This window comes from Epinephelus moara, chromosome 20, assembly GCF_006386435.1.
Source record: "Epinephelus moara isolate mb chromosome 20, YSFRI_EMoa_1.0, whole genome shotgun sequence".
Classification (NCBI taxonomy): domain Eukaryota; kingdom Metazoa; phylum Chordata; class Actinopteri; order Perciformes; family Serranidae; genus Epinephelus; species Epinephelus moara.
Window position 1 is genome coordinate 27,775,968 of NC_065525.1, and position 68,120 is coordinate 27,844,087.

The window sequence follows — 68,120 nt, forward strand, 5'->3', positions numbered from 1 at the left end:
TATTTGACTAAAACAAGAGCGAACAGCAAAAAGGCAAACAGGGAGCTGAGAGCGACTGGTGAGCAGAGCGGAGATGACATGATTTAGTTTGGAGAGAGTGACGTGATACTTCTTGGAAGAGATAGGATGAAAATGTAAACACTCTCGCTGTGACCTGCCGAGTATTTTTACAGTCTCAGCCAAGTGGTGCTGATGTTTTAATTGGGAATATGTACACATAAGGTGGCGGCCATTACAGCCTGTAACAAGACTGTTTGTAAGAAAGCCTGTAACAAACTGTCCCAACTAAAGAGTATATTAACACTATGAGGACCTGTTTCTTGAAGCTGAGACTTATACATTAATGCACTTTAATGACATTTCACTGACATCTAATGAGCATGTTCAGTTACTGATCCACAGCTACTCTACTTTATCCTCCACATGAAGTCCATGCCATGTTTTCCAGCTGACCCAGAGACATGTCCAGGTTTTCTCTGCAGCAGCAGCAGGCTACATGACCTCCTCCTACAGTAGTGATACTCGACACTAACTTGGTCCCATTTTATCAACAACTTTTGAGTTATATGGCTCCAGCAGGCATGAACTGTGAAAGGAATTACGTCCTGTGAGCTGTTTTTTGTAGGTTTAACTGTTCAGGACAAGCAGTTTGGGAAACTTTTGCACTTCACTTTCATCTGCACTTTAATCGTCAAGCATTCCTCTTTGTTGCAGAAACAGATGTCTCTTCCTGTTCACGTGAGAGTAAAACATTGCCTCTGTAGTAGTATTTTGAAAGGAGTTATGCTGGATGTTTGTGCAGCTGACTTCAACAACTAACTTTTCCGGAGTAGTTTAGCCTGATCTCTGAGATTTTATGTTTGTTTATTTATTTATTTTTGCCATTGAATGATTCCAGACATGATTTATTACTGAGTTTGTGTCTATTTTTGGTTGAGTGGCTTGAATTTAAACTTTGTGTTCACCTATGTGCTTGATGGATGACACATCTTGTGACACCAAAGTGCCAAAGTACACAATCTACAAATAGCCTTCCCTGGCAGGAACCTGTGAAAAGTGTGTGTGTGTGTGTGTGTGTGTGTGTGTGTGTGTGCGTGTGTGTGTGTGTCTGTGTGCGTGTGTGTGTGTAAAAGTTTCCAGGAGTGAGCTAATGTCTCATGCAACTTGAGGTATTTTTGTTTTGTCCAGTGATAAAGAAGGGAGTTTATGGACAAATAAAGAACTGATGTCAGAATATATGTGTTTTCAAACCATGCTAACTTGTAGTAAATAAAATTATTGATTATTGTTGAAGAGTTGGGATCTTCTTCTCAACAAACCCTGACTGAATTTGGGAAACCATACCACCTCGTCGCCATGTCCTGTGATGAAGACCCCTACATCTTCTCCACTGACACTCTACCCAGCGACCGCCGCTTCCTCCCTCCACTTGCCAATGGCCTTCTGGGATGGAGGGTGTACAACAGAATCATGCACATGGGTGGTGTGTATAATGGGGAGGGTGGACGTTGTCACCGGGCAGATGTCCCCTGTCCTCACGCTGTGACAGTTGAGATGGACGAAGCGGGCCAGCACACCTACAGCCTGGACACTCACGCAGGTAGAGTCTGTTTGACCGTCTGGTATCAGGAAACAGTGTTGTGCCGAGTTATTACTGGTAATCGTCTCATCTTCCCCTCCAGGCATCTTTACCCACACTCTGAGCTCAGCCAGTGTCACTGTGTCACAGTCTCTGTACTCACACCGACACTACCCCAACCTGATGGTGATGGAGATAATGCTGGTGCGTCAGGTGATTTCAGAGGAGCCAATCAGTGTCAAGCTGAACAGTTCATTCACGCCTGAGAGCAAAGATATCGTTTTCGAGGCTGGTCCTGATTACAAAGGAGGAAGGTATGGTCAACAGAAACATGTTAAATCTTATTTTTATGCTTCCACGTGGACGACTGCTGTGGCTGAATGCATTATGTGTTTGGGTTGTCTGTCTGTCCACTTGAACTCAACAATGAACTGATAGGAAATTTGTGGTCATATGTCAAAGGTCACTGTGATCTTTCTGTCTCATTCTTGTGAATGCAATATCTCAAGAACACCTTGAGAGATTTTTTTTCAAGTTTGGCACAAATGTCAATTTGGACTCAAGGATTAACTGATTAGATTTTGGTGGTCAAAGGTCAAGCTCATTGTGACCTTGCATTCATCTTATTCTTGTGAATGCGATATCTCAAGAACACCTTGGGGGGAAATTATTCAAATGTGGCAGAACATCCACTTTGAGTCAAGGACAAACTGATTAGAAATTGGTGGTCAAAGGTCAAGGTCATTGTCCATCTCATTCTTGTGAACGCCATAGCTAAAGAAGGCCTTGAGGGAATTTCTTCAGATTTAGTTCATATGTTTACTTTGAGTCAAGGATGAACTGATTAGAAATTGGTGGTCAAAGGTCAAGGTCACTGTTATCTTGTGTCCATCTCATTTTCGTGAATGCGTTAGCTGAAGAGAGATTTGAGGGAATTTCTTCTAATTGGGCATAAACATTTGCTTGGACTCAAACTCAACAATAAGCTGATTAGAATTTGGTTTTTAAAAGGTCAAGGTCACTGCAACCTTGCGTTTGTCTCATTCTTGTGAACCTGAAATCTCAAAAACACCTTGAGGGAGTTTCATCAAATTTGGGACAAACATCCACTTAGACTTGAATGATTACAATTTGGTGGTCAAAGGTCAAGGTCACCGTGACCTTGCATTTGTCTCATTCTTGTGAACATGATATCTCAAGAACACCTTGAGGGAGTACCTCCAGATTTTGCACAAATGTCCACTTGGATTTAAGACTGAAATTATTAGAATTTGATGGTCAAAGGTCAAAGGCCAAGGTCAGTGTAACCTAACAAAACATGTTATGGTAAATCCAGTTTACTATATATTACAAATATGATGTCTCACACAGTTTCCATCCCTCTCTTTCTCAGTCACATCCAAGGACAGGTGACCGCTGCTGAGTTTCCAGGAGGTTTGTGTCCCTCAGTTCACCTTATCTGGACCCCCATACCCTCCACTCTGACACTGCTTCCAGAGCAGAGCCAGGCTCGCTGGGGCTTCATCCTGATTGCGGCCAACAGTTTGGAAAGTGCTGAGGCCAGCTTTGATGAGGGCCTTAATCTGATGATGAGTGGTAACCTGCGTCCATCTCATGAGAATGCCTGGAAAGAACTTTGGCTGCAGAGCAAGGTGGAGGTGCAGGGGTTAGAGAACCTCGGCAAGGCTGTGATTGGCTGCATGTTTTACCTCCTTAGTGCCTTCCCCTCCATACATGACACCTCCAGCTCTTTTGGTGGAGTCAGTCCAGGCGGCCTGTCTAATGGTGGGGATGGTCAGGACTACTGGGGCCATGTTTTCTGGGACCAGGTAAACGGTGAAAGTTGATGACTGGCTATGTTATTTACATGCTGTTTGTTTGGGTTTGTATAGTGTATCACACAATGACCCTACCTTCCTGTGACAGGACATCTGGATGTACCCTGGCATAGCCCTTTTCTATCCCAAGCTAGCCCGAGCTGTGCTGGAGTACAGGGTGGGGACTATAGATGGTGCAAAAGACAACGCCCAAAAGCAGGGCTTCAAGGTACGATCATCAGTGGGATAATCAGGTCTCAAAATCATAGCTCCTAGTGATGAGTGAGTACATGATTACCTCTATCTGTGTCTGTATCTGTTTAACCAACAAAATTATCTGTATCTCTATCTGTACTTGGAATGGGCAGGGTTTAGGTCAGACATGGGAATGGGTGAAATTGAATGTGGGTGTGGCCTAATCTGAAGTTGTTAAGTGTGAAATTGATATGAGTTGATCAGAAGTTGTTGTATTTGTTGTTTACAGGAAAATTATTTTCAGAGCAAACTCAGAAAGAAGCTTGAGATAATTTTTTATCACATAAGAGATTAAACCCAGCTACCCAAATAAGTATTTCCCAATAACCACGAAGCTGAATCCTCTGAAGAACAGACGTTACCTTCACAGGGACTGAAGTTTGCCTGGGAGAGCGCTGTGTCAGGGAGGGAGGTGTGTGGAGTGGACATTTATGGACAACAAGAGATTCACATAAATGGAGACGTCACCCTGGCCTTCCAAACCTACCTCTACCTCACTGAGGTACGCTTGTTTATCCTCACTCATCACCACTGTGTCTCACCCTGTGAAACGATGTTAACTAGGCTCTTTGTTGCAGGATCTGACCATGTTCACAGACGGCCAGGGCAGAGAGGTGATATACGGTGTGGCTGATTACTGGGTCTCCAGAGCATCCTGGAACCCAGAGGACCAGAAGTATCATATCTTAGGTGAAGGCCATTATAAGAAAGATGGTTATTATACTGAATTTATTCATGTTTATCAGGCTAATACTTTCATAAAAGCAAAACTAAAGACATCTCAAACACTCATTTCACCACAAAACTACATCTGTAATGAAGAACTTGGCTCTCAGTGTTATTGAAGTTTTGAAATGTTAAGACCTTATTTTTATCCAAATATAATGAAACATTTCCCATCTATGTCATTTAGGTGTCATGCCACCTGATGAGTACTATTACAATGTCAACAACTCTGTGTACACAAACACAGTGGCTAAATCCAGGTACTTGTATTTGAATAATTCCCTGCAGTGCATATTAATTTATGATTCCCAGATAATGCAAAAAGTCTCTCATTTGTCAGTCTCCAGTTTGCTGTAGAATTGGCTGAAAGCCTCCAACATCCTGCGCCAAAGGAATGGAAGGAAGTGGCAGATAGCCTCAAAATACCCTTTGACCAAGAGTCCCAGTACCATCCTGAGTACGATGGCTACATCAAAGGTTATTTATTATTTTTCTGACTCTGACCTGCATGAGAAAATCATGTGTGATGTAACATGATGTCAGAATGTCTTGTTGACCTCTCACAGGTAATCCAGTGAAGCAGGCAGACACAGTGATGTTGAGCTATCCTCTCGGATTGCAAATGTCCCCAGAGGTCAGGAGGAATGACCTTGAAGCGTACGAGCCAGTAACAGACCCTCATGGCCCGGCCATGACATGGGTAATACACAGCATGCTGTATGTGACTCTAAATTAAATCAGTCAGTGGGGGAGGAAGTGTTCACATCCTTCACTGAAGTGAAAATAGCAATACCACAAAGTTAAAAATATGATACAAGTAAAAGTCATGCCTTCTTTGGAATGTTACATCTTAATTAATTAGTCTGCGTCTGTACTAACGCCTTACTGTCCATTGAAAGGGTATGTTTGCGATCGGCTGGCTGGAGCTGGGAGAGGCTGAGAAAGCTCAAATTTTACTCGAGAAGTGCTTCAAAAACATCCAAGGACCGTTCCAGGTGTTGTTTTGACTCACACAGCCACACAATCCTAATAAATGCCTCTTTGCTGGAAATCCTTTAATGTATGATTACCTTTCGTCACAGGTATGGAGTGAATCATCAGATGGCTCTGGTGCGGTTAACTTTCTCACAGGGATGGGAGGATTCCTGCAAGCTGTGTTGTTTGGTTACACTGGCTTCAGGTTAGTTAATGGTGAAAAACATCTCAATATGTGCACAGCATGTAGGCAGTGAAATAAAGGTGATAGACTGTGGTGTTTTTTTTCTAGAGTTCAGAAGGAATGTCTGGCCTTTTCTCCGCTTCTTCCCAACAACATTTCTGAGCTCTGCATCCGTGGTGTGAACTACCTGGGCAGTCAGATGGACTGGCTGCTCAGGAAAGAGGAAGTTTGTATCATACTCAGGGAAAAGGCAGACAGCGCTGGCAACACCTCAGATCTGCAGGTTGTCCTGAAGGCATCAGGGACGAAAATCCCTCTCACACCAGGTAACAGAAGCAAAGACAGCAAAGAAGCTCATTTAGGTTTAAGTTTGTACATAAATAACAAAGAACACACTTAACCCCCCTAACTAAAGCTTGAAAAAAATGACAATTAAATATTTTTTTTTTTATAATTACACTAAACATAATACATTCAGAAAATACTTAAAGGTCCAGTGTGGCATATTTAGGGGGATTTAGTTACATCTAGTGGTGAGGATTACATGAGTAAAAACACTAAATTAAACAGTTTCACATTAAAAAATCAGTGACTTTCCAACCCTGCTTGTTGAGGAGGGGCTGCTAACTATGGTGGCTGATGCAACAACGCAAATGCAAAAGGCTCATTGATGTATAATAATGACGAGACACCGGACCCCAAGATGGGGCCAATTCAGTCTAGTGGGATTGCTGATCTGGTGTATACAGCAAAAAAAGTTTTTGGCTTCCAGGTTTACTTCTGCAGTATGTGGTCCACTGAATATGCGCAGTAGTGTTTTTGCCCCTGGCTCCACCCATGAGTTCCCACAATATAAAACCCTCATGGATCAAAACTTCATAATAGTATCAGTCAAAATTGACCTTATTTGCAGTTTCAGGTGTCCCGTCAACAGTTTTACGGATGTCTTTTTTACAGTGGTGGTCTATGGGGAAAATTCTTTTGGGGGTTTAATTGATTATTTTCACTGCAATACCACGAGTGGCCACTGGGAAAAATTTGCCTGCAAGGCTGAGCTGCTTTCCTGAGGAGCATGGAGCATCCCTATCTAGAACCAGTGTTTGGTTTGTCTGTTCTGGGCTACTGTAGAAACATGGCGGTGCAACGTGACGATGGCTGTAGACGAAGACCCACTCCCTCTGTAGATATAAACAGCTTATACTAAGGTCACAAACGTACAACGGGTCTTATTTTCATGTAATTATGCACTAAAGAAAACATACTTATTATATTATATTCCATTTCTGCCACTATATCCCCCTAAATCCCACACTCTTAACCTTTAATATCAAAATGATTAGCCTAATAAAAAATTAATAAGTACTACAATGAGCTTGTGAAATATTTTACAACTCCAGAAATGGCACCATCTGTCTTATGCGGGAAGAAAATAATGGAGAGCTCTCACACTCCCTCCATTCAATAAAAACTGGCTATTCAGACAGCAAAGTGGTAAAAGATAAACATACCTTTTTAATACAGTATAATGTGCTATTATGACCCCCACAAACCAGAGAAAACTGGAGGCTCTGGGGGTTGTCAGTGACTTAATAGTGAAACCATTTGTGAGAGTAAATCTGGGGACTGTGATGACAGTTGTTGCACACTGGAGGATATGGAGCTGCTGGATTGTAAAACGAACTGATACCCAGAGGAGATATCAATAGTTTGGTTAAAGGATGCCAAGACTAATGATTACCTGTTACTGGACAATTACCCTGCAAGCCTGTTTGAATTCATGTGCATGTATTTTTTTTTCTGTGAATTTTCATATCGCACATTTCTTAGTAAAGGCACTGATAGAGTAACAGATTATTATTAATTCACTTGTATATATCTATATTTTCAGGGAATCCGGTAACCTTTCCCCGAGAGCCTGGATATGTTTGTAAAGTGGCTTCCATGTTTTCCTGTTGGCCTCTCTGAAGCAGCGACCACGACCCTCCTAATCATTACATTTACCCACAATTAATAACATGTAGCACAGTTATTTTATACCTAAGCCAGTGTTACGTTGTACTGTAGCCTGCTGCTCAGCAATCACTCACAAAATGTAGGATATTCTTATAGTATTAGTACTGTAATATGCCATGTAACAAAACCAGTACCCAATCGTATGGTAATGAAATACATTCAAATAAAAGTCTTAACATTTTTTGCAAAGCTGAAGTTTCCCTTTTGTTTTCCATCTCTTGTGATAAACAGTAAAGTTATAAAATGTTTACTTCACCACCACATTTCAAATATCTTGGAGCTTTGTTTACCAGAGGGAGGCAGCAGCAGTCTGCAGGAGAGGATGTGACAAAGGACAGAAGGAGCTCATCACATTTATCTTCACTTATATTAAAAACAGTGTGTGCCTCTCAAAGCGGCCCACCCTGGTTTTACTTTGGGATTTTTAAAAGTACATTTGTGCTTGTTTTCTGGCTTAATAACCAAAACAACAGGCTATAAAAAGCCACTGTCAGACATGTGTTTGAGTGCGGTGGGCGGGGCGGAGCGAGTATCCTGCCACGTATCAATAGGTTGATTTAAATCTGTGCAACGCTGCGACTCCGCCCTGAACTTCCGTTAGGTTTGCTCGATTTGAATCCGTATTTCGACGGTTTCCCCTCCCCGTGCCATTACTTTCTATTGTTCCGAAAGGCGGGGCCGCTCTTGCGGGTAATCCGAAACAACAAATTGAACATACCCACTCAAACGTCACTGAGCTTCGCCTCGTGATTGGCTGGCGAAGTTTTGAACAAGTTAAACGGTTTCAGCGGGCCGGTGGGAGGATTGCAGTTACCGTCCGGGATATTCAGTTTGTTCATGGTCAACACATGATCTGTAAAGCCAAGTGGGAATATTTTATCACTTTAATTCTCACGTCAGTATGCGATAGATTTAGCTTTTTTCTTTTTAAATTCGCGGAGCAACGAGTATCGGCTTCATTTTTTCAGAGACTTGGATAGCAAAGGTAACGTTTTTTATTTTGACGAAGACAATGTTAGCTAGCTTGGCTAACATCGTAACGTTAGCCTTTTAAACATTGCATAGCAGTAATGAATAATAGCATTGTCACCACCTCAGTTAAATTAACACAACGTACCTTACTGTAACTGTTACCTCAGTATTAGGTTAGCACATGACATTATTTGACTGTTTGGTGTTGAATGCTCTTTGGTCGTAGTTTCGTGTTAGCTAAGCTAACATGTTACCTGGGAAACGTTAGCTAATTCTGTTCATAGCATAAACCGCTTGGGCGTCTGTCAGATTGACTGATTTTAATGTGCTCAGTATTTGTAAGAAGATGTGTTAGTGCTGCTGTAATATGAAAACTAATAATGTTATGTTGCTGTCGACCATATTGTTATTAAATATCTGTAGTCTCGTACCATTCGTCCGCGAAAATAGAGGACATTGCGCATGCACCGATTACAGTTACAAAGACAAAATGGATCTGACAGTGCAATACTAAAAAACAAAGCGAATCTTGACAACCAAAAGTATGCAGAATATTAGTAATAGATTTGCAGAAATGACTTGTATATGTGGTGTTTGTCACTTTATTTGTGATTATGAAAAAGAGTATGACTTCATCAAATCCAACTTTGCAAAGTCAGAATATTGTAAAAAGTTAATAGGCAGCATCTTATTCAGTATTGGCTTCGAGTTAAAATTACACCTTATTGCTCAGAAAGATTGCTTTTTGTATGAGTGATGTCAAAGGATGGTTATCTTTGTAACACCGTTAACCCGTTAAAGGGAGATTTGTGTCTGTGTGTGCCACTTTTTGTAGCCTACATGAAGATAATTGACCAAACAGACAGTGTAAGTTAATATCACATTGAAATATTTACATTGTATTTACATGGAAGATGAAACTTTCACCTTTGTAAAACATCAATAGTAAACATGTTTTGGTGTCAATTCACATTTAGAAAACAAGGAACTTGCTTCAGATTCACAATTGAAGATTATGTCATTTGTCAATAGTGACGGCAGTAGTTGTTGGTTTGTTATTGGTGCATTACAAAATGTAAATGGCTTTTTTTGGGGGGCTAGATTTTTCCAGGTTGCTGTTTAGAGGGTTTTATACAAGTGAGTTCAAATAGTCATGCTGAAAGAAATATAAAGACTGTTTAACCATACATAAAAACCTAATGTGATGCTTCAGTTTATGTATTTTTACTTTCTCAATTCTGTTCCAGCTTGTCTTGATTTAACAATGCAATCTTTCCCTCAGGCCATCAACATGAACTCCGTACTAACATCTGTACGATCCCTCATGCAAATGTTCGATGGCAAAGTCCAAGAATTCAAGAGCGACATTGATAATGTCCACATGGTTTGGCTTGAGGAGATCCAACAAGAGGCCAACCGCATGTTCTCAAGGTAGGTGTACAGTAATGTCTTAAAAACCCACTGAATAAAATTTTCTGTTTGTTATTTTGATTCACAAGTTTCCATCTGCAAAAGCCTGGTCTTTTGTAGAATCTCCAATAAGGTTTTTCCAAGTGAAGCTATTTCTTATTATTTCAGAGATTTCAATGCTGAACCAGAATTAATGCCAAAAACACCATCACAGAAGAAGAATAGTCGCAGGAAGCGTGTATCTGTCGGGCATCAGGAGGAAAATCAAGCCAGACGAAGGTTTGTTGCTTTCGTTTTAGTAAAAAAAAAAAAAAATCTAAAATTCTAACTGTGACGTAATTTTAAACATGTTGTATCATTTCTTCATCAGATTTTCAAAGGGAAAGCGCAGTAACCTTCGTGGCTCCTCTGTCAAATCACTGAACTTCATTGCTGAAGAAGAGCCCATTCCTGAGGCTTCCTCCTCTGAAGCAAACACCACCACACAGCCTAAACGCACCACCCGCAGAAACAAACAAACAAAGTCAGAGGATGTTAGCAAGTCACAAGACAGCTGTGAAACCCAGGAGGTGCAGAACAAGAAGCCACAGCTGGTAGAGGAGAAAAAAGAGATGCACCAAAGCAACCAGGTGAACAATGCAGAAGACGAGCCGGACCATATCTTTAGCACCGCCCAGTCCCCACCTAAGATCCCCTCGCCTGAGGTTATTGTCAGCATCTCTGCATCAGACCGCTTGTCTGCTGAGTCTGCTAAACAGCTGCAGCCTTCTCCTGGCCGTACAGCTGCTAAGATTGCAATAGCTGGCACAACTCGAAGCTCGCGACGGAGCTCTGTGCGATGCTCCCTCAAACTACGTCACTCGCTGGCCGGTCTGCGTCACAGTATGACACAGGAGTCTGTTCGCCGGGCCTCACGCCGCTCCATGCTCAAGAGGAAGGCAACTCGCATGGGCAACTCCACGTGTAGCAGCAACGTTGATGGTGAGAAATAACAGATATTTGGTTCATAGTTACATAAAATGCAAATTATTTGAAGTTCTTTGGTGTTAATCTGTATATTGTATTTGCCTATTTTTTTTTTTGTTTGTAGAGGATTCTTGCATGGACTCTGCAGAGGAAGAGGATAGAGAGCTGTGAGTAATATTTTTCTTCGCAAGGTGAAAATATTGATGCCTTAATGTAGAAAAAAAATCAAGTGTTTGAATCCAGAATTTAAACTATTGATAATGACTGGTAACTAACTCTTAGTCACATGTGACTGGACATGAAGTCAGTGCTCTTTATTTATTTTGAAGTGTTTCTTACCCATATTCATGTATTCACTGACGTAGTGTGTCAGAGGCTGTAAGTGCAGACTCTGAGGAGAATGCTGCTGCTGAAGAAACTCCAGAGGTATGAAAATGTTTTTACCTTTTAAAAGTGTCAAAACTGATACTGAATGTATCCCTTGGTCATTGATCAGCTGATGCTTTTGTTTTACATTATTTGTATCAAACAAATGTAGATCCAGGTTAACCAGCGTGTACAGCCGTCTGTTGGACGCATTACTCGATCTGTGGCTGCAAACGCTATGAGCACTCCTAACAAGAAATCGGGTATGGGAACTTGGCCTTATATAAATTGGTTCTTGTGTAATTTAATTTTTGTTGCTAATTCTGGTTAGATATAAACCTGAGTTGGTATCTAATGGTGTTTTACCAAACTTATATGTGCAAAATACATGTTTGTGTTTCAGTTGCCGAGAAGCAACAGACTCCTCAGTCAGGCCGCAGGTGAGTGGTGTTTGTGTGACTTTGCTGTTTGATGTGTAAAGGAGCTCTATACCGCATTCAGACCATTGATATAGCAGCAAACAGGTATTTGCTATGTAAAGACATAGTGGAGTAACCACATCATGAACAGAGAATGAAGTCTTGCTGCCTGTGTGTGTGTGTGTGTGTGTGTGTGTGTGTGTGTGTGTGTGTGTTGTAATCTGAGCTTCTCTGTTCTTTGTCGTGGTAGCTGGTTCAGTCGCACGTGCATAGTAGTGTATCTTAATCTCATGTAGAGCTTCTATATCAGCTTGTTCAGGCTACTAAACAGATTTCGAATTGTGTTTTAAAATGCATATTTCTGTGTCTCCAGGTCACGCCAAAGTACCAAACGCAAAGCACCAGATACTGTAGAGGAAAGTCCCTCAAAGAGGCACTCACCACCCAAGAAAAGTCAAAGTGTAAGATGAAAAGAATCTTGCTGAGTGTTAGGGCTAAGAAATTGAAAATACCTGGATATATGTTTGAGTGGATCGAAATAGTAATCTTTTGAACCTTCTGTTGTTTTTAAATACACAGGCAGTGAGACCCCACATGAGAACTTTCCTCCACACTGTGCAGAAGAATCAGATGCTAATGATGACTCCTAATTCTCTTGGCCGGACTGCTGTAATCAAATCCTTCATCAAACATACTACTCCTCTGAAGATTGATCCAAAGGTAAGTTAAACACCGAACTCTTTGCAAATGCCACCGAACTCTTTGCAAATGTGAGCATACCACTGCCTGGTCATGCAGTGGTATGCTCACACTGTGAAGCCCGACTGCATCACTAGCAGGCCGAAGTGGACCTAACAATAGAGTTTGGCAAAGAAAGGATCAAACTTGGATCGGATACACTACACTGGCTTGAAACAGACATGTGGTGATACAGTAAATTAAAAATAAATTGTATATTGGCATAAGTCTTCATGGAAACTGAATTACAGTGTCAGTTGGGCGCATCCATAAAACCAGAATCTTTTGTATATTTTAGTACATGTTCAGTTAGTACATGTTCAGTGTGTACATGTTCAGTGTCACAAATTGGACCGAGATTACCAAGATTGTGACATTACAATGAGTGTGTCTTGAAATTTTGAACATACTGTAGCTCGCATTTTTGTTGAGCTATCAAATGATGTGGTCCTCTTATCTGGATGTTTTTATCTCCCCTCCCCAGTTGGGCGATGGTATAGTGGTAAGTGTAAAATGGAAGCACTGTATGTTGTTTGTGGGCATTTTATGGTGGCTAACATCCCATTGTGCAAGCTGATTGAATGTCTCCTCATTTACCACACACCTTAGATAAGCCCCTTTCACACTTTTACATTTAAGCATAAATGGCATTCGTCTGTATCAGAGTTTAAGTAAAGGCTCGGACTGTTTGATGGCTCAAGATTTAGAAAGATTTTAGGGGTGCTTTGATCAGGATTTTTTGGGGCCAAGTACCAATCACTGGAGTATTGGCCCATACAGATAACAGGCTTTGTTTGAAGCCCTCTATTTATTGTGTAGCATTATCTGTACTTAGTAACGTTGTATAATAAGTATTAAAATGAAGAAATAAGAAAATATAATGAATTGCCAACTGGCAGACAAATTGTGCAACATATTCCACTCTCTTTTCTTTTAGAGACACAACTTAAACCATAGCAGCCTACACTCGGTTACCACGAGTAGCTTGGTGCTAAACGAATGTAGCTGTCCTGTGGGAAAAATAAATAACATTTCATTTTTAAAAAAGTTAGAACAGTAAATTATACCGCGGTAACACATGATCATTTTTTCAGCTCGTCATTCTGTATTTTTTTAAAATCAAGTTTAAGTTGACTGAAAATTCTGGGCATTTTAGTCTTGGTTAAAGACATATATTTTGAAACCATTTTAGGCTTTTTTTGTTGTCATCAGATTATCTGAACATTCTCCTTGATGTAGTCGAGCCTAAAGCAGTCAAACTGATTTCAAATAAGATTTTATCTTATCATGAGCTGATGAAAAACACAGGTTGAATCTCTCACACACACACACACACACACACACACACACACACACACACACACATATTTGCTAACCTGATTGGCCAGCAATAGCGACCACTGATGAAACTAATTACAACGAATATTAGCAGATAACAATCAGAGCACCCTTAAAAGGTTTCTGTGAAATTTGGCTTTAGTGAGGGCAGAAGCAGCAACATTCCTGGATAAATCACTCACAACAAAAGTCGAATGCATTGTTGAGTCAGACTCTATGCTACAGACATGTATGTAAATGAGTAATTGAGCCCTGCATTTTTGCAGGGTCCATATTTTGTGAAAGGGGCTATTATATTTTAACAATTCCCCAAACTGCACTAGTTAATGGTGTATCTTATCCCATGGGTCACTCATATTCTTACTTGGCAGTCTTTTAGTCTAACAATCATTTAAATCACCTGAAATGGCTTTGGTAACCTCACTGTTGGTTGAATTTGAAACAGAATTCACCAGAGTTAGAAATTGAAGGAAAAATCCATCTGAACCAGAAGCCATGTCACGATCTGTCTGTGTGTCAGTGGATTCATTTGTTCACTGGGTGAGGAGACCGCACTGATCAGTATTAAAGTCATTGTCATTTTTTGGGGGGTCTGGGCTGTAGTTCAGAATACATTTTTCTTGTAATCAGATTGCATTCAGCCACACTTAGCGTGACTTCCTATTTCTCTGCTTCATGTCTGTTAAACTGCAGTTACATTAGATACCACTGAGATGACTGTAACCAGATAACGTGATGTAGCTTGTTCAAAGGTTTAGGCTTTAAAGATGGCTCTCTAAGTTTGTTTTTGTTTTTTGAACAGTAATTTCCAGCAACATCTTTCCCTACTCATAGTCTGTTGAAATTGTCCACACAGTAGTTTGGAGACTAATGATCACAGCAGAGGAATATATCTGCAATTAGGCCTTGTGAGCAAAACCTTAATCTAACTCTTCAGAACAATGGAAATGACACAAAGTCTGTCAGGGTGGATTTTTGCTTCATCCTTCGACTTCACTGGTATGGTGATCTTTCCACATGAATGAACTCCACCTGCTACTTTGGATCCCTTTGACATTTGATATGTATTACAGTGTGTTGGAATTAGCTGATTTCAGACAACACAAATGCATGTTTTCTCTTTTCACAGACAAAAGAGCGTCACAAGCTGGAAGCACTTAAGAAGAAGCAGGAACAAGAGGAGGAGAGAATGAGAAAAATGGAGGAGGAGAAGAAAAGGAAACAGGATGAACTTAAAAGGTTAACATTCAGTCTCTTTACTCACTGACTGGACAATTTAGGAATTTTATTCCTCTTGTTTTTATTTATTTAACTTTTAAATGTTGTGTTTTAGGAAGCGGGATGAGAGGCTGAGAAGAGTATTTGAGGCCAAAGTAAAAGAAGAGCAGAGGGAGGAAGAAAAGAAAAAGAAGATTGAGCAAAAAATGGCTCAGATTGATGAGAAAAATGACAAGGTATGCAACAAATTTGGTGACTCTGAATATGTATATTCATATTGAAACCGATTGAACCCTTTTGTCTAATCTTTGTGATTGTGCCTGTTTGTGCAGCGTATGGCAGAGGAGAAGGCCAAGAAGAAAACAGCCCTTAAACGTCAAGAGGAGCTGGAGCAGAAGAGGAAACTGGAAGAAGAGGCTAAAAAGAAGAAGCAGCAGCAAGCAGTGAGACGATGTTCTTTTTTTCATTTCTGTTGCTATAGTTGTGCCTATTCACTGCAATGAATTGTGCTGCTGATTACAAACTACATGTAGCATAGAGCAAAATGCCCCTTTTAAATACAGGTATGCAGAACACTCTCCACTTCACTCTGATAAGACAAATCACATTTCCTTGTTGATTACTTTTGCTTCAAAGTTGTAACAAACACAGCTGAGTTTACCCTCTTTTGAATCCAGAGTACACATTTCTCATGTCTTCAACTTAATTTTCTCTCCCATTGCGTATTACAGTCAGGATTTTCTAATGTTATGTATGGTTTTTCTTTTAAACTTAAGGAGGAAGAGAAGCGGCAGCAGGAGTTACTGGCCAAGAAGAAGGCCGAGGAGGAGGAACAGCGAGCTCGTAAGCTGGCTGAAGCTCGCCGAGCGCTGGAGCTGAAGAGAGAGCAGGAGCGTGAGAGGGAGAGAGAGCTGGAGAGAGAACGGCTAGCTGCTGCTGAAAGGTTATCTATTGTCTTTTATTCTGAACAATAGTACCGTAATAGATCATTATAAACTAAGCAGTCTAATTAACTCTTGAACATGGTAAAGGTGTATTAAACTGAGACTTGTATTGGGGAAAACGGTAAGAAAAGGTTTTGTCTGTTTTTCAGAGAACGAGTGGAAAAAGAAAAAGCTCTCGCTCTGCAGCGGGAACTGGAGAGAGCAGCGAGAGAAAAAGAGAGGAGAGAACTGGAGGAGAAAAGAAGGGCGCTGGAGGAGAGAAGAAAACTGGTAAGGAAGTGAAATTTGAAACCAAAATTTCTTTTAACACATGTCTGAGCAGTCCATAAGAAATGTGCTTACTGTGCCCATGTTTACCTTCATGAGAAACCTTGTTGATGAGCAGTCCACTCTTATTTTAAAGTTAACTCTGTGCTCAGGTTTTATTATTCTGGCTGCTCAGCTGTCTGGTTGTTCATGTGATTTTTTTTTTTTCCCCCCACCAGGAGGAGCAGCAGAGATTGGCTGCTGAGGAGAAAGCTGCAAAAGAGAGAGAAGCCGCTGCTGCTGCAGCTGCTGCTGCTAAAAAGGCTGCTGATACAAAGGTAAACCAGCAGGTGGAAATGATACTTTAGTTTTTGTACACCTGCACAATTCAACAGAAGAACAAGTTGACTGAAAGTCTTGTATCAATTATTTCCCCAGTGTACATTTTGGAGCTAAATGTTCTTCTCTTTATTTTCTCCTCTGTACTGAAGGCTGCTGCTGCTCTGAATGTTACTGTGGATATTGAGGTAAGAATCTAAATATAGCCGCTCTGAAAATCAGTTTGTTTTTGTAATTTATCAATCTGACACATTTTGGAATTCAACGTTTTTCCCAGTGTTCCCCATCTGTGCTGCTTGTAAGGCAGACAAAAAAGAAACTTGTTCAGAGAAAAGATTAAAGTCAAAAAAGACTTGAAGAGAGCGCTGCTTGGAGCAGGAAATGTGGCGAGCCCAACTGCAGGCAAACGTTTTGTCAATATTGTTTGTGTAATTACTCTCGCTGCCAGAAGGGGAGCCATAGGTTTCATGCTCCAGCTTTATCATACATAAGTTATGTTTATACTCAGTGTTGTGCACCAAAATACTTTGTGTACATCCATGAGGTCTAACAAACACATTCAGTGCACTTCCTTTCTCATTAAACATTTTCTAAGCTGATTTTTAAAAAGTAGTTTCAGTCACTCCAACATTGTTTACATTCATGTTTACTAGCTTGCTGTCCCTGTTTTTGTTGGCACGTTGCAGCCTATCCTGGCGCTTTACTGCCAACTGTTAGCATAACAGCATTACAATAGTGTGGAAAACAGCTTCATATTGCATCTAGAGGTCTAAAAAGGTCTAAGAACCTGTAAGCAGTGATGTAAAACATATTTACCACTTTTCTTCTTATTCTTTGCAGCGCTCTGTGATGAGCACGCCTGTAGGAAAAGGTGGTGGCCTCAATGTGACTGTGGATGTTGAGGTAAATTAATTAATTTGTTACACAAATATTGAATTAGTTTCTTTCTTAAAGCATCATGAATTGTCATCAGAGTGAAGCCTCATAATATGTTTTATTCTCCTCTGCAGCAATCACCACAGTCATACTCCATCACTCCAAAGGGCGGCAACAAACCCATTATGTCCAAAAGTGCTGAAGACTACGGGATGGACCAAAACAGTGACGACTCTACTGATGATGAGTCTGCCCCAAGGAAACCTATTCCGTCCTGGGCAGAAGGTAGGCATAATCTAATGTATCTCATTAATTATGATGATCAGACTCCATATATACCTGAACTGCCATAGTTTTGTTGTTTATGAATCAATTTAGTAATGTTTCATAATGTACAAGGCTTAAATTGAATGTTCGCTAAACCCTCCACACCAGTTGTCCAATCATAGGTTAGCAACCATAATCAGGCATGGCAGGTCTGTCATACTTTGATTTCTCCCAAAGCAAAAGCAATGCAAGAGCAATATTCACATTTTAAGAATGTGCAGGTGGTTACTTTGAACATTTCTAGAACCTTTTAACAGGAACAGAGTGTGAGCAGAGTATTAAAGACATAGTTTATCTGCTCTAGCACGACATTAACATTTCAGCTAAGTTATGGAGCTAATTGGCCAGCTAGTTGATGGTTATCTGATTAAAATCTTCCATCAAGAGTTTTTTCTAATGGCAAAGTTGAAGGTTGTTGGCTAGAAACAAGAAGCTGCTCTTGTCTACTTCTGTCTGAAAGTCCAATCCTCGCAGTTGAGCCTCATGGCTGTGAGAGAATGGAGAGCTTGATCGGTCTAACAACAGTAACTGAGAAGGCTTAGCAAACAGTCAGTTGTAATATTGTGACATATTCCAAATTGAGTCAATCCTATATCACAGACTACATAAAGGTGAACGACACATCTCCACTTCTTACTGTACAAAAAATGAAGCCAAAATTTCCTGGATGTGGCCACTGCCATCTGGCACTGGTGACATCATTTGGAGCCAGAGTCTGTGCAGTATCGCTTTGCCTCCCATACACCTGTCCCACCACTGGCAAGCAACGCCATTAATCACAAGCACATCAATTAGCACACACGGCTGTCAATAATGACATCAAATTCCCTTTAATAGCATTAAATAACTAGTTATAACCAAACTAAAATGGAGGGTGCCGGCTTTATGACCTTAACTGCAGCCAGCCACTAGTCAATTAAGATGTTTTGGCTTCACTTTTATGAAGCGGTCATGTCGTCCATCTTTATATACAGTCTGTCCTATATACGTAATAAATGTTAGATGCCTTGTAGCCTTTTATTTTTTTACCAGACCTGTTTGTGGTTTCAGCATCACAGTGTGATTTCAGCCTCATGTTGTGTCTTCTTAAATAAAACTGTACTTAAATGTTTCCCCTCACAGGTCACAATCTGCAGCAGATAATTATGAAGCAGTACTTCAACCCTCCTGATTTAGACTCTTTCTTCGGAACAATTGAACCACCAAAACTGGAAAACATCTTTTACAAGAGCAAGCCGCGCTACTTTAAACGCACCAGCTCCGCAGTATGGCACTCTCCTCCAATTGGAAGCAAGTAATATCTGTACACTGATACAGATACACGTTGCTGTATAAAGTTTAATCTTTGTTTTAAAGTGTTTCCAATAAAGTAAGTGTTTTTTTTCCCTGGATGTTTTTATGTGTTTAAGGGTTTAGTGGTAAACAGTTTAGGAATATTCTTACTAGTATGTAAAATATCATGGATTTAAGTGATACACAAGTGAAAATGATGCTTCACGCTGGACTTGGACTTGAAAATGGGTGTGTATTATAACCCAGTGGGATGTTTGAAAGTTTTTCAATCATTAAAAACTTTCATTTGTATGATATCTATACTGACTGTAAATTATAGTAGAATTCTTATGTTTCTTATGAATTTATTCAGGTGTATTAAAATGGTTGAAAAAAAAAAACTTGTGCAGGTTTCAGCTTGGATTTTATAATAAGTGACACCTTAGAAAAATATATGCTCATGCAGCTGAACATTTCTGAGGCTTTAAAGGCCCTGCACACCTACAGTTTTTACGTATTTTAGCTGATTGGACCTTTGCTCAGGTCACTGGACTCCATGCAGTAATGAGACTAATAAAACAAGTGTAATTTGTCCTGTGCACTAAGAGCCAAAAGCTGAAAAGTTTGTCTGAGAGATGTCAATCAAATACCATCTGTACACACCCACAGTCCTGAGCAGAGGTCTAATCAGTCCAAATAAGATCACCTGTATAAGTGTAGTACGCATGTGCTGGGCCTTTAAATTAAACTAGACACAAAGTAATTTATTTCAGCTAACTTGTGTTGATAAAGGTCCTTTTGATAACAAACTAGGATTTTTTTTTTTAGCCGGCAGAACCCCTGGAAGTGAACATCTGGATTCAATGTGACAATTTATAATAGTATTTTTGTTTTTCTTGCTATGGTATATGAAACTGCCCTATAAATGGTCTTTAGTTGAAAGCCATTATTAGGTAATTTAGTAGCATTGCATGTACATGAAGTCATGAAGATGGAAATTACAAATCAAGCACAACCAAGCACATGTCATCTGCTGCTATGATTTAAAGCTCTAGAATCAGAATGAAATGGACTCTAAAGTGAAAAATTATTTCGTCAACTGTATCTCAACATTTAGAAAAACTGGAAACTGCCTTTAGGTCATTTTCACCTGTTGTTTAAAATTTAACTTCCGGTTTAATTCAGCGTTAGATTTTCTACACTTAATTTTTACGTAGTTTCAGCTGCAGTATCAAAGACGTATATTATATAATAGCATAGAAAGCTGTATAAAGATGCATTTAAAAAGGATCAAAAATTAAATTTGTGTAATTAATTCCACTTTGTACGGCGCTAAAAAACGTTAATTTTGTAACCACCCGACCCTTTAAATCGCTAATATTATGCTGCGTTCAGTGTTCCTCGGATGGTCCCCTTTTCCGAGTTGGGAAATTTTTTTTCCAACTATGGTGTGTTCATGAACTAAATCCTGACGTGAAAAAAACCTGACACTTCAAATTAGATTTGTTGTATTCTATTACTGCTCAGAGCGTTTAAACAAAACGTTGATACCAGTTTCAAGCTCTTTATTACAGTTATTTTGTCCCAGACTTGTCGCTGCACCAGTGCATCCCCTAAAAACTACTTAAATATTGCTTTATCTGACAAATGCTAATGAATAACGTTGCTAAACTAATGTAGGTCAATGTATATGGACAATGACTAATGGTTACAACTTAATATCATATTACAAATGACGTGAGCAGTTTCACAGTTTGTGGCTATGATAAATGATGTAAAATTTAAAGAAGTTGAGGCTTGTTCAAAAATCTGCAATAAAATAAATACAAAACACGACCATTTAAATCTGTATGCCCCTCCCCTGAGCCAAAGTAAGAAACATAAGTCCTACCCCAGTGCTTAAAAATATTTGACATGCCTCCTCCTTTTTGCACCACCCCGTGATGAACAGTCTCTCAATAAAAAGTTTATTACTATCAACCAGACATTTTTTGTACACCATATTTGTGCATATATGACGCCAACATTGGAACTAATGCAACAAAATTTTTGCTGACTTTTAGAGTTATTGTCATGAAATTCTGAATGAAAAAATATAAATTTTATAGTTTCCTTTGCTGTTGTTCCAACTTGATGGGGCGTTCACGTGAATTTCCCCAGTTGGAATTTAATTTTTCCGATTATTCTGACAGCACCTGAATGCAGGGAGCACCTCACACGCTTTTCACGTTATAACGGCAGTGCGTATTTACTGAGGCAGCAGGTAACGTTAGCCAGTCTGCCAACGTCTCTCGTCGGACATTAAATCTTTGCAACACAACCAGTTACTTGGGGGAAAAGTCAACCAACAAACCAGGTACGTTTACATACCAGACTTATGCACATCCTCCCGGTTAGCTTGTAAATTGTCACCTGTCGTGTTGTAACGTTAGCTAATAAACTGATGGAGTTTTATTAGCTAACAGTGCCTAGCAACGGTAACCAGGGATCTAGGGCAAGTTAACTTGTAATTAGCTGGCTAGCTAGGTAGCTTGCTAGTAACGTCAACCAGATCTACTTTTCTCTTAAGTTAGTGTCAGCAATCATGTTAGCGAGACTTGTCATTTATCAGCACAGCTTGACCTGAAATTTCCTCTCATAAACAAGAAAACAAGCCGCCTTAGTAGTTCCCAGTTACGTTATATTATTAGCATTATTAGCATGGCTTTGTTAAGGATTTATTGATAACTAGCTAGCTGAAAACCGCAGATGAGGGTTAAGAGTGTTTATTTAGCACTTAAAACACGTTATGTAATTTTCCCAGCCTTTGTCAGTTATTGTCAAATGAAGGTCAGTTGTATCTGGATCAATATGAATGCAGCTAAAGTTAACGTTGCATCCCTAAAGGGGTCGATGCACCCAAATCACCATCATGGCAGACATGGCAGTAAGTTTGTATCGGGCTAATTTATTTCTAAAAGAGTATGTTTGCACTAAAAACTGTTCACAGTGTGGTGAACACCCCAGAGATGTTGTTGTATGTAAACTAAATACTTAGATTATTTTGAAATTCTCTGTACCTCCATTGTATCGGAGTCAAGGGAGAAATCTCAAGGACATCAAAACTTGGGCAATGAAATCCAAAATGCACTGCATGGATAAATGCATCTGAGGAAAATTAGGAAATAATGTCTCTTTACACATATGCTAACATCTCTTTGACTGGTGGATAACAGTTTTTGTTAATTCATTGGTGTACATGTCTTTTGTTTTAAGTTGATATTTAGTGAGAAGAATAAAGAGTCAGGTGATGTTGACAGGAATGATGGCAAGGTATCATCAGCCAGTGTCAGCTGTGCATTTGCATTAGCTCGGTCCAAGTGCCTGTCTAGGTCAAGTATCGTAAGAAAAGTTCTTGTTCTACTTCATAATGTGCCCATCCAGTAATGTAATGGTGTGCATTTAACCTGCAGAAGAGTGTCCTGGAAATATGTTCACTTATTTATTCATTGGTATAATTTATACAGAAATGACTTCGCAAATCCGACAGAACTTCCACCAGGACTGTGAGGCTGCCATTAACAGACAGATAAACCTGGAGCTCTATGCCTCTTATGTTTATCTCTCCATGGTGAGAAATGCTTTCAAACAGCAATACAGTGTGACTCTTGTCTGACATTGGTTTGTGTCCTATTAAGCTCAATGACATAAAAAGGCATTCTCTTCTTTCTTTTTATTGCTTTTAGGCATACTACTTTGATAGGGACGATAAATTCCTACCAAACTTTGTGAAGTTCTTTCACGCACAGTCCAAAGAGGAGCGCGAGCACGCAGAGAAGCTGATGAGTCTGCAGAACAAAAGGGGAGGCAAAATTTTTCTGCAGGACATCAGGGTATGTACTGATACATCTTCTATTGAATTAACAATGTTACAGTGTGTTAACAGCGTCTTTTGCTTTTTGTGTTTGACGGGACAAAGACCAGTTTTTTGTGTAGATTCACAAAGGAAATGCTTTTCTTTTTTGTAAAATCAGTTTAACACTGGTGTTGCATTATTGATGTCCATCTTAGAAACCTGATAGAGATGAGTGGGGAAGCGGCCTGGAGGCTTTGGAGTGCTCCTTGCAGCTGGAGAAAAGTGTAAACCAATCCCTGCTGGACCTGCAGAAAATGGCGACTGAACACAATGATCCTCACGTAAGCAGCAGACGAATGTACACAGTATTTGGCTGCATCACAGCTGCTGTAGATGATTCACTGCTGTTTCAGTCAGTGCTAGAGTTCCTGACTTTAATGGCATTTAATTTAAAATTTATTTTAATGATGCATTTAATTTATTTCGGACTCTATCCACATGCACAGCAAAGCTATGCTATACACATTCATCTTCAAAGAACACACAGCATTTGAACATTCGGAGGCTCTGACAGTCTAATAACACAAAACATTCTGCTCTTTTTTTCCCACAGTTGTGCGACTTCATAGAAACACATTATCTGGATGAGCAGGTCAAATCTATCAAACAGCTCGCTGACTGGGTATCCAACTTGCGCAGCATGGGAGCCCCTCAGAACAACATGGCTGAGTACCTCTTTGACAAACACACCATGGCTGACGAGGGCAGTTAAACAACACTGTGACACTAATGATCATCCTGGTCATCGCTGCATGCCCGCCTGCCCACCTGCCCCTGTCCTTAACATGTCATACAGATAACACAGCTTTATTTATGTTTGTTAGTTGTCAGTCAACTGCAAATTTTGCACAAAGCATCAATGGCTCTCAAAACTGGACTGCTGCAGACCTCACCTCACATCACATATCGGATAACAGTGGATCTTTACAGAAATAAAGACTGAGAAAACTTTTAATTTATGCCAGTTATGTGTTCAAACTTCCTGATGTTTCACTGACTGTTTCAGTGTTTTTGGTGTTTACAAGTGTGGCTTAAACACTACAATTTAATGTCTTTGAAATACATCTTTTAAAATACTTGCTTCTCTATAAACAATAGTGTAAGGAGGCTTGACTGTGCCAGTGTCAAATTTAAAGGTCTAGTGTGTAGGATTGAGGGGCATCCAGCAGTGAGACTGCAGATTGCAACCAGCTGAAACTTTTCCCTTGTGCCAAGCATGTAGGAATAACACAGTGGCCAACGTGAAAACTTGAATGGCCCTATCTAGAGCCAGTTTGTTTGTTCTGGGCTACTGTAGAAACTAGATGGCGGACTCCGTAGAAGATATAAACGACTCATTCTAAGGTAATGAAAACACAGTGATTCCTTGTTTCAGCTATTTAAATGCTAATGAAATATAGTTGTGAATATTAGATTTTATTTCTGCCAATATATCCCCCTAAATCCTACACACTGGACCTTTAAAGTCTTTTGTAATAAAATAACAATGACTCAGTAATCAAATCAGTCCATATATCTTTATATATTATGATTATTTTTTTAATTTTTACTTAATTCCTTTTCGTATGAGTCTCATGATACTGAATTCTACATCTTTCAGGTATAATCCGCATGTGTCTCCTGATTTAGTATTTGTATCTTTACTTTTTTTAATCCAGGCTTAAATCTAATGATACCTCATTCGGATAACCTTGTATCATTTTTGTACAATATATTGTTCCTGCAAAGATTGTAACTGAGGATAGTTAAACGGACAAGAGACCTCAAACCTGGAAATCGACACTGGCCATAGTTAAAGTGTCTGTCCTTGACGGCTGCTGCTGATTCCCTGCGTTGAACCTCTTTTTTAGTCTTGAAAGAGAAGCATCTTTGACTTAGTTTGTAAATGAAATAAAACTTAAAAGAATAAAGCAAGTGACAAATGAATTGGTAGACACGTTAGTAAATGGATTAGTCCACCTTTTAATGACAAAAACAAATACTGATAACCAACTACTGGCTTTGAAATTAGAATAACACACTTAACCTTCCATGATTTTACTGAGCGTTTCCTTAATGCATCAGCTTTGAGTTTCATCCCTCATATTTACGGGTTCGATGCATATGGGGACTGTAACGCCTTCAAAATAATGTTATCTAAATGCACTGAGGTGGATAAACAGGTGAAATCCATGAAATGTTACCTGAACTATTTGTTAGGGGGACAGGCTGATTCTCTGCAGTTGCTTTACATAATGAGATCCAGAAAATTTGTTGTTGTAAATTTAACTTTACGTGCACAGACAGCTTCCTTGTATAATAAAACAATGCTAAATAATTTCACGTTTTCATTTTTTATTAGAAAACAAACATATGACACTTGACATTTATTAAAGAGTACACTGATGGCAACAACTCTAAAAAGACTAGTTTCTTCATTTTGGCTTCTTGTTGAGTTCCTGAAGAAACTGGGAAGTGTTCCTTATTTTTCCTCCACATGTTGACGGTTAAATCTCATAAGGTGCTTTTTCCGTCACAAGTAGGTTAATTGTTCGATAAGAGTTCAACAGGAAAAAGGAGATTAACTCAGTGTTTGTGACAAATACTTCTCAGCTGTGTGTAGGGCTCCAGATGACTGTAATGTAACATAGATCACCTCCTGTTTGTGTGAAATGTTTTGAATGCCACATGTGATATAAAGACTGTCACACCTTGTTTTCGCAGTCCTGCTCCCTCCCTCCTGCCGCCTTGTTAACTCCGCCGTCCACCAGAACCCCCAGCAGGTCCCCCTCAGCCAATGAGATTCCTGAATCATTGGGTGAGTTTTGCTGATTGGTTTCTTGCTGTGATGCCGCTGAAGTGGAAACTGCGTTCATGTTATTGCTCAGACCGCCGTTGGTGCCCCCGTTGCTCGCCCTCATGTTGGCGCTGAAGTTCCCATGGTTACTAAAATTAGTATGACTTGTACCGTTGCAGAGACTTCCTGTTGTGCCAGCGCTGTTGGTGCTTGTTGCATTAATGCTGCTAGAGCTGCTATTGGGATTACTGGGATTTGCTATTGCTGCTGTGCGAGATGGGGAAGTGAACGAGAACACCCTTTCTCCTCCGCTTCCTGCCGCCCGAGCACTTGGGGGTCCGGGCTGGCTGTCAGCTGGGGGGTGGGCTTCCAGAGTGAGGCGGGGAGGTAGAGGGCGGCGGGACAGAAGGCCGTGTCCAGGTCTGAGTTTCGATATTGGGCAGAGTTCAGGTGGAGGGTCCGGGAAGGAGAAGGTTGGGGTACTCGGCATGTCACTTCCTTCACTCAGCCACGGGAAAGCAGAGGATGGCGGAGGAGGGACATGGTTGGGGGTGTCAGGAGGCAGCAGCTGTGAGCCCAGCATTGGGTGAGCGAGGGAACTGCAGCTACGGTCCCATTCATTTTGAGCTCTTCGGGCAGGTCGAGGGCGGGGCACTGCAGGGGGGACGCAGTGGATGGGTGTTTGTGGGCAGCTGTAGAAACCTGGTCTCTCATACATGGGCATGGTGGAGAAGGCATAGTCAGGATCTCGCTCGTGGTTCAAATGCTGGCGGCCTTGACTTGGAGTTGAGGGCCCCTCTGGGTGCAGGTAAAGAGGGAAGCGGCTTAGCGGAGCTCCGGGGCGGCGGCGCAGCAGAGGGACACGGGAGGAGCGGGGAAAGTTAGGGGACTGGACACCGAGGAGACGGCCCAGCCCTCCGAGCAGCGGGGTGGAGTAGTTAGCTTCCTCGTTTTCTTTGATTTGCTCCAGATTGGACTGAAACTCCATCTCCTCCTTAGGAACACTAGTGTAGATTAAACAGATGGTCATATGATGGTTAGGGGAGTATTTCTCCGTATTTAAAACTGTCTTCCAGAAAATAAAAACAATACCGAACCTGATATCCAGGGCTGAGCCCATGAAGGAGGGTTTGCGGTGTTCAGCACTGGCAGCAGTGTAGGGAGGCTGAGGTTCGGACTCATTCCAGTACATATCCCTCTCAACCAGCGGCAGGCTGTCGTACATCTCATCCACTGACAACAAGGACACCTGGGAGGCAACAGAAACCTCAGCAAGTAAAACAAGACAGCCTCTGTCTGCAGCTGGCAAAGAAGTGGCAATGAGTTTGAATCCAAACCTGTAAATTGCGATCGACGAGCCAGTTGGTTTCAAAGTCATCATCATCTTCACCAAAAGGATTTATGAGTTGCTCCGCCACCTGAGACCATGAAAGGAAAGATCAGAATACAGCTCAGATATTGACAAATCAATAACATGTCTTTTGCATCATCAGTGTGACTTGCTCTTCACCTTCAGCCAACCAACGTAGAAGAAAAACTGCAGCATGGTGAAAACAGGCAGGTAGAAGTCCACATCGTGTCCAGGATAACCCTGAGCTGGATCCAAAAACTGACGACCAATCAGACAAGCCAGGAAGAAGCTGTAGACCGCCACTGTCGCCACCTGGTTGAAAGAGATTTGTCAGGTGTGTTTCACAACTACCTCAGAGAACAAAGTTTTGTGTGTGTGTGTGTGTTTCAATTTAATCAAACTGACTTGGTCATTTTAAAATACATGATAATTAGCAGTGTTTTTTTTTGACACCTAATCATTTATCACTTAAAGCTGGGGTGCTGCAGCAACCTGAATCAAGCCAGCATGAAACCGAAGCCCCAGCAAACTCTCTGTGGCTGGGGGGCTGCAGACTATGGCGGGGAGGCAGGTGAAGTTTCAAATTCTGCTGTTTTTTCCCCCAGATTTCTGCTTACCCCAGCTTCAATGAACACTATTCAATCTATCTGTTCTACCACCAAGGTACAGCACAGTATTATGACAACCTGAGTGTAGACAAGTGGCAGGCTGATCCAGTCGTAACCGTACAGCTTCATACACTTCGCCCGTAAAGTATTCAACTCCTGAACATGGACAAAAAGCAGGACAGGCAAAAAAGCCATTTAGAAAATGTCTCAGAGCTAAAATTGCCACAAAGATATTCAGACTGTTTGGCATGCAGATGGGTGCACATGAAGACCTACGGTGAGAATGGCTGTGAGTGCTACGTCGTTGTTGATGCGACCTTCAGTCCGAGCCCTCAGAGCCAGGCTGACGAACCACATGCAGGGAACCCAGAACTTGTTGTGAGGAGAGCGCAGGTCCTCTAAGTGCCTCAGCTCCTCTGACGTCATCAAACCTGAGAGGCACAAACAGCATGGAAATGAAGGTACAACACAAATAGATTAAGAACTTTTAAGATTTTTGTTTGTATGTGTTTAGTTCTCAGCTGTTGTATCACCAAGTAGTGATGTGCAAACCTCAGATGGAAATACACTGAGTCTGAACCTGTGTCCTGCTGGGCCACTTCACACAGTTTCTTCAGGACTTTCAAACAGTGCAAACAGAGCCAGCAGCTTTGATGCTGTGTGTGGAAAGACTGGCAGCACCAACCAACCACATTAAGTTTGGGTCTTTTCATCACCACGTCATACCTGCCTGCACCACATGCTCCATGGTGGGAAACCTCTTGTAGACGGCTGTGCTGACGGAGCGATAGATGAGCACACCAGAGAGGTTGGCATACCGCATCAGAGTTCGTCGGGTCAGCCTGGAAGCCTCGTCAGCTCCCCGAACATGACCACCTACTAATGCTGCCAAGCGATCCGGCCAGGGGACATTTTCAAACTGGCCCCACCAACGGGACACGACCAAGGTGACGTAGAAACCTGACAAAAAACAAACAAACAAAAAAAAAGAATAAGATCCTAACCTCCTGTGTTAGTTTTGGATTAGCCATGAAATCTAAAAGTAGTAAAAAAACAAACAAACAATCGGCTTCATCTCACCCAGCACAAAGGACACAGGGATGAGTTCGGCATAGCGGTCACAGTATATCGACAGCTTCTCGAACAGCCTCTTCTGGTCATCGTTTAACACAAACCTGGTGGAGGAAACATCTGTTATGTCCTACATTACAACTAAAACACAGGCAGGTGAGCAGGTGAGCCCTATGACTCTTTCTGGTCCAAAGCAGGTTTTGGTAGACATGGCGGCTTATTGCTCCAACTGTGACACAAAAATATTTTATGTAATAACATATTTTTCATGTTATTATGACATTGAATTAATGAATTCTAATGTTATGACATTATCTTGATTTGATTTGATTATTTGCTTCAAACATGTAAAAAAGACATGAAATACAAACAAGAAGACAGAAAGAAAGTAATAATTACAAACACTGAAAGGCACAATGTAAAAGCAATTGTCAATGCATAGCTACTTTGATTTACACATCTGAAAATGATGGATCTTATATAACAAGGCTTTTCTGTTTCTGTTTGTTATGACATGGTGGAACAACTGAAGTAACAGTGGAAAACAAAATGCTGTGCTGTGTTGTTGGTAGTTACTAGACTCTGAGGAAAAAGGAAAGCAAGCATTGTCTTTGCAACAATGGCGCAAACAATACCACTTGGAAACACTAGTGGGGAAAAAGTTGTCTGTCTCCACTTCAGAATGTTTAGGGGGAAAAATAACTATCAGAAAATAGCCTTTATTGTTATCAGATTTTTAAAAACACCAATATCTGTATCAGCTTTAAAAAATACTGTACTTGTCAGGCTATAGTCATTCTGTCTGCAGAATGAGGACGTGAAAGATAACAATTAGAGTTGACTTTGTTGTCTGTGAGAGAGTACCTATAAACAATGCTGAAGAAGTAGTAGAGAAAAGTGAAGATGATGAGCTCTCTGTAGAGCAGTTTATAGATGCTGCCCTTCCATCGCAGAAGCAGGTGAAAGAAGGTCCCCAGACCTGCATCAGCAACCCTGCGAGAGTACGTTACTGTCATCGCTGCTTGCTTGCCAACTTGCTGGCTGACTGTGGCGTGACATGAAGGAAACCAGTGTGGCGGTGTTCTCTGTGCTTCGTCTGAGCTCAAAGTCAGCGATCAACCTGGATCTCATAGGGCCAGTGTGGTCAGAAATCTAATGACAACGTAAAAACAAAACAGCAGGGTTAGTGCTTAGTCTACAATGCATCTGTTTGGTCTCACTAAATCAGCTGGAATAGATTTTCCATTTCCTACATGTCTAAATAGTCATTTAAAATAACATTTTATCTCATATTATAAATCTAAAATACACCTCTACATCTAAAGAGATATTTGTAAGGCTAAAACAGGCAACACAATATTCGAGGGTCCAAAAAGGTCTACTTTATCCACTCAAACACACAGCTGTGAGGTTGTTTTTACTCACCACACAATATGAAAACGCTTGGCCATCGTACTCACTGTGGCCCGAGATGTGTGGCGGCAGCGTCCTCTGGAATGATGTTGGAGAAAGGGAAGCAGGAAAGAAAAGGAGAGCAAGGGACTCCTACACCTCCGGTCACTTGATGTGTTAATCTGTTCCAGCAACAAAGCTGCATTGTGAGGCCGGGTCCTGTTAATCTGAACAAATCTGGGGACTACAGAGCGCCCACACTGCCACAAATAGGTTGGTTAAAGTCATGAGCGCTGACTGGTTGGGTTCAGATTTTGGAAATATGCCTCTGTGAAACCATTTTCTTCAAAGTTTAACACACAGGTATTTCTCTCTGCCTTCTATTGAACACACACCTTTTATCATATTTCTTGATCTCAGTAAACACCTTGAGGGGAAATTGATTATTTTCAGTTTGAAGCATCAGTCAGTATTGATTCATGGATCAGGTGAGACTGTGTCCTCCTCCCTCTGCTGGAAGAAATGTGTACAGCCGGGCTCTAACTGGCCAGAAGGTGTTAGTGATTAACCCTTCCTGTCTAACCAGGAGACCAACAGCAGGGCGAAGTGCGGACAGAGTTCAATCTTGAGATTATCAAAGCACCATTTCAGCTGTTTTTACTGATTTCTGATGCTCTGACAACAACTGGGGATCAGTTTTGAACACTTTGGTGAGTACTTTCTATGTATTTCTCTGTCCTTAAGTCATCCTGGATTAAGTCTCTCGCACTCCACATGTTTGTGTAATACTTGCATGATCCTTAACTGAGGTTGAAGTTGTGTTTACACTGGATATCTCACAAAGGAGCAAATTCCTTTAGCATGACAACCTGCAAATAACAGCGTCTGAGCTCCTCTGGCTCTGCAGTGCTCAGAGAGGGAAGACGTCTGTAAGTTATTCAAACACTGTAGAGGTCATGGCTTCTCCACTGGCTACTGCAAAGCTTTGACTCCTTTTAATCAAATGTGATTTTAAATTGTAGTATGTAACTCTTTCTTTTCTGCCTTGTAGGTGCGTGACACCCACAGGCATCAGGGCCATTAAATAAAAGCATTTAACAAACTGAATGTAACAGTGCAGACGTCTAGTTCCTGTTGAGTCTCTGCACTGCCTGAGAGAGAGACATGGATGCTTTTGAGGGGATTCACAGCGTCCAGATTTCCTCCTCTCCACCATCTTCAGCATCAGCCAGCCCAGGATATGAAGTCCTCAAAGCAGGGAGATCTGGAATAGCAGTATATTCCTCTGCTGTGTTTTTTGGGAAGCCTGATGTCCTGGGACAGCCAGCTGCTAGACACAAGTGCAGCAGGGAACCTGAGGAGGAGGGCTGTGTTGTTGGATGGTGAGTGTCAGAAAAGATGAACTAGATCAAAGGTGATTTTAAGGACGTTTCCCAAAGTGTAGTGTTGGATGATTTCACTCCATAAATGCTGTCACAATGGCAGTATTTAAAGGATACAAATGCTTCACTCTCTAGCATATTGGTGTCCCCATCACCTACAGAAGAGACAGTTAATGTTGCACAGTTATCAAACAACAAAACTCTTCTCATATCCGCTTTGATTATACACAATGTCAATCTCAACTTATACCCATCATGAAGTTTGAGCCCTTTAGGTGATGTGTGTGACCATCACTTTAAAGTAGCAGTCAGGTGGTCAAGTCAAACGATTACATATGCAAACTAGCAAACAGACTTTCTATATTTAGTCACTAGTTTTAACCACTCCAACAATACATGCTATCATCTGAGGCTTGTTTTGCATGTAAAGTCTTATTCTGCATCACAGCCAGCAGACAAATGTAGTGAGGAGAATCCATGTAGCACATTCACAGACAGCGCACACACTCAGTCTGGGGGCTGACTGCGGGGTCAGATTAGGACATGTTTTGATTTTATTTTTGCCTTTATTAGAGGGTGCAGTAGAGAGCTGACAGGAAATGAGGGAAGGGAGAGAAATGAAGGATGATATGAAACAAAAGTCCCTCGCTGAAGTCAGAGAACTGAAGGGACGTTGAGTTTATGCAGTCAGTCTTAAACCCCTCAGTCACCAGCAAGTTGCGAACTTCCTTAGGTGTTTGACGTATATTTGTAGAGTGCGGGGGCAGCTGGATTACCATGGGAGGGGAATTTGCATTGAGACTATTTGTGTGTTAAGCAGAGAGCACGGTGAGGAAGGTGTATAGTTATTCCTGTCTGATGGCATATACAGTGTTACGGTCAGGGAGGTCTGTACACTCGCCATACCTCAGACAGTTTTGATTAGAGGTGGGACTATTCGAGATTTTGTAATCCGTGTTGACATGATATTACCTCACATCCAACACTTGTCCCTTTTTCCCATAGACAACAAAGACACTTGAAACAAGAGTACAGCCCAATTTTCGAAAGGTCCAGTGTGGAGGATTTGGGGGGATATATTGGCAGAAATTAAATATATTATAATCTGCATGTTTTCATTTTTGTATAATCACTATAATCCTACAGTAGCCCAGAATGGACAAACTAGATAGGCCATTTGCATTTTCACATCGGCCACCGTAGTTAGCAGCCCCTAAGCAACAAACGTGTCAGAAAACTATGTGTTTTTTTTAAAACATAAAACTGCTTTATTCAGTGTTTTTACCAGTTTAAATCACCAGGTCTGTTTGTTTTGGAGAGGAAGAGACCTCTGTGGATAATTCAGCTCCTGGTAAAAACCTCCTGAACAAAGAACGCTGAAGGAATTCTAACCAGGAAAAGTTTCAGCTGGTTGCAATTTGTATGTGATCCTCACCGCTAGATGTCACACTGCTCTTACATACTGCTCCTTTAAATTAAAATTATTTATTTAGTGTCTCATATATTTTGTGTTTTAAAGAATTCAACTAGGATATGTATCGTGCCGGACATTTTACAGCTGTAAAACAATTATGTCATAGTTTGGTGGACAAAGAGTATAGAGTGTTTAGACATCTTATTAAATGGTAAATGGATAAATCTTTGCTTATATTTGATTATTGTTAAATTCACATCCACACAACATGCTTTATTTAGTTTTGATTATTTCATGCATGATAGGACTACAGCTTTTGATTTTGACATGCATTGTCATGGAATTACCTTGAAAAGGTTAAAAAAAGCAAATACATTTATGTGATGGCTAATACTCTGCAAGGCTGGGCTACCAGTTGCGCAAAAGTGTAAACTAAGATTAGGCTTCAATGTGTGTTATTTGGCTTGTGCTTCAATTGAAACTTTTATCAACTGACATGATAAGAGACTAAAGGTTGGTCCTGCTTTATTACTCTATCTTGTAAGGAAGCGTTCAAATGCCGTTCTCCAACAATGTTTTTATTGCAGTCTTTGTCACAAAACAACAAACATGGCCCTCTCATGAAGTCTAACAATAACCCCGAGCTTATCTAGACACTTGATTCTGTTGACTTTCATCACAATTTGCTGCATGCGTCTTCACCATGACATCCCGAGAGAGCTGCTTCCCTCCACACACACACACAGTGGAGCACACACCCTCACAGGTTACCCACAAGGCCACCACCCTTCAGGGGATAAAGAGTGAGCCGGTAACAGGAGTGTCCCCCTGTACGTTTTAAGGCCTTAATTATTTCAGTATTGTGTATATATATTGCACACAATGAATATGTCTAATCAGATTATCATAGAGCAAAAAAGTAAAGAAAAACTGCACACATTGCACAGAGAGTAGGAGACATGGAGGCTTCATTGGGGTCCAGCACCCCATTATTGCCCTGGGCCTCCCTGCAGGAAAATCAGGCCATGACACTCCACCTTGAAGTTCACTGAGCAATGTTTGAGCTCCAAATCCCAAGTTTTCTTTAGAGGTAACTGTTAAAGATCCACACATAGGTAAACAGCTAACCATATGAGTTGTCAGTGTGACTGTACATGATGTTAGCTTGAGTGAGGCGGTGTGCTCTGCTGGCTCCACACCGGGTTTGTCGGTCAGGGCGTTGGGAGTGGATGCGCTGTCATGTGACCGGTGAGGAGAAAGAGTCAGAAACGGAGCAGGGACACTCGTTTTTCTTGCCTGGAAATCACGACACGGGGATGAGAAGAAAAACAGTGAAGGATATGGCTGGAAAAGTGATATTAAAGTCGGCGTTACACTTTTAAATCGTTGTTTTGTCACCGTCAGACCGCTGCTGCTGCTGTTGTGGGCTGTCTACGTCAGCGTCCGCATTCCTCCGCTGATTTAAAACGGCTGAGATTAGTTTAACTGAAACCAGCTAACGTTTGCTCGGATAGTCCCGTAAATGTTGATTTAACTACAACTGGAGGACACTGGAGGGGAGAAGCTGACCGACACATACACAGGGTGGGAGGTTTGCTGCTGTCCTGGACACTGACAGGGTAAGGGCGGATACTGAGGGGAAACCTCTCCGTATTAAAAAGTTGGAGATGTTAGCTAACAGCTAGCTAGCTAAAAGTACGGTTAATGTTTGTGGGTTACGTTAGCTTTGAGTTTTGAGCATGGACTCTGTGGGAAAATGACACAACATTTAATCTCCATTGAGTTGGGACTGTAATGCTGTAGTAGAGGGTGTAAAGCTGTGGTCCGTGGTCCCTCGGAGGTCTGTTTGTTAACTCAGGTGTTTTCACTGACCAAAGGAAGCTGTACCTCAGTGAGACAATGATTCATCATTAGAGGCTATTTTAATGTTGTCAGACACAAAACTGAAGTGGGAACCATTTTAACTAACTTAATGTTGAAGTGTAACCAAAGAGTTGCTCTTAAGTACAACCTAATGTTTTAAACATATAAATTAAATGTTGAACAGATTATGCATCCTAATCCTTTATATAGTAAATAAGACATGAGTTTATTATGTATAACTAGCTAAAAGTAATGCAAACTTGTAATTAACTTTTGCACATCCCAGATCAATATTTTGCATGTCCTGCACAGAACTGTACAGCTCTCTAATTTTTAAAGTTATATTGCACACTGTTGTCATAGTATCTTTTTCATATTTCTCTAGTAATTGTTCTTTTTCTGTATTTATGTTCTTAATGTTTGTGGTACTTTGCCTTTATCTATATGTCCTCTTTTTTTTTAGTAGATTTTATAGTAGTATTTAACACTAACAATACACAAACCGAGGCATAATAAATACAGGACAGAAGGAAAAGAAAAACAGAAAAAGATGACGTCAAAAACAAAAAATAAATAAATAAAAATAATAGTAATAATAATGATGATTAAAAAGCACAAGATAAATTCAGTTCAATTTAATTTTATTTATCACAATTTGCCTCAGAGGGCTTTACAGCATACAACAACCCTCTGTCCTTTGAACCCTCACAGCGGATAAGGAAAAACTCCCCAAAAACACACTGCCAGCTAGAGAAAAATCAGTACAATTGTGCACCAGTTTGTAATGTGTCCACATGAAGGTTGAGGCAGAAAGCTGGGATCCATGGAGTAAAGACCATGAGTGGTCAGGGAAAGTCCAACAGAAATGTAGTGTCCTGGTAGATCGAAGCACAGTGTGCAGTCCAATGCAAGGAAGTAGTCCTATGTGATTAGTCAGCTTGACTCCTCATCCTTTTGATGTGTTCAATAAAAGGCCCCCAAATTTTAGAACAGGTGACGAGGGAGTTAGACAGAGTGTAGGGAGTTTCTTCAAGATGTAGATGTCATTTAACCATTTTGTAACGTAAGGAGGGGAGGCAGATTTACATTCTTGCAACATAACTCATTTTGCTATGACTATACCAAATGTAAGACTTTTCTTTATGTCCTCTTGATAACACAAAAGCTGCAACGATTTATCGGTTAGTTGTCAACTCTTAAATTAATTGCCAACTAATTTGATTAGCAATTAGTTTCAGTGGTAAAAAAAAAAAATCTGGTTTCTTTGCTCCTCTATGACTATAAACGAAATATTTTTTGGGTTGTGGACAAAACAAGACGTTTGAGAACATTGTTTTGGGTTTTGGGAAACACTGATTGACATTTTTTATCATATCCTGATGTTTTATAGATCAAACAACTAATCAGTTATCAACAGAATAATCGTCTATGAGAATAACCGAGTACGATAACCATCTCAGAAAATATCCCGGTTTCAGTCACAGTATTACAGAATTTATATTATTATCAGTCAGAATGACTCTTAAATGCATGAAAATGGAAGGGTTACTTTTTGGTTAAACAAATGTTTTATTGCTATAATTGAATCTTGAAACTATTTTGTTAATGGAAGTATGTGTTAAAAGTCTCGTCTTAGAAAATAACTAAAATAAAGGGGAGATCCAGTAGCTTTTTTTTTTTTTTTTTCAGTAACTTAGATAAGCAAATGTACACGGCATGACAACCGTCAACTTTTATATCACTGTATACCTTGAAACCAGTAAATCGCTGCAACCCTAGTTGAAGCCTTACCAAACACCATGGCTAAATCCTTGTAAGTGGAAAAACTAGTCGGTAATAAACCTTAATTCTGATTATAATACAGTCTCAACAGCCCTGCAACAAATCCTTTGACCAGCGAATTATCTGGGTTGATGAATTGTCTATCACGATATTGCAGATATCAGATTTTTCGTTGAAACATTGGCTATAAAGGGGTTAGACAAAAGCATTAGATACCCTTAAAAGTATAATACAAAACTACAGCCTCTCCAAAAGTGAATATAACCATAGTCGGTAGGATTTATTAGTTTTAGCCACGTATAACAAATAAACAACGGAGTGTATTTTAGTATTGGATGTTTTATGATGATCATATCTATTTTACCCATATCACCCAGTCCTACATGAAAATGATGACGTAGTGGTTTTTATGCTCCTTACTTGCTGTTTCCAAAACTGAAATTAATCTATTGTAAGGGACAGTGTACAGTATTTAATGTAAAAACTGCAATTTAATGTTTTTGTGCTGAAGTTATCTTAAAAGCTTATAAATGTCTGCAGTCAACAGGACAGGCAGATTGTCCTTTCATCAATCCTATATCCTAAAGTGTTTTTATAACAATCCAGTTTAAGGATCAGGCACAAAATCTTGTTGTTCCCTCACTAACAATACTGTTTATACTTCTGCTTGTGTGAAGGTTGGTAGATCTGGATCCAGAGCCAAAGTCCAGAGTGGAGGGAGGAGGCCAGGCTGGGCCCACGTCAGGCAGAGACCATGGCGACCTCTCCCGGCTTCGTAGCTCCTCGCTGGAGATCAGAGAGAAAGAAATCCGAGAGAAGGGCTCGGAGATCCTCAGGGAACAGCTGGATGCTGCAAAGAGGGTGTTGTAACCTACTTAATGCTAACACACACAGACACACAAAGCATTGTGTGACCTGGAAAAAAAAGAGTTGACAATGCAATTGTCCTTCCTTGTTGAATGTAATTGTGACCTCTTCTCCTACACATTTCAGGAACTGAAACTGAAGGACAAAGAGTGTGAGCGTCTGTCGCAGGTCAGGAATCAGCTGGAGCAGGAGCTGGAGGAGCTCACTGCCAGTCTGTTTGAGGTACGCACTAATCTTTGCTCTCTGCTGACGGCACTGTCATTGACACTTTTGACCTTGATGATGAGCGAAGTGATGCATTATGAATCTTAAATTTCACAATTTACTTTGCAGAGAAAACATTTACTGCAAGTTTGACACTGTAATATTTCAGCTTTCCCACTGTAGGGAAACAACATACTTTAGGATGAGGGTTCACTAAACCCCTGTAGCTGGAATAGCTTTAATCTGCACATATCAACATTTTACGATGATATCAGTGGATCAAATCAGATCAAATGACTGTGTGCGATGTGAAAGGAGTTGCTCAAGTGATGAACCCACAGAGAATTTATGCTCCTCTCAGCTCTACAGAGAGTTCTGGCCTCCTGTAGCTCATATTTTTGGTTTTCTGGCGCCAGAGTTGCAATTATTGTTTTTATTGCCACTTAATCGATCAATAAAACATCAGAAAATAGTGAAAATATTCATCATGGCTTTTCAGATGTCTGTTGTCTAATGGTCAAAGGGCTCTGACACACTAAGCCAACGGCTGGCTGTTGGTCAATGTCGGGGCGTCGCTGAGTGTCTGTCACCCTGGTTTTTGCGGTGTGTCCTGGACCGCTGGCCCTAGTTCGTCCTTGTCAGCTTTTTTTTGGCTGATTCAGCATGATGACTTTCAGTGAATGAAATCACTCTGATCTGCAGTTCAGCTCAGTGCACATGAAGAGAAACGGAAGTGAGGAAAGCAAACAAAGTCAAGAGGGCGTGAGATCATAACAAACTTGTTATATTAGGAAAGATGATAGTTTTAGCCCCCGCAGATGTAGTTCATAACTGTTGGTTTTATTGTTCGCTGGCCTCAGTAAATGCAATTCGTTCTTTCAACATCACGTTGTATTGTTAACATGCTAAGTGGCTAACTAGCATTTTGAATCTGTCCTGTTGGTCTTCTGGTTTCCTTTTTTGACTGACGAATACAAACTACTGCTGCTAAGAGTTATTTCCTCTTACGCAGGTGCAGAACATATGTATTACTTTGCTGTTGGATCTAGACTTTGCGGTGTGTTCATGTGCAACTTTCTGGCCTAGACCCAAGCGACATGAGGAGATGTGACAGTCTGCCTACGTTGCCACTAGTTCCTTGATGTCTGTTTGGTGTGTCTGGGCCTTAAAACCCAGATATCGTCAATTGACAATGATATGATATTGACAAAGCACCACATCCTTACTTCTGGAATCTGGAACTAGTTAATGTTTGTTTTATTTGATTTGTTTGCACATTACAAAATATCTATTACAACATATACAGATATATATGTACACAAAGACATTCACTCATATACAAGCACACTTTTACCAGCACATACTCAGATACATGATGTTAAAGTAAACACAGGCTTGTTCTATGTTGTTGTGATATTGTTGATGTTGTGTGTTAGCTTGTTTTGCTGCCCCAAGTGTCACAAATCACTGCTTTAACCTTTTAACAGATTTACCGTACACCTCAAAACCATATTTAGACGGACAACAGACCTTTTGTTAATGTGTCAATCTTCATCACAACAGGAAGCTCACAAGATGGTGCATGAAGCTAACGTCAAACAAGCAGCAGCGGAGAAACAACTGAAGGAGGCTCAGGGAAAGGTGTGTGATGTTGTTTCTCTGTTTCTGTGCTGCAGTTAAATCTTAAGGTGATGTTTCATGTGCTGAGTGATTCTCATGACCCTTTGTCCCTTTAAAATTCCTTCACAGCAGCTGAACTATTTTTGAACTGAGCTGATTTGTCTTTAAAATCGGCAGCTGCTATTCTAAGGTTTTATTGATGTCAGATTTTCCTTCCATCATGAGATTTTGTCTCTTTGCCAATTTTTTTCTCTACTTCTTCTGTGTCTGGCTCCCAGATTGATGTTCTGCAAGCAGAGGTGACGGCGCTCAAGACTCTGGTGTTGACATCTACACCTTCTTCACCAAACCGCCAGCTGCATCCACAGCTGCAGACTTCAGGAACCAGGGGAGCGTACAAACATGTTGGGGGTCATTCTCGCAATAAGAGCGCAAGCGGTGGCTTTCCATCCCCACCTGGAAAACCAGAACCCTCTTCAGTTTCCATTCAGCCTGCGGCCAAAGAAGACCGAGAGGTAACCTGACTGAAGTTTGTAGATTTTACTCTCTTCTCCTTTGTGCATTTCTCTGTTTCTTCCTTCCCGTTTTCAGTCACTTGTTTCTCAAGTTCTCTTTGCTTTGTCCTTTCTCTCAGTACTAACATCTCCTTGACTTGTTCTTCCTCTCTGTCTCTGGTGTTTCTTCCTCTCTCAGCCTGCTGTTCCTGCTCTCCTCTCTCTGATACTCTGCCTGGTTCCTGGCCAGTCTGTCAGTGCGACCTTTGACCGTTACTGGCAGGAGCGGGGGGAGGGGCTGGGCACTGACAGCAGACAGGTAACGGCATCCCTTCGATCGGGCCTCATAAGTCTTCCAGATTTAGCTGCTGGCAGATCTATCTCTTTTCTGTAATTGTTTTTATGCTTTTACAGGACAATGAGCGCATTATTTCTGCCCCAGAGTACAAAGTGACAATAATACACCGTATCTCTTGGGTGAAAAGTATTGTCGGTCTGAGAGGATCAGTCTCTTGTTGGGCACAAAGATATAAACTAAATGTGTTGCTTCTGTTTTCACTGTGGCTTTAAGACTTGATGTTAATTTTTGAACATATGGTTGAGAAGCCAGTGTCAAGCTTTTCAATGTTACTGGCTTCTGACTAGTTAGGGAAAAAGTTGGTTGTAACATTTGACTGTGAAAACATGATGGTGGCTCTCTAGTGGCAGTTGTGAGGATGCAACGGGGAAAGAAGCCACACTTTGAAGATTCAGGGAAGTGCAGGTAGAAAAGTAAATACATCACAACCTTACCCCTTTCTCTCTCTCTGCCTCTGAGTACACCCCCACAAAGCCGGTGGCATGTCTGTAGACTCTCAGTCTTGTTTTTGCACTTGTGTCTTTTAAAGTCATGTTGTCTGCCTCTCTTCAATTGCATTGATTTTGTTTTAGCATGTGCAGTGAGCGTTGAAGCCAGGGACATGTTGGACGATAATGTTTATAAATCAGAAATACTGCATATTTACTTAAGATGACTAACATTTCAGCTGGTGTTTTAAGGATTATCGATCAGTACCAATGATTTAATGAGAATTTAAAAAGGTGCTGGGATGTCTTGCTCTCTTGTTAAAAGACTTTTTAGCTGTCGAAGGTTGTTAAAATTAATCATTCTCAAGCTAAAAAGCAAACGTTTTTGTATTTTTTGCACTATATTTGTTGGATTAGTTAAAACAGGCTCAGACTACAAGAGTTTTTGGCTGATTTACCCCTCCTGATAGTAAGAAATCTGGTCTGGGGCCTTGATCGGTACTGATGTTTGGCCCAGATAATCTTGGAATGTGAGATGTTTACAGATCCAGTCTTAAACCTCTCAAACTGATTGGAGGCTCATCAGGGCTGCTCGATAATTTCAAACATGTTTGATATTTAGGATTTAAAATCTGGATGATAAAGATTATGATTCTGTCAGTCCGGAGCAGCCGACAGACTAAAAAAAACACTGGAAAATATTCTAGCCCTAAGTCTAGTTAGCATAGCGCTGTTGACAGATAATATAAACTGACAAAAATTAAATCTCTCCTTCAGTTCTTGCTGAGGTCCAGACAACCTGTGTTGACCATGTCACCCCAACCATTTTCTCATGCCCTTGTTAAGCCTTCTGCTTTTGTTTTTCTTACTGCAAAGCATGATTACGATTAACACAGGTTGTCTCACCACGTCACTCTCTGCTTTTTTTTCCATTTGCTTCTCAGTGAGATCATGTGAGGTGGTGCATTCATGCTTCCTCTGAACGATAATCGTAATAATATCCTGTAGTAGTGTGTGTGTATGTTTGAGATTAGAGAAGCACATGTGTGAAGTTACTCCTTATTTTCGTGATGCAGCCCGATTTCAAACTCAGTTAGGATTTTAAATCTTGTGTAGTCTGAGCTCAGCTTTAGCCAGTTCTTCTGTCTCTATTTTAAAAATGTGATTTTTATCTTGTCATTTTTAAGCCACTGTAATTTAACTAGGTTATTTAGGATGGGGGACTGTAGCTGCTTGTAGTTGATGCATCATGTCTGTCGTGTGTGTGATGATTTTTCTCTTTGCAGATGGACTCTGTTCTGTATGCAGAGTTTTTGATGTGGAAGGAGAATCCAAGTGTAGAGCGCTCCTCTGCCTTCCTGAGTCGCATCTACAGAGAAGACATCGGACCCTGCCTCTCCTTCACAAGATCGGAGGTCAGAATCTCACTTCACATAAACACAACTGTGTTTTCTGTATTTGAATATTTAAAGTGACCTTAACATTACTGATTACTGTTGTCCACAGCTGTCGCAGCTGGTGCAGAGTGCAGTGGAAAACAACTCTTTGACTATTGAGCCTGTGGCCATGTCAGCGTTACCGATGGTTAAAGCCTCAGCTATTGAGTGTGGCGGCCCAAAGTGAGTTATCACGTTTACACATTAACTATCATCCTGTCCTCTCTTTCACCATTCACTGCTAAACAATAGCTTAGTCAGCACTGAAACTCCACTCTTCTTTGGTTTGAATTCCCCCCTGATGATTAGTGGGCGTAGCTGAAGGTTTTTCATTGTCTCACCACGTATCTGAGAAGGGTTTAATCAGCGGGCACATTTCTAATCACTGTCTGATTTAAAAATCTTTTTTTTCCCAGTGGCTTTAGGGCAGCAATAGAGACGTAAGTCCTCTCGGGAACAATCACCTGTTCAGCTTTTCACTAACTCAAAATATTGTGGCATGAAATGAAGTCTGCCTATACAGACGTCTGAAAACAAATCTGATGTTCTGCATGTGTTTGGATTTATATTAATGAACCTTTTCCTCTTCCAGTGACTAACTTTCTCTGATTGTGCACTACTGTTTTTTTTTTTGTGCCGTTTCTTTACTAAAATGTATTTGTACCTGGAATGTGATCTCACTCTATAAAGGAACAGTGTGCAGGACTTAGAGGCATCTATCAGTGAGGGTTGCAGATTGCAACCAGTTGAAACTTCTCCCAGTTTGAATTCCTTCATTGTTTATCGTTCAGGAGGTTTTTACTGGGAGCCAAGTTATCTGCAGAGGTTTCTTCCCTTTCCAAAACAAACAAACCAGGTGATTTAAACCGGTAAAAACATTCATTAAAGCAGTTTTACGAAACAAATCAGTGTTTTTGTGGTGCCCTCTTTGTGGAGGAGATACTAACTACGGTGGCCGGCGCAAAAAATTGGATGGCTAACTAGAGCCAGTGTCGATTTGTTCATTTTGGGCTACTGTAGAAACATGGCGGTGCAACATGGTGATCTCTGTGGACAAGGACCTGCTCCCTATGTCGATATAAACGACTAATTTCTTTGGTAATGAAAACATGATTCTTCTTTTCAGGTGATTATACACTCAAGGAAACTTACTGTATTACATTTCCACCAATATATCCCCCTAAATCCTACACACTGACCCTTTAAGTCTTAAATTTCGTTGTGAGTAACGCCTGATGGGATGTTATTTGTGTTTGCTGTGATAAACCAGTGACCTTGTGTATCCACGTCTTGTAGCTGTAACTGTCTGACAGCTGATCTTTCTATTTGTAGAAAATGTGCGTTAAGTGGCATGTCTCGCCTCTGCCGACATCGCATCAAACTCGGCGACAAGGGGAGCTACTATTACATCTCTCCTTCCAGCCGAGCGCGGGTAACTATGATTGAATCTCTGCCTTGATTAGACACACTGCTGTTACTCCTGAAGTGTTGCTTCATGTGACCTTGTCCTTATTTCACCTTTCTAGATTACAGCTGTTTGCAATTTTTTTACTTACATCCGCTACATTCAGCAGGGCCTGGTGAGACATGATGGTAAGTTAAGTCTTATGTATTATATTATTTGCTTAGTATGAGTCTGTTTGCCTCTTCTGCTTCTTGCTTTGCCAAGTTTTTTTCCCAGGCAGCTGACATGTTTTATCTTTTGTTGTTGTCTTTCTTCCAGCGGAGCAGATGTTCTGGGAGGTGATGCGTCTCCGCAGAGAGATGACTGTGGCCAAGTTAGGTTTCTACCTCACTGACCAGGGCTAGAGGCCCGGACAGTCAACTGAAACACCCGGCAGGACGGCACGATCTCCGCACCTTGATTATTTAAGGTCAGGGTTAAACTGTGGTAACAATCAGATCCTGGATCTGTTTTTGTAGCAGAGGACGTACAGCAGTAGCGCTGCAGCAGAGGTCGATCAACAAGGGAAGCAGAAAATGTTCCACTTTTATGCAATAAGACAAAACATTCAACCAGCACAGCTAGAAAGAAGTCAAAATAACACAGATTTAAAGATAGTGTTGTTCCCACAGATATGTAACATATATATATTTTTCCGTTATACTGCAGGCCTTCAGTAATTCTCTCCACTGGTGAGAAGAAGTGTTTGTTTCTGTTTCTGAACCTCCCCGGTGGAGAACACACAACTTCTAACATTAATACAAATAGACTCTACGTGTCACGTTTCAAGTGTTAGTCTGTTGAAGATGAGCACAATGCATGAAAGCAGTGTAGAGAGTTTAGTCGGTCTCTTACCTCGAGTATTACATACTTATATAAATTATGTAATGTTATAGTTCTACTGTGAGAGTGACAATATTCATTATTTTTATATAATGCTCACTTACCATGTGTAACCTTGAAATTTATGAAGAAAACTGTTTTTCTGACAGGACGCTGCGGTGAATGAAGAATCCAAAAAAGTGAATAGTCTTTATAAATTGAATCAAACAGGGACTGTTTAACACCAACAAACTATATAAAAACATCTGTTAACAAACTCTCACACAGCCTGTGCAGTATAGTCCAAGCCTCATTCCTCCAGTTGTATGCTCAGTACTTCCAAAGCTAGGGCTGTCCCCGACTAAGAATTTTGTTGTCTTCACAAATTCAAGGTAACACGTGGCGAGTAATTGATATACAACTGGTCAATTTGCAGGTAAATTATTCTTTGTTACTTTCAGTTTTTGGTTCAAACACCACAGACTTTTTGTCTCAGCATGGCCTTAATTTTGTTGATGCACTCTTGCACTTCCTGTTCTAGATGCCTTGTATAAACACACAAATGAAACAGCTGCAGCCTGTTGCAAAAGCTTCATGTAAGCCTGACCTCTACTTCATATCAGAAATATTGTTAATGACTTAGTTATGACACTTCCATGCTCAAAATAGTGACAGTTTTATAGTATAGCCAGAAGACGAACAAGCTTTAATCCAAGTGATTACAATATGCACAACTGTAGTTTTGCACGTCTGCAGTGAAGAGTATGTACGTACAGTTAAAGCCATAAATGACTTTGCATGAATGCAGTACATAGCCATATTATACAATGTATATTGGTTGTACCTCATAATATAGATTTATTATTATGAATGGACAATTTTTACAGAGAACAGTCTGTTGAAGGTAAAAATGAAGACTATTGTGTCAGAAAGTGCAATAACTGCTTCCTAGCCTTCTGTAGGCCTTTGAGGTTCCTACCCTCAGTGTACTGATCATTAAAACACTCCATTAAAGACGAGGCATTGTAGCCTCACTGCACCACCTTTGTACTGTGTGTGATTTATAGGCTTTGTCTGAACACAACCTGATAGCAGGTAAGTGGATCAGCCGGTTTGACTTTGATGTCGGCTTTTTGTGTTCTTTTGTGAAGATTAGACTGAAGTTTGGGGACAATGACTCATCACTTTTATTTATTTTAACACAACCAGATGACACAGAGACCTATTTCTCTCAGGGCACAATGCTGATTTGGCTTTAGATTAAGGTCGTCGCCAGGAGCTGCCTGTTTACCCCGATACCAAACGCTCTGGGACACAGTTACCCAACAGGTTTGTGAGCAGGAATCAGGCACTGGGATACTGAGACGATATCCCGCTCAGAGGGGCTTTATGGTATGAAAATCTGTTTTTGGAACAGACATTCCAGTAAGATTTGAGTTTCCGGATTTAAAGGACTTTTGTTAGTTTGTTGTTCATGGCCTCATCATACAGATTACAGATTACTACCTTAATAAACAGTTTGACTTGTAGTGAATGACTGAGACTAGTCAGTGACACAGTGTGTAGTCAGAGGACAAAACGAGATCATATGAGCAGGTCCAGTCATGTTTTATAGGTACAAACTCTGTCGTTACAACAGGGATACTATTAATGTAATGGTGTTATATGACTATTATCAATTAACAAAACAAAATATTCTACTATTACAGGCAAAAAGTCCACACATAAATACATTTGCAACCCAAAATAATTATACATACTGTCGAGAAACACAAGAACATTCAAATTCTTTTTTTAACTTTTCGCCTGGCAACATCCAGCATTGACCAACTCTTCTTTCTTGGGAAAATATCTGCAAAAGAGACATTTAGTTATTCACATGCCACTTTAAAACTACTGTTATGTTTTATAATGGTTCAGGGGCAAATGAACAATTTCTAGAACATTTATTTCAATTTACTTAATATGTGACTTCAGCAGTGGTAGATAATGACATCAGGTTCCTTAAAGCTACAGCTGGTAACTTTTCCAAAAAATAACTTTGTCCTTCCTACTGCCTTTAATGACATTCGATAGAATCAGACTGCGGTACGGTCAGCAACAACCAATCAGAGCCGAGGAGTCTCAAATGCAGCTGTCAATCATGTCAATCACTGCTCATGAACTGCGGTCAAACTAGGCTGCACTGATCAAATATGAACTAAGATTCTGTTACTACACTGCCCATTTCTCACCTCAAATGTTTTCAGAAACATATTTTAGTGACTGTAGCTGTAACATGGTAGTGTAGTATGCCAAAAAATGTCATAGTATAGTACGCCAAAAAAAAAATGTCATAGGAAAGTATGCCAAAAAAATGTCATAGGAAAGTATGCCAAAAAATGTCATAGTATAGTATGCCCCAAAAAAATGTCATAGTATAGTATAGTATGCCAAAAAATGTCATAGTATAGTATGCCCAAAAAAATGTCATAGAAAAATATGCCAAAAAAATGTCATAGTATAGTATGCCAAAAAAAAAAGTCATAGTATAGTACGCCAAAAAAATGTCATAGGAAAGTATGCAAAAAAAAAGTCATAGTATAGTATTCCCAAAAAAAAGTCATAGCATAGTATGCCAAAAAAAAGTCACAGTATAGTATGCCCAAAAAATGTCATAGTATAGTATGCCCAAAAAAAATGTCATAGGAAAGTATGCCAAAAAAAATGTCATAGGAAAGTGCCAAAAAAAGTCATAGCATAGTATGCCCCAAAAAATGTCATAGTATAGTATACAAAAAAATGTCATAGGAAAGTATGCCAAAAAAAATGTCATGGTATAGTATGCCCAAAAAAGTGTCATAGGAAAGTATGCCCAAAAAAAAATGTCATAGGAAAGTATGCCAAAAAAATGTCATAGGAAAGTATGCCAGAAAATGTCATAGTATAGTATGCCAAAAAAAAGTCACAGTATAGTATGTCAAAAATAGTCATAGTATAGTATGCCAAAAAAAGTTCATAGTATAGTATGCCCAAAAAAGTCACAGTATAGTATGTCAAAAATAGTCATAGTATAGTATGCCAAAAAATGTCATAGTATAGTACGCCAAAAAAAAATGTCATAGGAAAGTATGCCAAAAAAATGTCATAGGAAAGTATGCCAAAAAAATGTCATAGTATAGTATGCCCCAAAAAAATGTCATAGTATAGTATGCCCAAAAAAATGTCATAGAAAAAAAAATGTCATAGTATAGTATGCCCAAAAAAATGTCATAGAAAAATATGCCAAAAAAATGTCATAGGAAAGTATGCCAAAAAAAATGTCATAGTATAGTACGCCAAAAAAAATGTCATAGGAAAGTATGCCAAAGAAATGTCATAGTATAGTATGCCAAAGTCATTGTATAGTATGCCAAAAAATGGCATAGGAAAGTATGCCAAAAAAAAATTCATAGTATAGTATGCCCAAAAAAGTGTCACAGTATAGTGTGTCAAAAAAATGTCAACGGAAAGTATGCCAAAAAAAGTCATAGTATAGTATGCCAAAGAAGTCATTGTATAGTATGCCAAAAAAATGTCATAGTATAGAAATTCAAAAAAAGTCATAGGAAAGTATGCCAAAAAAATGTCATAGTATAGTATGCCAAATAAGTCATTGTATAGTATGCCAAAAAAATGTCATAGGAAAGTATGCCTAAAAAAATGTCATAGTATAGTATGCCAAAGAAGTCATTGTATAGTATGCCAAAAAATGTCATAGGAAAGTATGCCAAAAAAATGTCATAGGAAAGTATGCCAAAAAAATGTCATAGTATAGTATGCCAAAGATGTCATTGTATAGTATGCCAAAAGAATGTCATAGTATAGTATGCCCAAAAAAAAGTCATAGTATAGTATGCCAAAAAGTGTCATAGTATAGTATGCCCAAAAAAATGTCATAGTATAGTATGCCAAAAAAAATGTCATAGTATAGAATGCCCCAAAAAAATGTTATAGTATAGTATGCCAAAAAATGTCATAGGAAAGTATGCCAAAAAAAATGTCATAGTATAGTATGCCAAAAAAATGTCATAGGAAAGTATGCCAAAAAAATGTCATAGTATAGTATGCCAAAGAAGTCATTGTATAGTATGCCAAAAAATGTTATAGGAAAGTATGCCAAAAAAATGTCATAGTATAGTATGCCAAAGAAGTCATTGTATAGTATGGCAAAAAATGTTATAGTATAGTATGCCAAAAAAAGTGTCATAGTATAGTGTGTCAAAAAAATGTCATCGGAAAGTATGCCAAAAAAAGTCATAGTATAGTATGCCACAGAAGTCATTGTATAGTATGCCAAAAAAATGTCATACTATAGAAATTCAAAAAAAGGTCATAGGAAAGTATGCCAAAAAAATGTCATAGTATAGTATGCCAAATAAGTCATTGTATAGTATGCCAAAAAATGTCATAGTATAGTATGCCAAAAAAGTCATTGTATAGTATGCAAAAAAATGTCATAGGAAAGTATGCCAAAAAAATGTCATAGGAAAGTATGCCAAAAAAATGTCATAGGAAAGTATTCCAAAAAAAATGTCATAGTATAGTATGCCACAAAGTCATTGTATAGTATGCAAAAAAATGTCATAGGAAAGTATGCCAAAAAAATGTCATAGGAAAGTATGCCAAAAAAAATGTCATAGTATAGAATGCCCAAAAAAAATGTTATAGTATAGTATGCCAAAAAATGTCATAGGAAAGTATGCCAAAAAAATGTCATAGTATAGTATGCCAAAAAATGTCATAGGAAAGTATGCCAAAAAAATGTCATAGGAAAGTATGGCAAAAAAATGTCATAGTATAGTATGCCAAAAAATGTCATAGGAAAGTATGCCAAAAAAATGTCATAGTATAGTATGCCAAAAAATGTCATAGGAAAGCATGCCAAAAAAATGTCATAGGAAAGTATGCCACAAAAATGTCATAGTATAGTATGCCAAAAAATGTCATAGGAAAGTATGCCAAAAAAATGTCATAGTATAGTATGCCAAAAAATGTCATAGGAAAGTATGCCAAAAAAAATGTCATAGTATAGTATGCCCAAAAAAGTGTCATAGTATAGTATGCCCAAAAAAATGTCATAGGAAAGTATGCCAAAAAAATGTCATAGGAAAGTATGCCAAAAAAAATGTCATAGTATAGTATGCCCAAAAAAATGTCATAGTATAGTATGCCCAAAAAAGTGTCATAGTATAGTATGTCAAAAAAAGTGTCATAGTATAGTATGTCAAAAAAAATGTCATAGTATAGTATGCCCAAAAAAGTGTCATAGTATAGTATGTCAAAAAAATGTCATAGGAAAGTATGCCAAAAAAATGTCATAGGAAAGTATGCCAAAAAAAAAGTCATTGTATAGTATGTCAAAAAAAAAAAAAATGTCACAGTAAAAAAAGAAAGAATTTTGCAATTTCTTTTGCAAAAAAGAATTTATTTAAGACTGGCCCTGAGCCACCTACAGTTCTGTAGTATTTGTATAAAATATCTAAATCTGGACCCGTATTGTGTTTATAAAATAGATTTCTACCTTCAGTTACCTACCTTCGATAACAGAACATGATCATGAGCAGCGCAGCCACACCACCAATCACTACTATCACTGCAGTGACTATGGAGACGACGGACAGCGAGTGGGGTTCTGGATAAATACACACAAACACAAAGGAACATTCAGATTCAGAAATAAGAGATGATTTTATGTTGTTCATAATTAAATGTCTCAGCAATGTAAGAACAGATTCATCTAAATTTTAAAACAAAAGTCACAAACTCACAGTGAAAGCATTTGGCACCAAATACAAATAAAATGTGCCTGAAAGAATGGTACAGCATGAATCATCAAATGATCTGAACCAACCTGAGCAAATAAAGGAACCTGGTATGTTGAGACACTCCAGGTTTTGTGGACAGAGAGAAGTTTGTTCTTCACATTCATTGATATCTGCAACAATCAGGCAAAAACACTACTATCAGTGACAAATGTTTTTTTATCTTATGGCAGGTTATTCACAATTATTCTTTTTTCACTGAAATGACATCATGATATAAAGATATCTTAGTATCATGATAGACAGGTGTTTTCGAAACAAACTTATTTACAAGCTGAAAAAAGGTAACATTTTGGGAACAGCTGACAAATATAGGCTAGTTGAGACTGAAGCTTCACTTGATGACTACTGTTTCCATAGTCAAGAATGAACTTTATATCTCAAGTTTCAAGCTAGAGTGGACAAGAATTCATTAATATGCTAATTAAGCAATATCACACGAGAGGGAGTGATGTTGTACTGTGATATTGTCCCGGCTGTGATTACAACATCACGATCAACATCACGAGCTCGAGTGTGATATTGCTTTTATACAACACTTCAACAGTTAAATAAGCAAGGCTGATTAAGAAATGTTGAAAAATGAGGACAAAATAGATAATTTAAGCATTTTGTCTTCCGCCAACAAAAATAGTTCCCTCAGGACTCCGCTGTCACCGTTGCTATGTAACGCAAACATGGTGCGCCAGGCACTTACTCTTTATACACATTTATCTGCACATTTCCATTAATTGTGCAGCCGGTGAAATAAGTCTGTGGTGACTGCATGGTGGACTGTCGCTTCACAGGCACAGCCGACTCTGCCTTCTGATCTGACAGTATGTTGCTTTTCTCCAAGTCATTGAGCTCCGCTGATGAAACACTGACAAACCTGGATGTGTGCTCAGATGGATTCAGCTTCTCCTCTCCCTCATCTTCCTCTGATGACCATTCATAGTTCAATTCAAAACTTATTTTAGGAAATAAATCCATATTTTTGTCTGTTTGACAGTGGATGAATTAATTAGCCTACAACGCAACTGCTGACCTAACTGACACTAACCGTCAGTTTTGATTTGATTGTTGATTGTAATCAACTGTAAGGCGGAGTGATACATACACAGTGAAATAACCGTGATGTTGTACTCCAATATCATCACGGTTTTACTGTCTCTCCACCAATCAGATTGCAGGGCCGGAACTAACTGTTGTATAATCGTAATTTGAACATTTACAGTTCCATGACATGTTTTGGTCATTACAGTTTCAAAGATCTAGAAATAACTAAAGAGTTTTGCTTCACATCTGAATCTAAACATCATTACAAGATTTTGTTAAAGGGTAGGTTTGATATTTTCCACCCTCGACCGTATTTTTCCATGTTTTTGTGTCTAAATGACGAATGGGAACAACAATTTTTGAAACTGGTCCAATATTGAATGAGAGCACTGTAGCCGGCAGCCCCCAAATTGCTGTAGCCAAACTCACCAGACTCCATTTACATAAACAGTAATTTTAGTGTGTGTAGAGCCACATATTTTCACATCTAACTGCGTGAATTAAGGGTTAAACAAAAAGGTCTCTCTCTATAGGGATCCTTTCCATAATGTTGTTAGATACCATTTTCAAAAATTCCCTTTGGTCACTTAGACACAAAACATAAGAAAAATACCAAACTTACCCTTTGAATGTGATTTGTAAACATAAACAACGTTGTGATGCACTGGTGTTTAGACATATATTTTTATCTGTTCCAGCCACGTCACCAGTCCCTATTTCAGGCTTTGTACCTTGACATGTGGGGGGTGTGGGGCTCCACTGCTGGCTGTTTGGATCACAGCTGACAGACGAAGATCCCAGCAGCTTGAAGCCAGAGTGACACTGATACAGAATCACAGAGTCACAGAGCAGGGAGTAGCCAGACTGAATCCTGGGTATTGCACCACAGCTGGGATCTGGAAGAGAGGGCAGGCAGGTCCAAACAAAACACATGAGATATCACATTCAGTGCGTTTACATGACATTTATCATGTCAGTCCGTCTAAAACTGGACTTTCAAAATGCATGTAAACATGTTAGTCTGACTGAAATCATACTAAATTGAACTTCTCAAAGTCAGGCTAGATAATGCCATTGGGAGTCGAATTACTTCTACATGTATACAGTCAATTGGATCCAAACTGGCAGAGGCGCTTGGCACATGCTTTACAGTGTCCACCCCAGGATTTGAGCCAGAAGTTGAAAGCATGAAATGCAAAACAGGAAGAGGGCGGTAACAACAAGGCGACATCCACATCCAAACCAGTGTTGACTGTTTGGTCTGTGTGATGGAATAGGTCAACTGGAAAAAGGTCCAATACTAACAAGCTGAGAGGGGGCGTACTTCCACCTGTTGGACATACTTCGGTCAATGAATCAGTTCCCCTCCTGTGCTTGTATACTGGGACAAGGACAGTAGTCCAATTAAATGGCCTAGTCGAGCTATAACCGTAGCTTGACTTCACTGTTCATGTAAACGTACTGACTGTTTTCTTTTCCATTTCCTCACCTGTGTCTGGTTCTTTCCACGGGCGGAGGTCGAGGTGAGAGATGAGTGGGTGCGAACAGGCCAGCATGTCCTCCGGCCTCTCTGTGTGTGTGAACGGGTCAGCGGGGACATGAGTGATGCGGCTGTTGTCACAAATGATGCGGGACAGAGAGACAGTGCGGAGGTTTCTCCTCTGGGTGCTGGTGAACACTCCTTCCCTCTCCCACCAAAACCTTCAGGGACGAAAGACATTTAGATTTCTTCTTCTTGTCTCATAATCTAACACCAGAGGATTTAGTCTCACCTGTCCCCGTCTCTCAGTGCTCTGAACTGTCTCGCCAGCAGGCAGGACAGCAGCGGTCCGACTCGGCCTCCAGGCAGGGCGGGCTCAGCGATTGCTCCCACCCACACATCGATGTTGTGTGGCGTCCCGTACAAGAGCTGGAACTTGTGAGCCAGAGTGAAGTTGCTCAGGATTTCAGCCAGTTCTGATGTAGTGTTGGGAACAGAGAGGCTGCAGGACCTTCTCCACGAGCCGTATCCTGATGGGACAGGAAGTGAGGAGAGAGCGTTAAATACGAGGTCATTAACCTTTGGAGCAACGACTAGACATTCTTCTTCAGCATATACGTATATTTAAAGACTATTTCTATTGTTGACTGCTATCAACTTTTGTCTCAACCGACAAGTCATGTTTACTCAAAAAACTACTAGCAGACTCCTGGGCCTCTGGAGTGCCAGTTACGTAAGACACATTCCTACATCTGGAACTGGTAAATTAACGCACTTTTTTCACAACAGACATTTAAAAACACCAATGTAACAAACACCCTGAAGGACAGCTGCATTTGTTTGATGATCAAGTTCCAGCGGCCTGGTGTTGTGCATGTTGACTTACTATGTCTCATTTATACTAATTAAACAGAACAGAGCATTCATGCTTGCAATTATTTTTAATACCATCATGACAGATCAGAACTTAATGATTTAAGATATTATTTAAAATATAACAAAGCTTGTTTTGTCTTAATAATGGGTTAATTTAAGTTGACTCTCAAGAAAATAAATGACCGATTTCTTAAATAATTTATCATGGACAACATCTTTTGTTTTCCTGTGACTTGGAATAATTATGATGTGTTCAAGTGAGTTAATTCTGCAATCTTCAGAAAACAAAAGTCATGGATAATCTCCTGTGCAGGCTGGTTTACAAGAGAAGCTTGAGGAAATTTTATACATTATAAGATACTTCCTCGATATTATTTTACACCTGACCAGCTTCATAAAATGGGTTCACTAGAAAATAATCCATGCTGGAGATGTAAAAGGCCGGCAGGCACCTTCATCCATGTAGTGTTGGCCAGTCCTCTAGTTCTACCTTTCTGGAGAGAGATAATCAAAACAATAGAGTGGCTAGGTGTGCCTGTTCCTGAATCAGTATTGTTTTTGTTTTTATTGTGTGAAGCACTTTGTGTTGCATTCTTTTTATATGAAAAGTACTATATAAATAAAGTTTGATTGATTTTGCCTTGGCTGTGTCATCTGGACCTTTTTTGTCTGTATGCTTGTTTCCAGGCTTGATGTGTAGAATAGGTCAGGACTGGTGCTGTGCTGATTGACTTTTGAATCATTAATGTTACGAACACTGCAGAGATGTGTTTTTGTTTAGTCTGCGCTGTTTGTGTTGATGTCATTAAAATAGAAAAACATCAACGAAAAACTTAAATGACACCAAAAAAGAAAACAAAAGTTGTTTTCTCATGATAAATTATCTCATTATCTCAAGAAATCAGCCATTGGACTTGTAATCTTGAGATAACAGCATTAAAAAATAATTGCAAGTACAGTCATTCTCAGCATCTGTTTAAAGTAATTGTAAACAGAATGCACTAAATGAATTTATAAGTATGCCTGCAGTTAGCCCAAATATATACTTACCACACCATTTAGAGAAAATCTAACTGCCAATCAAAACTTTCCAAAGTAAAAGTGAAATGAGTCTTAAAAGATTAAAGGCTATCGTGTTTCCCTACATTTTTCTGTTGCTCTCTCACCTACCCCACCTTATTTTAACATTTTGTAGCTGTGAGAAGCTCCTTCATATCCTGTGTGCACTGCATGGTGGGACAATGCATCAAAAGCACACTCTGAAATAAAGAATTATTCAGTTTGCATACTGCCTGACTTTTTCCAGTTTCAACAGACCTGCTCAACAGTCATTTCTGTTAAGTGCCTCAATTTAGTGCTAGTCTTATTTAAAGGTAATCTGAACAGCAGTACTTCAGAGTTAACACACAGGTAGATGATGCATTGGTCTGTTTAAAACACAATTTGTGATACAGTAAGAAAGCTGTTACCAGGCAGGCCGTGATCGCGACCCCTCTGCAGATTAAGGGCCCCGAGGTCCAGAGGCATCCCACCCTGAGCCTGGAACAGCCTCTCTGTCAGCTCCTCCACCATCATCTGACCTGGAGTCTGCAGCTTGGCCGGAGACAGCAGCAGACCGCGCAGCACAGGGTCGATTCCTCCTGACAGGACAAAAAAAGATTATTACATTTCAGGTCATTTGAGCTTAATGTATGACAGCACTGTAGTCTTACCTTCCTGCACGACCCTCCAAGAGGCAAACAGTGAATGATGCAGAGGCAGCGGGGGATGCTGGGAGTTTGTGGTGTATCCTGGCCCCAGCCTGGTCACCACTGGCTGCACGGTAACGTGGGCAAAACGAAAAGCAGCAGCTGCAAAAACGTTAGCAATGCTGGGATCCACCTCGGGATCATAACCCTCATAGGGAGGCATCAGACGAGACATGGCGGTCTTACCAAGGACCCGCGGCAGATAGTGGTCCCATGTTAGGATCTGGAAGGACAAAAGATGCAGGTCAGAGTGCTAGGGATGCTCAGGATAGGGGTGAACGGATGGAAGCGACTTGATATACCTGATGAATGGCTCCCATGATCTTGCGGGCCTCCTGATAGAGTGTATCAGGGCTCCAGTGAGAGTTGAGCAGGTGCAGCTCTTTGACCAGCCGGTTGTGCTCTCTCAGAAAGAGCGTGTGCAGCGCAATCATTCCCAGGTGTTCATTCGCTCTGGAATCACCTGAGAAACATAAATCATAAACAACAGCTCCACTGAATCCTGCAGACAGCTCACTATGTTTACTCACTCACCAGCCTGAAAGCAGGATGTGGTGTTGTCCTGGCGCCTGGATCTGTGCGATGCCCCTGAGGTGGTGGAGTTTCGGGGGCCGCAGGGGTCAAGGTGAGCCTGCAGGCGTGGCAGGAAGGGCATAAAGGCCAGCTCCTGGTCTGAGTGCTGGGAGTTGAGGGCCATTGATCCCAGCTGGGAAGAGTGGTTTCTCAGAGCTGAGGCCAAACTGGCGGAGCTGCCGTACACCATGCTGGCATCTACGAAGGAGGTGATGGCGTTGAGCTGCTCTCGGTGGCAATGAGATGGGACTCCAGCAACACAGCTGGGAGCGGAGCGGAAGAAAGGCATACAAGTCTGGATGCCATTGCGAGGATCTGACAGAGGGATCTAAAGATAGAGGTTAAACATTGACATGACATTGAAGAGGAAATGGTGGAGAGAGGGGAGCATTACATGCAAAAAAGCTCAAACTGGCGACATGTGTGTATGAGGTTATATTTTTAAACTGTTTATAGTTGATGATGAGGGGGAAAAAAACAGGTATAGATATCTTGTTGTATTAGTTATTCATTGTGTAATTTACAACATTGTAAGTGAGACTAAACATCAACTATCTTTCTCTAGAACTGCACACTGAACCTTTAAAGATGTGTGATCATCAAGCCAGAAAACAAGTATCCTGACAAGCAGCTGATAGTGATGTGCACCTGTATGGGGAAGCAGGGCGTGTCCCGGCTGCAGGTGCGTGTACAGTCGGCTCCTGTCCTGAAGGCGGCTGTACTGGGGCTCTGAGGCGTCAGCACCACGTCGTGGTCTATCCACTGACCCCACTCCACCATCAGGTGGGACAGGGTGGAGTCCAGAGAGATGTTGTCATTGTGAGTGAACAGCACTTCCTGGGACACCAGCCGCACCTGGACAACAAACAAAGTCAGGAGTGCTGGAGTGACAGCCGATGACGAGACAGAGGACGACTGAGCGCTTCTGCGGGACTCTTACTGGAGGCAGAGTGGCGTTATGGTAGGTGTGCTCTGGGTCCCAGCCTCTGGGCATCCCCCACACATCCTCGTACTCTGCAGGCAGCCAGCGGGAGTATGGGATGTTTGCAGCCCCCCATCTGGGATTCTGTCTGAACGAGACAGGAACACAACAGACACACAGCGATCAGAAATCTATTCCAGACAGCTCTGCTCTGTAACTATGTGTTTATTTTTTTTGTAAGCACTAACCTGTTGTTGCACTCTCCTGTGATGGATCTGTAGCGCTCAGACAGACAGTCAGTGTCACAGCTGGGTCTCTGCAGCTCAGCGGAGCAGCCAGTCACCTGCAGCAGATTCTCCATGTCTCCTTCACTCAGCAGCTCTTTGGGAACACACAGTAAACACAACACCCAAGTCATACAAATAATAACTTCAGTATTTAGACATATATAAAAAGCTGACTTTAACTTGTTTAGAGTGGTTGATCAGATCATTTGACATGCATTATGTGAATTAATAAAACATCTATTACCATCAACAAAACATTTACTTCTCATGTACCAACATTTTTTGCCGACTTTCTGAGTCATTCCAACTTGAGGGGGCACTCGTGAATTATCCCAGTTGGGAACTAATTTTACTCCTTACTCTGACACCACATGAATGCAAGGAAGCACACACTGGGGTGACAGAGGAACAAATTAGAAGAACTAACATCTAGTTAAAGAGATTACTTTTGCATGGCTCTTCTGGCTGAATACTAAGGGAAAAGTGACTCCATGATGTACATAGGATCACTTCTTGTTTGGTGCATTTTATGAGGATAAATTCTGGGACAAAACCATACTGACAGCCAATGTGAGGAGTGCCTGGTGGGTATGATCAGTACTAGTTGTAGTACTAGTTGTCATACAGGTGCATTAACATCTTCGAGTGTTGTGTCAGGCTGCTGCTCAGTACCCTGAGGGTCGGGCTGCACCATAGTGTGAGTGTAGACCATCTCTCTGATCAGCTCCACGGTGTTGTCCAACAGTTCTGCAGCCCGGATCTGAGTCCTGGTTCTGGCTTCAGTCTGTTTAAACTGAGCCAGCAGGTCACTGGGTCTCAGAGCGCCTTCAGACAGAGACTTCTTCACCCTGGAAACATTAATAGCTTTGTTTTTAGTGCCAACACACAATGCCGTAAAGAGGTAAAATGATTAATACTTTGTAGTGAGTCTGAAATATTTCATTTGTACCTTTCACTTGTGCGGGCGTAAGCAGCGTCAGTCAGCTCAATCGCCCGCTGAAGAGCCTCCTTCACAAATACTGATCCTGGATACACAGTTCCTGACATAACAGCAAAGGACAACAGACACAGTTAGAGCTCCTCAGCACCTGGCAGTGGTGGATGATGTATTCTGGTCCTTTACTCAAGTAAAAGTACAGATACTACATGGTAAAAATACTCTGTGACAATTAAAAATCCTGCATTGAAAGTACTACTTAAGTTAAAGTGTTAAAGTACAATCAGCAGAACGTGCTCCAGATCAAGCTTGGTCTCAAAACCACTTTTTTATGGTCTTAGTCTTGTTTCGGAATTGGACACATTCTTAATCTGCCTTGTCGCAGCCTTGGACAAAGAGGACTCAGGATTTTATATCAAGACTGGTAAAAAAGTGCCTGTGCAAATAAATGGAGTGTTAAAGATGGTTGAGTTGACTTTAGCATACACATAAAATTCACCTCTGCAATGTCTTTTGGTTATATTGTCAAGATACACACTGATACATAACACATGTATAAACAGTATATGGCAATAAACTAGGTGAGTGAGGAGGAATCTTATTTTCTTTTTTTTTTTTACCGAAATGTGGATCCTTCAGATCAATTTGAGGAGTGCCTAGTTTGAATGTACTACATTTTATTGTCATGCAGTGTGGGACTCACACTGGTCTTGACTTGATTGCGATACACTCTGGTCTTGGTCATGACTCTTAGTCTTAGTTAAGGTTGTCTTGACTACAACACTGACTTAAAAAATATTAAAAGTTCAAGTACTCAATGCAGAAAAATATGCCTTGTTATTGTTATACTATTATATATGACAACATAACATTATCATTACTTGAGCCAGTTTGCTGTCTCTGTTAAGTAGCTGTCTGTTAGTCACTCACGGTACAGTAGGAAACAGCACTTCAAAATAAACGCTCTGTGCCAGGAATTCACAGTACTTCAAAATAAAGTGTTTTTAACAAACTTGAAATGTTTGCGAGTCACTTGGAGTCCATCTAGAGTGGACCTGCAACCCACTAGTTGGGAACCACTGCTCTAGTATGTTCTGACTGTGGTGATCATTCACTGGACTAGGGGTGGTACCCTAATACAGACCCCCATTAGCATTAGATTTTTGGATAATTTTTCATTTCTGTTCATTTTGGGGGGGGTTTCTGAATCAAAAAAGTAGTTGTTTTTTTTTTCTACAGGAAGATCCACCACTGGCTGGAACCATTAATGTTTTTGATTAAAAATGACTAACCATGTAAATAGTTGCCAATTCATTTTTTGATTCAACGACTGATTCAATAATCAACTAATCATTTCAGCTGAACTGATATAAAGAGTTGGGTAGTTTAACTTACAAGAAAACATATTCTGTAAACTCTTTTTACGTTTAGTCTTAAAGTCTTAGTTTTTGAAAGAACTAAAGCTATCGGTCAAATGTAGCAGAGTTTAAAGTTCAATATTTCCCTCTGAAATGGAGCGGAGTGCCAAGTGCCAAAGTGGCATGAAAAGGAAGAACTCAACTCAAGTTTAAGTACCTCAAATGTGTACATGAATACAGTACATGAGTAAATGTGCTTGGTCTCATTTCACCATTGGTATCTGGTCTCATCAGTAATAATCAACCAGAAATCCTACCTGAGGTGTTGTCAAATACTCTGTTCAGTGAAGCGTGCTCAGGGAAGGAGAGCAGCACAAGAGCCAGTCCAAGCAGAGAGACGGACACCTGAAACCAGAACACATCTCACTGAAAATCCCAAGAAATGTGCTTTCTTTATTTTTAATTAAGAAAGTAAAAAAACAGAGCTCACCATGAGTGCTGCGTCCATCTAGATTGTTAGAACTGTTCAGTCTGTGCAGAATGGAGTCACTTTAGTTTCAGAAAACTAATCTCGCACATAGTGACTTACTACTACGCTGACCGTGACTCATCTTGAGAGCCAACCTGTGCGTGTGTGTGTGTGTTCGGCTTTGAGCGTCGAGGTTGCCATTTATACACTGGCAGCAGGGCCAACAGGTATGTGCAGAATCCCCTTATCTGTCCTCCTGGTGACAGGAACGCAACATCAAACACTGGACTCACTGCCTCGACCTAATAACGTTTCAAATCAAATTTACTTCTGTCCTCATGATGAAAACCTTCTGTCACATTTGGATCACTTCAATTAAATTAAATCTTCACGTCCCTCAAGAGAATATATCTTTGTAGCAGTGGACACGGTCAACTGAACAAATGAAGCAACTTTTAAAACAGAAAAAGACACAATCAATTATTACTAAAGGGATAGTTTGGTATTTTGAAGTAGGGTTATATGAGGTACTTATGCATAGTCAGTGTATTACATACAGTAGATGATGGTTGACACATCCCCAGTTTGGAGAAGCAGGCAGGAATACCGCCATGGACGCTAAGCAATGTACTGCTGTGGACGAGGGCAGCAGCAAAACCTACTTTAGTCACCTAAATAATCAATATCAGGTCAAGTGAATGCTATTTTTAGAATATTTTCACTGCTTTACTTTGCCGTAAGACACTTCAGACAATCCAAACTATCCCTTTAAGCAGCCAAATGGAATTTCGCAATGACACATTCAGTACATTTGTGTGTGTCTGTGTCTTTGCCACATGCCGAAACCTTCAATCTGATGGTTCCTGTGCCAGTGACGCAGACAGGTGGGCGAGCTGTAGGATGAGGATTCTGGGAAATGATTGAAGAACCAGGGATGAGGATGAATATAAGAATGCATTAAGCAACAGAAAGAAAGGTCTCACTTAAACCACTGTAGAGGATGTGACTCATAAAGCGTGGTTGTGTCCGGTAAGAGCCTCCAGAGCTTAAATGTGAAGCACCAGGCTGCCCGCGTCTTCCCTTTGATGCTCCAGGTGTGTGATACCATCAAATGAGTCATCACACCCATTTCATTACCATGTTATTAATATTATCTCTGCTGACCCATATTACCCATCATCTACTGTGTGTGACATTCAAGATTGGAATTGTAGAAATCTTTTGTTCCCAAAAATGTCCCACTGAGGAAAATACAAGTAAATACCTGACATGCAGGTAGATAAAGGGCCAGTTCACCTGCTTCTCCCATATATCCATAATGATCCCTGGTTCTTTGTGGACTCTTTCAGGTGGTTTGTTCTGATTTTACTCTTTCAAACAAATAAACCAATACTATATACACAGCTGGATACTAGAAATATGTGGGATAAAATTATCATTTAAAGGGACAGTTCGCCCAGACATCAAAAATACATATGTTTACTCTTGTTTGTAGTTCTATTTGTCAATCTTGTCTGAGAACCATCTAGTTCAATTATACTGGAGAGAAGGCCGACATCTCTACAGCTGATATCTCCAACACTTAGAAACTCACACCATAACAATCTATATAGATATATAAGACTACAGGTAAGAGGAAAGATATATATTTTAGATTTTTGGGTGACCTGCAAACTTTTTGCCTTTGGTGTGCAAAGGATTAGATGTCTTTTACTATTTATATTAACTTTTCCTCATGCTATTGACGTGCATACATAGGGAAAAATACACATTAACCACGATATTGCTGACAGAATCCTTTTTCTTAAACAAACAAAAAATTTAAATAAAATACAGACAGCTTTTATTCACATGATATCACCTGGTTAGAACATTTCACTGTAAATATTAACAGGTCATTTTTGTTCATAAAGATATTTGTTTACCTGTACATGCAAAAAACATTTAACCTTAATAATTAAAAAAAGATGTGACAAAAAAGTTAGAAACATAATACTGTTTTCACTGGGAAGATAAGCACCTGGACAGCTGACAAATATTACAGTGCATAAATTAAGTTGCAGCTTCAGCAGCAGTTAGTGGGGAGATTTACATACAGTGTTAGTTATGTTGTTTGGCGTAGACAATCTGTGGGTGATCTTTAGTTAGGCGTGCTGAGACCACAGGAACCGATCGCAGCGCTCTAGCATCGTCTGGATCATGGCTCTGAAACAGGAAACAAAAGAAACAACTGTAACACCAACAGTACCTCATTTTTACGACAATGAAAAGCAGTTAATGAGCTGTCATTTCAGACTCCATTCACATAGTTTAGTTTAATGTCTACTTAATAAAAAGTAATTTTCATATAACTAAGATTACTGTCACATGCTCATAACTACGGCGAAACCTCAAACATTTTATTCTGCTTTCCCCAAAAGTTTCAAGCCATCAGATGATAAACAGAGGAGCTACACATAGGCCTTGCAGAGGTTTGGTTGATTTTTATTGTTGTCTACAACTGAAAACATATTTTCATAACAGTATGCTAACAGCGCAGGAACTCCTTCCCACACTTGTGTGCTTATTAAAGTTTGTAAATTTGCACCCTGACCCACCTCTGCCTCTTTTCAGCGACTCTCAGCAGCTCACAGACCAGTTTGGAGTGCGGCGAAAGGACCGGCTGCACTCCACACTCCTCCAGGACTGCCATGGCGCGGTCGGGCCCGGCTGTCCGAGCCAGCATCAGGGTCAGGCTCTCTGGGCTGATCTTTTCACCGCAGTCTGCCGAGCCGTTGGACCAGCTGCTCCCATTCACACCTGTGACCTGCTCTGAGTCTGCTGCGCTGCTGCACTGCTGAGATAACTGGATCAAAAGCTTCCACTCTTCCAGTGACTGAGGCTCAACACCTGGAGAATAACAGAAAGACCGTACAGATATTAGACATGAAGGGGATTTTTTTCTAATGAAATTCTGAAAGCCAAACTGGTTCTCTACATAACTCAAAGAAAAAAAAAAAAGATTTATTTTGAGGTTCTGCGTGCCTAAAGTCAATAGTGCAGTATTTTCCTGCTATTGAAAGGGCGCATTATTCAAATATCGGGATATGCAAATATAGTGAGGTTCACGACACGCTTGTCACACACATAGGGACGAGCTGATGGGTTGCAGGTGGATGAAATAAATAATACATAGTTAATGAGTACAATATGATTTACATACTCAACTCACATGTGACCTTAACGACTCAGAAACTCAGAGCTCACGTGACCTCAACGACTCTGTAAGGGTTCACACCCACATGGCGTTTAAAGCCTGTGACTCGGTCTGTTTTGCCTGCTGAGTTTATAACTTGTGTTGAGATGACGTTCCAATGGTTAGTTACATTCTGCACTACCAATATATCATGTGTAAGTACACCGGATTTTCATGCAGCCCAAACATGGTTCTCAGTATGGTATGTGTCTCACACATCACTGTTACAAACTCTCCTCTCAGCCTATCAGATATTATAATTCTGTTTCTGTCTGAAAGTGTGAAAGGAAAAGTTTTACCATCAGCTTCCTCCAGCAGACTGATGTCGTCTAGCTGACAGATGGTGGAGAACGCTTCTGTGCGACGCTGCAGCTCACAGCAGAGGTAGATGTAGCCGGTCCAGTACCTGTGCACACACATTATGCAGAAGGTTACACATGACAGTGTAAGCTCACAAATATGAACAGAAAATAAATACTGCTGTGTTAAAGAAAATTACCCGTGACTGCGGCAAGCCTCTGCCATCTTCTGCTTGGAGGACAGGTCTGTAGGAAGACGAATGAGGAGAGACAGGAGGCGTCCATAACCCCAACTGAAACAATGAGAATGCCACCTGCAACAGAAGTCACATGAATTCAGTTTCATTTATTCATATACTTTACTTTCACTTTATTATTAGACAGAATCCAGAAGTGAAATGGACCCATGATGGTAGCATAGTTTACATCCATTTAGGAATAGTGTTCCAAGTGAAAAGGCACAGGGCCTTTAAGTCAAAGTTAAACATTAATAATAAAAGGATCTTATTTTGCATTTTCCACACACTAGCTCGACCAGACCTGGGCCGTCCGTCAGGGGTCAGGGTATCACAGTGCTGAGGGGCATCATGGGTAAGTGCCAGCTCCAACCAATCCTGTCTCAGTGACTCTGGTTCAAGAAGGGACTGCAAAAATGACAACCTGGAGAGGCAGAAATGAATGTATAATTCTTCGATGGGGAGATTTCAAAATCTTTTTTGACAAAAAAGTGACACTTTAGATATACCTGTCCTCTTCAGTTCGTGACTGGACCAGATTATCCAGGTATGCCAGGAAGTGGCTTTGCTGAGCCATGGTCATTACATCAGCAGGAGTGATCGTAGGATAGAACTGCGTAAACGAGCGTACAGCCACCTCCCCGTGCTTCTCATACAGCCTAGATAATAACATAGTGAACTTAGTTTACAAGGTCCGTCACAACTGTGATATAAGCATGCGCTAATCAGAGAGAAATGCGTGTGCTGACCTGTGTAAATGAGCGAGGAGAGGAGGTGCGCTCCAGGGCTGCAGCTCTCTCAGACTGCGAAGTGATCGAAGCAAATCACCTCTCTGAATAACCTCCACCACCTTACTGGACTGAGTGAGGTCTACAGAGAACAACAGAAAGGTGAGGTCTGACATGAGAGACTGGATCACAGAGGTGGATAATAAACTGTAGATACAAATTAATACAGTTTGTTGTCTGAACACATCACTACCTCAGAACCAAACTGAGGAAAATCTGTCCATTTTGTCCTACCTTTTTTTTGTCTATTTGTTTTTTCCTTTGTGCATTTGTAAAATTTGAAATCTGAAAATAAAATACAGGAAAAAGAGATTAAACCAGAGATCTGAGGAGAAGCTTCTGACCTAGCATGGCCTCAGTGAAGGAGCTCTGCACCTCCGGCCGCTCCTGATGACACAGCAGACACATTCTCCTCACACGCTCTTGGTCCAGCAGAAAGAAGTAGCGGCGCAGGAAAGTTGTGCACCCCAGTGCTTGTTCATTCTCCTGGTTTCTAAAGCAGCTCAGTTCTGTGTACAGCGTTGCCAGCTGGGTGAGATTAGCCAGGAGATCCGGCAGTACAGGTTTGGGAGACATCACTCGAACAGGATAGAGAGGACTCCCATTTGACACTTCAGAGTCTTTCTCAGCCGAGTCACACTGGTCCTCTTTTTCTTCGAGCTCAGGAGACTCTTCTTTCTTGTCCTCTGTGATGCTCTCTGCTGGTTCATCTGATGGGAGGGAAGACTCATCGTGTTGCTCTGAGCAGGACTGTAGATAATCCCACCTCTCCTCCCCTGGTCCATCAATGTTTGAATCGTCCGCAGCAGTCGACTCCTGCTCTTCAGGTCCCAGTACTCGCTCCAGCACTGGCAGCCACTCCAGCAGAGTTTCTTCCAGGCAGACTGGATCCAGTAGAACCAAAGGATCTTGGATCTGGGAGCTGATGTTGGGAAAATGTAAATGTAACTTTTAGTTAGTTTTTAGTTTCTACTAAAAGGCTGTGAAAATGTACAGCCAGGATTTTTCCCCTGCAGTATTGTTTATTAAAATTTTTAGGGCATACATGAATCAGCAGTAAAGTGTCTAAGTCTCAATGCCCATTTCCCCAACAACCTATGTTTATAAATATACATAGGTAAATAACTCTATACGTGCAGAGATAGGGTAATAGGAATAATAAAAATTAATAAACATGACTTGATTAAAACAAACAAAAAAAATATAGAAAATAATGAAAATAAAAAATACATAAATATAAAAAATAATAAAAATTAAAATAAATTAATAATGATAAAAATACAAAATTAAATCTAAAAATGATAAAAGTATACAAATATGTAATATAAAAAAAATAATAAAAATAAAAAATAAGATAACAAACTGAAATAAAATACAGATGGTGATACAAGAAAATCTAATTAATTATTCAAATTCATTTAATTACTACAAAATTAATAAGATAAAAAACAATTCAAAGTAAAAAAATTAATAATAAAGGATAAAAAAGAAAATTAGCAATACTTTTACTAATACTTTCTCTATAAGGAAATATATAGTTGTTAAATTCATACCCTGTGTTTATTTCCAAAAACAACTTGCAGTCAAGATTCTAACAAAACGACACTTACATAGCTCGCTCTGTTGCTGATCGAAGTTCCTGCATGTCGGCCTCTGTGCTCTGCATTTCATCATAAACTCTGTGACAACGAATGCAATTCACTGTTTTTATCGGATTTACTTTTATTAGTCTATTTAAAACAAGTTATTAGCCCAAAATTTGCTTAAAGACAATGAAAAGAAAAAATTAAAGTGAACTAATTTCTGTACAACACATATCTTTTCTCAGTAGAAAGTGGTTTTAGTCTGCTTTTACAGGTCTGTACTTACTCATTGTCCATTTCCTCTGAGTATGGAGCTGTGGCTGACATTTCAGCCTGTCCGCCCTCTCTGAATTCAGGCCGTTGCCAGAGCTCAGAGTTCTGGAGGGTGTTGATCTTCTCTGTTGTCTTCTTAACAAAACTAGAAACACTGTGAAAAAGAAAAATCAAATAATAAAACAATCTTTCACCAGTAAGATTACATTAGATATTTACAATCTAACCACAAGAAAGGCAAACAGGACCACAAACAGCAGACAATTTCAAATGACTGGGTGTGATGTTTGGAAATGAAACCTGCCACATGCGCCTACACAGATGAACAATGTGAATTAAAAAAAGTAGATGTGGGTCTTCAGTGGAAAGGGGAAGTAAACTGTCAAAAAGCACAGCTGCACTTATAATAATTATAGTTACCGCAGGAGTTTCAATCCTCACAAGAAAAAAGAAAATGTTGAATATAACTCAAAGCTTCACATGATAACTTCATGCCTACATGGCAGGTGTGTCACATTTATATATTTAAAGCTGTTGGCATGTCTGTCCTGTATTTCTCTGGACGTTCACCTGTCTTTGACGGCCTGCAGTGCGATGCGAGGGGGTTTTGGGCGGAATGAGAGCGGGAGGTGGAACTGCAGGCCTTGTTCAGATCGCTCAGCCTCCGTACGCTCACTGCTCTGTGGATCTGAATAAAGATGGGGGCAAGAGCCAGAGGACAAACACAGATGGATGGAGTACTGGAGGGGAATGATGAAAGGCAGAGGACATGATGCAAGCAGATGGAGCAAAGGTGCCGGACACCACTATAGAGAAAATTAAATGCTGCACAATGCAAATTAAAACAGAACCAAAAATGGTGATATATGTTGATACAATGGAACAGACAAGAAACTTGATATTAACAGTGAGGCAAAGTGAAGACTGTATTTATAAAGCATGTCAGCTGTCAGACAGATCAGTCAGATCTCGCAGCAAATCCAGTGATACACAGCAACACGACTGATTAAAGATTGTATGTATTTTTCAAATCAAACACATTAAAGACAGAAACGGCTACATATATGATTATTATGACAACAGAGATAAGAGTCAGCGTCAAAGAGTAAAATCATTGTCAGGCTTATATTGATAAATCTTTCAGCAGCTGGAGATGCTCCAAATTACAAATATCTAATTTGGCATTTTTCCTCCATGTTTTTTTTTTTTGTTTTTGTTTGTTTAAATTGAGGTATTTTACTAAAGCGGTTGATATAAAACTGAAAATAACTTCACTCTCTCTTCACGCTGAACTCAGAAGAGGCAGAAAAAGAGTTTGTTCCTGAGAGAGAAAAAAGGAGTGAAGACAGAAACAGTAGAAAGTGTGTGTGAGTAAGTTTCTTGTTTGCTGTGGTTATTTTAGCATCAGTGCGGACAACTTTTTGTTTTATTTGTTCATGTGTGAGATTAGGGCTGCAATTATTACTTTTACAATTATTTTCATTGTCAATTAATTTGTTGATATACTCTCAATTAATTGCTAAGCTGTTTAGTGTACAAAATATAATATCCCTGAAAATTCTGCCCTCCCAAGATGGCGTTCTCAAACTTCTTGTTTTGTCCATGACCCAAAGATTTTCAGTTTATTGTCATGGCGGAGTAAAGAAACCAGAAAATAATCGCATTTAAGAGGCTGGGGTTTTGACCTATTTTTAAAATATTACTCAAACCAATTAATTGATTATCAAATTACTTGGCAATTAATTCAATAGTTCACAACTAATTGATAATCATTGCAGCTCTAGAGCGGATTAAAAAAAACCATTATATTACCTATTTGAAACTATCTGTTTATTCATGAAATTAAAACAAGACTTCCCTTGAATAATAATTTTGTATATTTTAGAACAGCAGTGTTTGTACATTTGGCAACTGACGATCTCTTACCTTGCTCCGCCTGATCATCCTCCTGCACAAAACTGAAATCTTTGAGCCGCTCCTCCTCTGAT

General features: G+C 40.2%; 7 protein-coding genes across 11 annotated transcripts in view; 4 read left to right on the plus strand and 3 right to left on the minus strand.

Moving 5' to 3' along the window:
- The first annotated feature begins 492 nt into the window (after positions 1-492).
- On the plus strand, positions 493-7,754 carry pgghg (protein-glucosylgalactosylhydroxylysine glucosidase). The gene is made up of 14 exons (XM_050073116.1): positions 493-738; positions 1,295-1,600; positions 1,683-1,893; positions 2,973-3,408; positions 3,506-3,625; positions 4,022-4,153; positions 4,230-4,341; positions 4,565-4,637; positions 4,718-4,854; positions 4,944-5,077; positions 5,277-5,372; positions 5,460-5,557; positions 5,645-5,862; positions 7,425-7,754. Exons 2-14 carry the CDS (start codon positions 1,357-1,359, stop codon positions 7,499-7,501), a joined length of 2,088 nt encoding a protein of 695 aa, XP_049929073.1. The 5' UTR covers positions 493-738; positions 1,295-1,356; the 3' UTR covers positions 7,502-7,754.
- A 578-nt stretch (positions 7,755-8,332) lies between these two features.
- incenp (inner centromere protein) lies at positions 8,333-19,381 on the plus strand. Of its 2 annotated transcripts, XM_050073885.1 has the most exons (21): positions 8,333-8,534; positions 9,804-9,952; positions 10,100-10,210; positions 10,302-10,912; positions 11,022-11,064; positions 11,263-11,323; positions 11,436-11,526; positions 11,667-11,703; positions 12,056-12,143; positions 12,262-12,402; positions 12,905-12,922; positions 14,888-14,997; positions 15,092-15,212; positions 15,309-15,419; positions 15,753-15,919; positions 16,070-16,190; positions 16,406-16,504; positions 16,658-16,693; positions 17,346-17,408; positions 17,516-17,666; positions 18,831-19,381. In XM_050073885.1, the coding sequence occupies exons 2-21, from the start codon at positions 9,813-9,815 to the stop codon at positions 19,004-19,006; spliced, it is 2,496 nt and encodes an 831-aa protein (XP_049929842.1). In that variant the 5' UTR covers positions 8,333-8,534; positions 9,804-9,812; the 3' UTR covers positions 19,007-19,381. The 2 variants fall into 2 exon arrangements, with proteins under 2 accessions (XP_049929842.1, XP_049929843.1); XM_050073886.1 differs by lacking the exon at positions 12,905-12,922 and having other exon boundaries at positions 8,334-8,534.
- A 1,809-nt stretch (positions 19,382-21,190) lies between these two features.
- Positions 21,191-25,212, plus strand: fth1b (ferritin, heavy polypeptide 1b). Its single transcript, XM_050074365.1, has 5 exons — positions 21,191-21,336; positions 22,487-22,590; positions 22,706-22,852; positions 23,031-23,156; positions 23,429-25,212. The coding sequence occupies exons 2-5, from the start codon at positions 22,489-22,491 to the stop codon at positions 23,585-23,587; spliced, it is 534 nt and encodes a 177-aa protein (XP_049930322.1). The 5' UTR covers positions 21,191-21,336; positions 22,487-22,488; the 3' UTR covers positions 23,588-25,212.
- Positions 25,213-25,425: 213 nt separating this feature from the next.
- Positions 25,426-30,179, minus strand: best1 (bestrophin 1). 2 transcript variants are annotated; one of them, XM_050074330.1, is made up of 9 exons: positions 30,107-30,179; positions 29,546-29,833; positions 28,691-28,785; positions 28,337-28,570; positions 27,887-28,041; positions 27,689-27,766; positions 27,162-27,314; positions 26,989-27,069; positions 25,426-26,900 (listed from the first exon to the last, which is right to left on the minus strand). In XM_050074330.1, exons 2-9 carry the CDS (start codon positions 29,695-29,697, stop codon positions 25,560-25,562), a joined length of 2,289 nt encoding a protein of 762 aa, XP_049930287.1. In that variant the 5' UTR covers positions 29,698-29,833; positions 30,107-30,179; the 3' UTR covers positions 25,426-25,559. The 2 variants fall into 2 exon arrangements, with proteins under 2 accessions (XP_049930287.1, XP_049930286.1); XM_050074329.1 differs by lacking the exon at positions 30,107-30,179 and having other exon boundaries at positions 29,546-30,035.
- Positions 30,180-30,299: 120 nt separating this feature from the next.
- rab3il1 (RAB3A interacting protein (rabin3)-like 1) lies at positions 30,300-45,229 on the plus strand. Of its 2 annotated transcripts, XM_050074347.1 has the most exons (12): positions 30,300-30,783; positions 31,125-31,455; positions 37,192-37,375; positions 37,508-37,603; positions 39,149-39,226; positions 39,484-39,720; positions 41,772-41,900; positions 41,992-42,104; positions 42,338-42,361; positions 43,254-43,353; positions 43,448-43,514; positions 43,645-45,229. In XM_050074347.1, the coding sequence occupies exons 2-12, from the start codon at positions 31,238-31,240 to the stop codon at positions 43,728-43,730; spliced, it is 1,332 nt and encodes a 443-aa protein (XP_049930304.1). In that variant the 5' UTR covers positions 30,300-30,783; positions 31,125-31,237; the 3' UTR covers positions 43,731-45,229. The 2 variants fall into 2 exon arrangements, with proteins under 2 accessions (XP_049930304.1, XP_049930305.1); XM_050074348.1 differs by lacking the exon at positions 42,338-42,361 and having other exon boundaries at positions 30,307-30,783.
- A 143-nt stretch (positions 45,230-45,372) lies between these two features.
- On the minus strand, positions 45,373-60,102 carry epx (eosinophil peroxidase). Its single transcript, XM_050074324.1, has 17 exons — positions 59,740-60,102; positions 59,567-59,654; positions 57,904-57,994; positions 57,627-57,802; positions 56,916-57,048; positions 56,686-56,815; positions 56,394-56,600; positions 55,707-56,073; positions 55,475-55,635; positions 55,137-55,395; positions 54,894-55,064; positions 52,841-53,078; positions 52,558-52,769; positions 51,800-51,964; positions 50,060-50,143; positions 49,744-49,840; positions 45,373-46,039 (listed from the first exon to the last, which is right to left on the minus strand). Exons 1-17 carry the CDS (start codon positions 59,755-59,757, stop codon positions 45,982-45,984), a joined length of 2,655 nt encoding a protein of 884 aa, XP_049930281.1. The 5' UTR covers positions 59,758-60,102; the 3' UTR covers positions 45,373-45,981.
- A 1,436-nt stretch (positions 60,103-61,538) lies between these two features.
- Positions 61,539-68,120, minus strand: part of hps5 (HPS5 biogenesis of lysosomal organelles complex 2 subunit 2) — a 12,995-nt gene continuing 6,413 nt past the window's right edge. For both annotated transcript variants that reach the window (XM_050074315.1, XM_050074317.1), the window contains exons 12-23: positions 68,059-68,120; positions 66,703-66,820; positions 66,146-66,286; positions 65,887-65,955; positions 64,621-65,198; positions 64,238-64,358; positions 63,998-64,147; positions 63,793-63,912; positions 63,453-63,566; positions 63,253-63,359; positions 62,316-62,607; positions 61,539-61,923 (exon numbers count right to left, since the gene is read on the minus strand). The exon at positions 68,059-68,120 is cut by the window's right edge and continues 98 nt beyond it. In XM_050074315.1, coding sequence (XP_049930272.1) covers positions 61,863-61,923; positions 62,316-62,607; positions 63,253-63,359; positions 63,453-63,566; positions 63,793-63,912; positions 63,998-64,147; positions 64,238-64,358; positions 64,621-65,198; positions 65,887-65,955; positions 66,146-66,286; positions 66,703-66,820; positions 68,059-68,120 — 1,933 coding nt within the window. In that variant the 3' untranslated portion in view covers positions 61,539-61,862. The remainder of the gene's footprint in view (positions 61,924-62,315; positions 62,608-63,252; positions 63,360-63,452; positions 63,567-63,792; positions 63,913-63,997; positions 64,148-64,237; positions 64,359-64,620; positions 65,199-65,886; positions 65,956-66,145; positions 66,287-66,702; positions 66,821-68,058) is intronic.

What these genes read in the sequence shown, in the direction of transcription:
- incenp (XM_050073885.1), top strand. Translation starts at nt 9,813, where the DNA reads ATGAACTCCGTACTAACATCTGTACGATCCCTCATGCAAATGTTCGAT. An exon ending in GCCAACCGCATGTTCTCAAG is followed by an intron (nt 9,953 to 10,099) that starts GTAGGTGTACAG and finishes TTATTATTTCAG; the next exon opens with AGATTTCAATGCTGAACCAG. An exon ending in GAGGAAGAGGATAGAGAGCT is followed by an intron (nt 11,065 to 11,262) that starts GTGAGTAATATT and finishes TCACTGACGTAG; the next exon opens with TGTGTCAGAGGCTGTAAGTG.
- pgghg (XM_050073116.1), top strand. Translation starts at nt 1,357, where the DNA reads ATGTCCTGTGATGAAGACCCCTACATCTTCTCCACTGACACTCTACCC. An exon ending in CCTACCTCTACCTCACTGAG is followed by an intron (nt 4,154 to 4,229) that starts GTACGCTTGTTT and finishes TCTTTGTTGCAG; the next exon opens with GATCTGACCATGTTCACAGA. An exon ending in ACATCCAAGGACCGTTCCAG is followed by an intron (nt 5,373 to 5,459) that starts GTGTTGTTTTGA and finishes CTTTCGTCACAG; the next exon opens with GTATGGAGTGAATCATCAGA.
- epx (XM_050074324.1), bottom strand. An exon ending in AGTATTTGACAACACCTCAG is followed by an intron (nt 57,995 to 59,566) that starts GTAGGATTTCTG and finishes CTGTTATGTCAG; the next exon opens with GAACTGTGTATCCAGGATCA. An exon ending in TACGCCCGCACAAGTGAAAG is followed by an intron (nt 57,803 to 57,903) that starts GTACAAATGAAA and finishes TAATGTTTCCAG; the next exon opens with GGTGAAGAAGTCTCTGTCTG.
- fth1b (XM_050074365.1), top strand. Translation starts at nt 22,489, where the DNA reads ATGACTTCGCAAATCCGACAGAACTTCCACCAGGACTGTGAGGCTGCC. An exon ending in CTTATGTTTATCTCTCCATG is followed by an intron (nt 22,591 to 22,705) that starts GTGAGAAATGCT and finishes TATTGCTTTTAG; the next exon opens with GCATACTACTTTGATAGGGA. An exon ending in CTGAACACAATGATCCTCAC is followed by an intron (nt 23,157 to 23,428) that starts GTAAGCAGCAGA and finishes TTTTTCCCACAG; the next exon opens with TTGTGCGACTTCATAGAAAC.
- best1 (XM_050074330.1), bottom strand. Translation starts at nt 29,697, where the DNA reads ATGACAGTAACGTACTCTCGCAGGGTTGCTGATGCAGGTCTGGGGACC. An exon ending in CCCTGTGTCCTTTGTGCTGG is followed by an intron (nt 28,571 to 28,690) that starts GTGAGATGAAGC and finishes GTTTTTTGTCAG; the next exon opens with GTTTCTACGTCACCTTGGTC. An exon ending in CACTCACAGCCATTCTCACC is followed by an intron (nt 27,767 to 27,886) that starts GTAGGTCTTCAT and finishes GTCCATGTTCAG; the next exon opens with GAGTTGAATACTTTACGGGC.
- rab3il1 (XM_050074347.1), top strand. Translation starts at nt 31,238, where the DNA reads ATGGATGCTTTTGAGGGGATTCACAGCGTCCAGATTTCCTCCTCTCCA. An exon ending in GAGGGCTGTGTTGTTGGATG is followed by an intron (nt 31,456 to 37,191) that starts GTGAGTGTCAGA and finishes GCTTGTGTGAAG; the next exon opens with GTTGGTAGATCTGGATCCAG. An exon ending in TCTCCTTCACAAGATCGGAG is followed by an intron (nt 41,901 to 41,991) that starts GTCAGAATCTCA and finishes TGTTGTCCACAG; the next exon opens with CTGTCGCAGCTGGTGCAGAG.